Source organism: Mercenaria mercenaria, chromosome 16, assembly GCF_021730395.1.
Source record: "Mercenaria mercenaria strain notata chromosome 16, MADL_Memer_1, whole genome shotgun sequence".
Taxonomy (NCBI): Eukaryota; Metazoa; Mollusca; class Bivalvia; order Venerida; family Veneridae; genus Mercenaria; species Mercenaria mercenaria.
The window spans coordinates 56,038,789-56,110,877 of NC_069376.1; the positions used below are offsets into that span (position 1 = coordinate 56,038,789).

At 36.0% G+C, this 72,089-nt stretch overlaps 2 protein-coding genes across 2 annotated transcripts in view; one reads left to right on the forward strand and one right to left on the reverse strand.

Annotated features, from left to right (window-relative positions):
* The window catches only part of LOC123539681 (acireductone dioxygenase-like), a 14,288-nt gene extending 8,512 nt beyond the window's left edge, over positions 1-5,776 (forward strand). Inside the window, exons 2-4 of the mRNA XM_045324401.2 lie at positions 560-682; positions 2,673-2,852; positions 3,301-5,776. Of these exons, the coding sequence (XP_045180336.1) occupies positions 560-682; positions 2,673-2,852; positions 3,301-3,438 (441 nt within the window). The 3' untranslated portion in view covers positions 3,439-5,776. The remainder of the gene's footprint in view (positions 1-559; positions 683-2,672; positions 2,853-3,300) is intronic.
* Positions 5,777-16,059: 10,283 nt separating this feature from the next.
* Positions 16,060-47,273, reverse strand: LOC123540918 (uncharacterized). Its single transcript, XM_053527154.1, has 8 exons — positions 46,995-47,273; positions 36,499-36,591; positions 35,275-35,512; positions 27,078-27,344; positions 26,017-26,217; positions 25,350-25,490; positions 23,522-23,647; positions 16,060-22,480 (listed from the first exon to the last, which is right to left on the reverse strand). The coding sequence occupies exons 1-8, from the start codon at positions 47,058-47,060 to the stop codon at positions 22,317-22,319; spliced, it is 1,296 nt and encodes a 431-aa protein (XP_053383129.1). The 5' UTR covers positions 47,061-47,273; the 3' UTR covers positions 16,060-22,316.
* Between the last annotated feature and the right edge of the window lie 24,816 nt (positions 47,274-72,089).

Sequence of the window (72,089 nt, forward strand, 5' to 3'; positions counted from 1 at the left end):
AAGCCAAAGCAAGCCAAGGGAAAAAAGAAGCAAAAACTTAAATGCTGAATTGAAACTAAACTGTAAACAAATGCATGGGTGTTACAACCAATAAATATGTTATAAAACTGATTTCTGTTTTTTTTCACATTAATAAATTTTCAGGAGTAAAATTACTTCTAGTCAATTTCAGATTTTACCATTTTACTCATTCACACAAAATATGTTGAGTAAATACTCATTGGCCAAAAAAATTATCTGGAGCCCTGCATGCAGCTATTACTTAAAGGCATATAGATCTGAAACTTTTTTGTTCTTTTTCTAGATCAATTACCAACCTCACTGGGTCAAGTCCCATAACTGTGACATGTATTTTGGGCAAAATATGCCCCCTTTTGGACTTAGAAAATTCTGGTTAAAGTTTTGCGTGCAAGTTACTATCTCCAAAACTAATGCAGATACTGGATTGAAACTGTATAAATATTTTAACATTTAGGGTAATATTTTCCTGCTTCTGGGACAATAATTCAAATAGTCGAGCATTGACAGTCTTACAGACAGCTCTTGTTTTTGTTTTCAGATCAAAAACACAGATGATGTGGAAAAGGACGAGGTGTTACAGAAGGTGCGTAAGGAACGTGGCTACTCATATGAAGATCATATCACCTGCTCAAGGGAGAAACTTCCTAATTATGACGATAAGGTAAGGTTTGATAGGAACACTGCTGCACCAAACTGAGAAAATTTTCTCATAGAAATCTAGTATAATGTTTCAACCAGGGGTGTCACAACAGTTGCTTTTCATGAATATGATAGAGAAATTTAGATACTTAGGACGAGGCAGCACTGTACATGATGGCCTAGTGATGAACCCTTACCCTGCTAAATTTTTATAATGAACCTGTACATCTTTCATTTTGGACAGTACCATAAACTATTAAAAGGGGTGCCTACTAAAAAAAGATACTAACTGAATTGTGAATAGTGCAGCTCATGATCAGACTGCATGGATGTGCAAGTTGATCATGATCTGCACTGGTCGCAAAGGCAGTGCCAGTCATGTCCAGCATGGTAACGATTAAGGCATATGCATCTAAAATGGAAAGTCAAAGATTTCAATTGCTCTTGGGTCAATTCTGATATGGCTGGTTGGTGGGCTGCCATCTAGCAAGAGAATGGTTGCGACTTGCTTTCCTGCCTGGCATGTGGCATTGAAGGACATGATGCAGAAGGTACCGTAGATAACCGTGTATAAGGCAAAGGTGAAATGCCTCATATGCTTGACACTGTGATAAAGAAACGTTTCTTCTCTTTATATGCCTGCCGCTTGGAAAGATGGAATGTATTATATGATGGTGTATGTGTATGTCCATCAGTCTGTCCCAATTTGTGTCTGGAGCGCAACTTTTAAGATAAATCTTCAAGTAAATGACTTAAGTTTTTGGGTATAGATAGGTGACAATGTGGTGATGTGCAGAGTGCAAAAACTGGGTGCTGTCAAGTCTGCTCATCATAGTTTAGTGTTGTGAAATGAAATTTGACCTTGATTTTGACCTAGTGACCAGACCTACTTTCACATTTCTCAAGCTACAGCCTTCAAATTAGGACCACATGCATAGTTTTGTGTACTAAAATGAACTTTGACCTTGATCTTTACTTAGTGACCTACTTTCACATTTCTATAGCTACAGCCTTCAAATTTGGACCACATGCATAAGTTTTTGTACCAAAATAAACTTTGACCTTGACATTGACCTAGCGACCTACTTTCACATGTTTGAATATACAGGCTTCAAACTTGAACCACATGCATTTTCTTCTCTGAATCAATATAAGCTAGAGCCTTGATTTTTGGTGTGTGATGTCAGAGTTGTACTGTCCAACTATTGCCCTAGGCTAAGAAATGTGTGTGACAGCAAACATAGAAGAAACCTATTAATACTTGTACCATTACGTCATGCAAACACACTTAATTCCTTATACTTTAGGGTCAGTGACCCTCTTGTTTAATGAAACTTGTATCATAGCTCGGTGTTTTTTCTTAACAAATTTGGTGCAGGTAAATCGTATACACTGAGCGCAAGGTGTGGTAACTAAAAGTGTGCAGGTATTAAATACTCGCACGCTAGTTACCGCACTGTTGGATAGGAAAGTATGCCAGCGTGTATGGGCGTGTCTCTAACAGCAGACAGCGAAGTGCATTTTATTTATTTTCTGTGCTCGCATTGGTTTATTTTACCTGAGCTCACTGAACAGCTGTATATGGCAATGTGGAACGCCTACTGAACTACCATATATGAATGGCTAAGATACAAAACAGAAAGAACATTAAAACTCGAGGGTAAACGATTTATACTCGGGGGCTATGCCCCCTCGTACAATTCGTTTACCCTCGAGTTTCAGTGCTCTTTTTATTACTTGGAATATGACAACAAGAGCAGCTTAATAATGAACTGGAGAAAACCCCTCTGTTGTTTCCAATTAGACAGAAGCAGTGATATTTATGTTTTCTGTTCCTGTTAAAGATGTATATAACCAGCTACAGAGAAAGCCCCTTAGTTGTTTCCATTTAGACAGAAGCAGTGATATTTATGTTTTCACTTCCTGTTAAAGATGTATATAACCAGCTACAGAAAACCCCATAGTTGTTTCCATTTAGACAGAAGCAGTGATATTTATGTTTTCTGTTCCAGCTAAAGATGTTTTTCACAGAGCACCTTCATGCTGATGAAGAGATACGGTTGTGCACTGACGGCAGCGGTTATTTTGATGTACGTGACGGAAGTGATAAGTGGATTCGTATCCAACTAGTTAAAGGAGATATGATAATTCTGCCGGCTGGAATATATCACAGATTTACCCTTGATTCCAATGTAAGTAAAATTTCAATTGACCCATTATGGTATTACCAGTACCACTGTCCTCATAGGTTGATCAAAAGAGTTAGAGCCCTTGAATTAGTAAAAAATATGCATAAAAAGTGCCGAAAAAAATTTCTGTCGCATATGTCTCAAAAAGTATTTGACCTAGAGACATAAAATATAAGAGGATTGTTATATAGTGTGTTTTGCACTTTTTGTTCTGTTTTGGATTATACATAGCCAGACCAGTCATGGTTTTTGATTTAGTTAAAATTACACATGAAATGCTTTAAAGATTATGTTACAGTTATTTTAAAAAATATTTCACCTATAGTCACGAACTCATGAATAGTGAGAGGAAGTGGGGGCCACCGGTGCCCTTTGGACACACATCTAGTTTTGTTTTATTTTAAAATTTGAATTTTATTCATCTGGTGGCATTTTGACTCTTTACTTTCAGAACTACATTGAGGCGAAACGATATTTTGTTGGTGAACCGGTCTGGACACCACACAATAGACCAAATGATGATCATCCTGCCAGAAAACAATACTTACAGTCCCATGGTGGAGAAAACACCACACAGACAAGAGGCTAGGATACCAGCATGTACACCAGCATTTACAACATTGATATGATACCAGGCATTCATGTGCAAAAATAACTTGTATACACTTTATAATATGCTGTAATTTTAGAGGGAAAAAAAATCAAAATGTGGTAAATCCTCATATTTCTTCAAAGCATTAGATTATAAGCAGCCATTACTGTGTAGTGGAAAATGGCAGTTGATTTTCATTTGAACAACATTAATTTATGGTTGTTTAAGTATTTTAGATATTATTCTAGTATATTTTTACACAAATTGCAGTATGCTATTTAATGTAATAGTCGGGTAAAACACTGTAAATGTATAAATGTGCTAACTAATGTATCTAGGTGGAGGGATTCAACTGTACTTTATCAAAGTTATATTAAGAAATAGTATATCTCAAACAGTGATTTGTCAGTGAATGAAATCATTGTTTGTCATTAATGCATATTATAATTATGTCCCTTGGGCTGCTCCAGAGTGATATAATAGTGTGCATTTGAACGACGAACAGAATTAATCACTGTTTGAGATACGTTATTCCAATTCTAATATGTTATCAAGAATTATTATATACATCTTTGAAGATATTTACCAAATATTTGCCGGTTGTGTTTGGTTTTCTTTTTGATGTTTGATCTTACCACATTATAATTTTGACATACAAATAATTGCAATTTATGCCTACCGTACTCTCTTGATATGCACCTGTATTGACATTCTGTATCGTTAGACATGTTTGACTCAAAAGTAAGTTTACACAATCACAATTTAATTCCAGAAAATAAGAGACAAGCATTTTCAGAAAAATACAATTATTCGTTATTTCAATGAATTTAAAAAAAAAGAAAGTTGATATGCTGAATTTTAATCTTACACTAAATCTATTTGAGCCATGCCATGAGAAAACCAACATAGTGGGTTTGCGACCGGCATGGATCAAGACCAGCCTGCGCATCCGCAGGCTGGTCTGGATCCATGCTGGTCGCAAACCCACTATGTTGGTTTTCCCATAGCACGGCTCATTTATATGTTTCTGTCCTCTATGAAGTTCACTTACGTTTAATGTCAAATATAAAAATGAAACTGAAAGGATAGGCTACTTGTAATCTTTGAACTGGAAGAATTTTTCAGTAGCTTTTTGACATCTAATAAGCAGGTTTTCAATTTACTTGTGGATTTCACGTAACATGTTAGGTTTTATCATTAGAAATCTGAGTTGGTTATATTGATGTTTGAAAATTCAATTTTAGTGTTTATCAAATTATGTTTGAATACGCAATAGGGTTGTGTGCAAAGCGAAATGTTCTAAGATGAGTTACAAAATACAGTTGAACTTTGTATGCTCGAACTCAGATCATTCGACACCATCCTTCTCTCACAGTCATCCTCAATTCCAGGCAAAATTCCTCTAAAATTACCATGTATAATAGATAGCTTGAACTGCCGATAATTCCACCAAATTTAGACAATCCCGTTGAGTTCGAGTGAACAGAGTTAGACTTTAAATACAGTAGAAATTCCATTTTTATAAATATGAAGAATGGGTATCAATTTCTATTACAATTTATTATATTTATTGAGCAGCATAAGCCACTAAGTGTCGGAATGAACCAGGCAGATTTTTGGTCTGTCAGCACCTCACAACACCTTTGCAGTGTAAAGCTAAAATTTACTTTGTAAACTGATTTTTATTGGGAAAAAAGGGAGTCACAGTTATTTGACAAAAATTGAAAAATAAATGTTACACTTGTAAATGGCTGTTCAACTTGTACAAAATTTGGTAGGAATTGTAGGCCAAGGAAATGCATAAATAAAACATGTACTATATCAATATGATGCAGGCGTCTTTGATTGACTAAAATCAGCCAAAAAAGTGTTATTTTTTATACTTACAGCATTTTTGTTCTTTTTTTCTGCAAGAACAGTGATAACATTTGTTTGTTTATGTAACCTATGCAGACTCCCTTGGGCTATGTTGGTACACTCTCCTATGCACCAACCAGTTTGGTCCAGTTTTTCAGATGTTGTTACACAAAAACATGGAATAACCATACAGTATCAAGGAAATAGCAGATCCAGATAAGTTTCAGATTAGTGATTTCTGTTGGGTTATGAAATAATGTGAATGTAGGTGGATTTATATTTCCTACTGCTTTAATGTTTCTTTTGACTCCAGATCATGTGTAAAGTAGAACTTACATGGTAGTTGATAAATGTTTTTACATACATGTAGCTGTGTGCCATTTCTGTTAACAATATTATTTTGGAGGCATTATTTTAATGTAATTTTACATATAGATAAACATGTAATCAAAGAATTAAATATTTTGTTTAAAATGGTCTTGTTTTAGCTTACTTCTTTTTAGCTCCCCCAGATACATGTTAGACATGAAATTTTAACACAATGTTTAAACCCGAAATCTTCTTTCATCTGAAAATTTAAAATGCATCAGAATGTGTAAGAAATTAAAAACAGGAATGAGAGAATAGGGAATGAGCAGTGAAATCTGGTCCATTAAGCCTATGGATAGGACATGTGGTTGTTCTAGGTAAAATCTTTGATAACCTACGAATGATAAAAATCATTTGGTGGACTACAGAAGTGCTCAAATTGATAGCTTTTTTAGCTTGACTATTTGAAAAATAGGTATAGCTGTTGCAGTCACCGATGTGTTGGTGTCTGCTTCTTCGTATTCACAATCTGACTAAAGTACATCTCCTATTACGCTACGCATAGGATCTGACAACGACCTATTGATGGCCTCGTTCTGGCAACCCTTCCGCTAGCCAATCAAAAGTTAACTTAAAACATTCTGCAAGCTTTAAAATGCCTTGGTATTTGATATTAACAATTTTTATGTAGAAAAATGTCAGATAGCCGTTTAGCTCAGTCGGTAGCGCACTTGCTCTGTAAGCGAGAGGTCCCGGGTTCGAGCCCTGGATTAACTGCAAATTTTTCTTACTCTTTAACATTCGAACAAGTTGTCTGATTGGTTCAAACAAAAAAAGAATTGAGAAAATGAAAATAGCAATCTTGGAAATCCAAAATATACAGAAGACGAATGTGAATGGGTCGTTCTCAGATCTTCGTTTAGAAGATCAAGTACTTTAGTCAGATTGTCGTATGCAAGAACTATTGGAAATGTTTCAAACGCAAGAACTAATGGAAATGTTTTGAAACTTCACACCCTTGTTCATTGTGATGATCTCACTTGCAGTACATGTGTTCCAAACTTATATTTTGCTTTTTCACAAAGCTGTGCCAGCAGTGTTTGTGTTAAAAGTTTTGTATGTTGGTTGGTATTCTAGTAACCACATGTGGAAATGGATTAAAACTTCACACACTTGTTCACTATCATGATGTGATGTGCAAAACACAGGATCCATAACATTATTTTACTTTCTCACAAAGTTAGTCTGTTTTCAAATTTTGGTATTCATTCTTTGAACTTTTCTAGTGACAAGGCCATTGAGTACAGCTGTTTTATTTCTACAATCCCTTTACGTATGATAATTCTCTACGAAATTTGTAGAGAACAACTTCTCAGTTTTGCTCCAAGGTGTAAATTCATATTTATTTCATTCTGCTTGCTCAGTCCTGCTGACCTTTGTTTAATTACATGTAGTTGTGTTTCAAGTCACGTAGGCCTAGTTTTAGGACATACAGAAATTTTCAAGCTTTAATAGTGGAGAAAGACCTTGAAAATATCACCTTGATAGAAACTCAGATCTTCAGCAAACCAGCTGGATGGCACAGACACAGACCACCCAAGCAGGGCTTGAACTTAGAGATGAGGAAGTGATTCGAAGTCAACTGACATTGTCATGGAGGTTCATAAATGATTGTATAGACTGAAAGAAAACATCGGTATAAGACACTGGACAAGGAAACTACACTAAGGGACCACAAGATCAATGCATACTCCATCAACTACACAGGCTTTTGGTGGAAACTATCCGGACCTATATATAGGTGTTTACACCCAGCATATAAAAGAACCAGGCAAACATTCTGAAAATGAAATGTCTTCTATACCTTCAAAACTTTTACACATGTGTAACCTATAACAAATACTGGTACACTGCATGGCAGACATAAACTTGATGACAAAGGGTAGTCTCCCCCCAACCTAATGATTATATTGTGTACAGGTATTTTAAATAAAGATTTTTTTCTTGCATTATACAAAATTAAAAACAAAGGGGTAATGGTTGTGGGGCAGTGTTGTAAGACTTTATACTGTGAAATCATTTAAATTCGCTGGCATGAAATTTTTCGCAAACGTGAAAAAGGACTGTTTCGCGCGGGCTTTAATTCGCGCATTTTCAATTTATAAATGGAAAAATAAATTGAAAAATAATAATAGCGCGGTCTTAAATTCACGCATCGGTCCTAGCGCGAAATACGCGGAAATTAGTCCAACCCGAATAAAAATGATTTCACAGTATTAGCAATTAATTCTACTTCCTAAATGCACTGCCTTATATCAAGATTAAATGCATGTGTGACACATTTTTAGCTCACCTGTCACATAGTGACAAGGTGAGCTTTTGTGATCACCGTTCGTCTTCAGTCCGTCCGTTCGTGCGTCTGTCAACAATTTCTTGTCTGCACGATAGTGGTTTCATTTATGATTTATTTTAACCAAACTTGCACACAACTTGTATCACCATAAGATCTCGGTTCCTTTCTTGAACTGGCCAGATCCCATCATGGGTTCCAGAGTTAAGGCCCCTGAAAGGCCCAAAATTAGCTATTTTGATCTTGTCTGCACAATAGCAGCTTTATTATGATTTGATTTTTACCAAACTTGCACACAACTTGTATCACGATAAGATCTTGGTTCCTTTTTGGAACTGGCAAGATTCCATATGCGTTCCAGAGTTATGGCCCCTGATAGGGTCAAAATTAGCTATTTTGACCTTGTCTGCACAATAGCAGCTTCATTTATTATTTGATTTTAACCAAACTTGCACAAAACTTGTGTCACCATAAGATCTTGGTTCCTTTCTTGAACCGGCCAGATCCCATAATGGGTTCCAGAGTTATGGCCCCTGATAGGGCCAGAATTAGCTATTTTGACCTTGTCTGCACAATAGCAGCTTCATTTATTATTTGAATTTAATCAAACTTGCACAAAACTTGTGTCCCCGAAAGATCTTGGTTCCATTCTTGAGCCGGCCAGATCCCATAATGGGTTCCAGAGTTATGGCCCCTGAAAGGGCCAGAATTAGCTATTTTGACCTTGTCTGCACAATAGCAGCTTCATTTATGATTTCATTTTAACCAAACTTGCACACAACTTGTATCACCATAAGAACTCGATTCTTTTTCATACCCCTGCAGGGACGTATTATGTTATCGCCTCGGTGTCTGTCTGTCTGTCTGTCTGTCTGTGTGTTGGTTAGCAATTTCCCTTCCACTCTGTAACTTTTGAACCTCTTGATGGATTTCAGAGAAACCTGAAACAAATGTTCACTCATTGAAATGATGTGCAGAGCACATGTTTTGGATGGCTAAATTCAATGTCAGAGACACACTTAGGGGTCAAAGGTCATATGACATGTTTTATGTGAATATTGCTCTGCATTTGCGTTGCATTGCAGTGCTCTTGATTTTATTTGGCAGATCCTTCTTTTGTTCGCTTACAATATTTTATTTTATTACTTTCCTTTTATGTTACTATGAATAGCTTATTTAGTAACTTTTTTATTATTGGCCATAGGGAAAAACTGAGACCACTTTTCTGTGGTACAACATGGATGGTACCTCCAATTTTTAGGTGTATTTTGACATATCTGTACCTTGTAAGAATTTTTCTTTTTGTTTTTGGTTAAAGCAATGGTACTCAGGTGAGCGATATAGGGCCATCATGGCCCTCTTGTTTCAAATACCCTTCTACTGGGTTACTAAGCTTTTATTTAAGTATTATGAGTCTACAGTTTATCTATATCATTATTTTGACAACATTAAATCTTGAGTTATATAACTTGTTTTGTGAGGTCTTCTCATGATCCTACTGACATTTGTAAAGTTTGAAATCATTTGGCCCGGTAGTTTTGGGAGAACTTTGCGACAGATTCCAACACTAACAAAAGGCTGACAACAATTAAATGAGCTAAAAATTTAAGGGCCATAACTCGATGAACTAGAATGTTAATGCACACAGGGCAACAAGGTCAAGCTCAATATTTGACGACACAAAGCCTCAATAAATCTGGCATTTTAACAAGTTAAAAACAAGAGGGTTATTGACCCTATTCGCTCACCTGTATACAAGGCTTCAAGTGAGTTTGTATTAGTACAGAGTTAGGTTTCTTCTATGTTAGCTTATATATATTTTACACACATTTTTGAACTTAGGGCAATAATTTGAATAATTAAGGTAGAAATTACAAATCTGATATCACATGCTAAATATCAAGGCCCTAGTCATTATTGATTCAGAGAAGACAATTTACAAAGTTTCCTATAGTAAGTACATGTTAGACATAGGGGCCTGGCCATATTTTTTTTTAAATTAGGGTATTAATTTGGACAAGTATGGTAGAGTGTCAGACCCTTAAGCAATGGTCACATTTACGTTCACGCACGTAGTTGGTCGTAGTTCATTTTAAACGTAGTTTGTCGTAGTAATACTACGGTCAACTAGGTTGAAGTACGCTCGAACTAGGTTTAAAAGATGAAATATGGAAAGTCTAAGTACGTTGAAGTACGTGTAAGTACGAACAACTACGTTTAACTACGAGTAAATCGGGTAGGGTTAACTAGGGTATCACTACGTCTTACCACGAGTTACTACGTTACACTACGTATATACTACGATCGAAGTACGAACAACTACGACAAATTACGATCAACCACGTTGAGCTACGGAAAAGCGTTGTGGTTGTGCCTGCGCAGGACGGGAAAGCTACAGTCATTTTGCTCTACGAAGTTGACGAGACAACATCATTTAAGCTTCAGTATGCGCCTAGGAAAAAACGATGTTATAAAACAGAATGGCCGAAAAACTGAATTTAAAAGTAAAATGCATAAAAATGCGCAATTTATACCACAGATTTGCTAACTAATGCAAAGAAAATATGATTTAAATGCAATATATAAAATGGATTTTTTCCCGGTCTTCATGGTAAATGAACAGTTGATTGCTAGCGCGATTCATGCACATGTATTTGCCGATCCAAATCTGTTGTTCATTTCGCATGAATACCGAAAAAAAAGTCTATTTAATTTTTTTTAGTATTTATAATTAGCGATATTATCATACTAGAATTGAAATTAATTTATATAACAGTAAAGTTTTTGTGTAATCGGCTCTCGTTTCATATCATGTTTGTACTTGTACTACGCTCAAAAACGATGCACACTACTGTTAAGTACGATCAAGTACGTTTAACTAAGATCAACAACGTTCAAACTACGGTCACAGTAGGGTCAAAACACCGTAGTTAATCGTAGTCAAAATTTTGAACATGTCGAAAAATTATTTGCTTACTACGGACAAATCATAAGTTCGAACTACGATCATTACTACGTTTGACTACGATTATCTACGTGTAACTACGCTTAGTACGATCAACTACGATCAACTACGATCATTCCTTACTACGATTAACTACGTGTAGTGTGACCACGCCTTTATATCAAAGCTCTAGAGAAAAGGATTTTTAAAGTGTGATAGCTAAAAACCTACTTTTAACCAAAGAGACTTATATGTTCAATGAACCAGAACCATTTGAACAACGTTGAAAGAGGTCTGGGACCGCTGGCCCTGAGGGAGAGTTACGTTCGAACCCTTTCAGTCCGAGGTTACCAGGGAATTTGTCTCAGTATTTTCTGATATGGGGAATCAGCTCAGCAGGTTTTCCAAAACCAACGGTTCCAACAGTTATGTGTTACTCTGCTAAATGTATTAGCAGAGTGGGTTTGTGGCAGTGAGTTGACAAACACAATTTTTAGTTTCAATATTTCTATTTTGTTATAAATCCAATTTCTCAAAATGTAACAAAGTCCAAATTCAAGTTAAAGTTATAAGTAAAATCCAATGTTGACTGCCAAATTAAATATTTTTAGAACACATTGACAAAGATGTCCTTTCAGTCTCTTCTTTTTCTTAATACTCACTTAATTTCTTAAAACATGTTCATTTTACAGAAAAGAATCAACCAATGAAATTAATTTAGTAATTAATAGTTTTGACCAATAAAAATAATTGTAACAAATATGCAAATATTAAATTTCTAAGTATTTGCTCTAGTCATGACAGATTTTCGGCATCTCACTTAATCAGGAAATAATCACCTTTAATCAAATAAGAAACTGTTAAAACCCTTTTAGGAAATGGCTTTCTGTTCAGTCGTTTGTCTTAATACTTTAACAAAAGATATGTCAAAATGTGAGAATGCTCTCAGCAATTACTTACAGACTAAATTCTAAAAATGTAAATTAATAATTTGATTTCAAATTATAGAAATTCTACAATAACAATGATGAAGTTACATTTAACATATATATTTTTTTCATACATTTTACTATTTTTATTTATTTTATTATTAATAAAGTCTGGGGTTATATTTTAGCACGGTGGCAGGTCTACCAAGAGATCATTTGTGTAAAGTTCCAGAAAAATGTGAACAATATTTCGAGAGCTTAGAGCGAAACTGGTCTATCAGTATATAGAAATATAAGCAGATAGACCAGTTTCGCTCTAAGCCCTCGATTTGTAGAGGGTCACACAAGAACCATTTGTGTAAAATTATTTTATAATCCAGCCAGTAAGTCTACAATTATAAATCAGGTAAACTCCTAAGGCATCATACCTTGCTATGGTGCAATGTTTTAGAAGTGTTATTTTGCTTCTAATTTTGCAACCAGGGAAATTTGTTCCGTCAAGTATTTTGACAAACAATATAACACTGGCATTTGTTATTTTACTAAATGTCATGTTTAATATTACATTTGTTTACTAAATATCAAACTTGAATTGTGGAACTAACAACAAATAAAGAATAAGATTTATCATTGCTGTGAAATTATTTTGAAATCAAGCCAGTTGTTTCAGCGGAGAAAATTTTCTAAATTTTCAATAAAGCCATATAAAAAAAAACTTAACTTCATCCTCTGGAGGCCATGTTTTTTTTATCAAATAGAATTACTGGAAGGAATCTGGTAGAGGGTCACCAAAGGAACATTGCTGTAAAATTATTTTGAAATCGTGCCAGCAGTTTCAGAAAAAGAATTTCAAGGTTTTCCATGAAGCCAAATAGGGAGAGTAAGTCCTGCCCTCTGGCAGCCGTGTTTTTGTAACAAAACATCAATAGGCACTCCATTCAAAATATGATCAACCTTGAAGACATACTGCCCATATTGGACAAGTTACGAAATGGAGCAGCTTTTAGGTTAATCACGATCCATACGCTTTCAGACATACCTGTCGTATCTGGCCAGTGTCATATGGTAATACACATTCTTTCTATCATTGGCACTGGTGATGAAATGAAGTTGCTAAGACATTTTATTATGCCCCCACCATAAAATGGATGGGGGCATATAGTGTTACCCCTGTCCATGTGTGTGTCTGTTTGTTTGTGTGTTCAGGAAAAAGAGGTGTTCGTGTCAGGGGCATAACTTTGACATGCATAGTCTGATTTCAGAATAATTTGACACTGATGATAAGTATGGATAGATGATTTGTCATCCACAACAACCATTTCACTAGCTCAAAGGTCAAGGTCACAGTCTTTGGTTGAACTTAGCCAATTTTCACTACATAAGTGGTCTAACGATAAGCATGGATAGACGATGTGTCATGCGCAAAACCATTTCACTGGCTCAAAGGTCAAGGTCATAGTCCTTGATTGAACTTAGCCAATTTTCACTACATATACAGATTACTAAATTTTCTGGTTTTCCAACAATATTTTTTTTTTTTTGTAAATAAATAGTGGCAAGGGTCCTTCTTTTAGTTTGTGAGCAGTACCATGCCTGTGACCTATCTTATGTTGCAGGGGCATCCATGTCTGTGACACATTTCTAGTTAAACTAGAACTGTCACAGGAGTGACTCATACCCCCACCATACGGTCTTGTCACAGAAGAATGGCAACCATAAGGAATCTTAAAAATACTTTGGAGTACTTCATCCTTGGCTTCCACATATAAGTAATACTAGTATAATACTAGTATAGTAATACTAGTAAATATATTAAATCTCTAATATTAGAGATACACTAAAAGTGAATACAAAGAAGTGTCTTACCGACCCATGTTACCACGGAAAAATGTTTTTACTTTTTAAATAGGACTTATAATAAAAAAGATTGAAAATCTAAAAATAGGATTTCTAAAAATAGACTAATTCCTGGAATTTAAGGGGAAGAAACTCAGTACAAAGGTTAAAAAAGGTTACTTCCCTTTGGCTCTAAGCCAATCAGAATGAGATATAGTGAAAATACATCAAAATTAACATTAAATTCTAGGTAAAAGGGGACACAATTCAAGAAAAATAGTGTCAGAGTTATGCACCTTGTGTCACATGATGTGGGTGATGAGGTGGAACATCTATTTTAAGTCTGAATCAAATCCATTCAGTAGTAATTGAGATATAGTGAAAATACATCAAAATTAACCTTAAATTCTAAGTAAAAAGGGGCATAATTCATGAAAAATTGGTGTCAGAGTTATGCACCTTGTGTCACATGATGTGGGTGATGAGGTGGAACATCTATTTTAAGTTTGAATCAAATCCATTTTGTAATAATTGAGATATAGTGAAAATACATCAAAATCAACCTTAAATTTAAAGTAAAAGGGGACATAATTCATAAAAAAATTATTTCAGAGTTAAGCACCTTATGTCACATCATCTGGGTGATGAGGTGGAACAACTATTTTAAGTTTGAATCAAATCCATTTAGTAATAACTGAGATATAGTGAAAATACAACAAAATTAGCCTTAAATTCTAAGTAAAGGGGACATAATTCATGAAAGCTTGGTGTCAGAGTTATGCACCTTGTGTCACATGATGTGGGCACATGATGTGGGTGATGAGGTGGAACATCTATTTTAAGTTTGAATCAAATCCATTCAGTAGTAACTGAGATAAAGTGAAAATACATCAAAATCAACCTTAAATTCTAAGTAAAAAGGGGCATAATTCATAAAAAAAATTGTGTCAGAGTTATGCACCTTATGTCACATGATGTGGGTGATGAGGTGGAACATCTATTTTAAGTTTGAATCAAATCCATTTAGTAATAACTGAGATATAGTGAAAATACAACAAAATTAACCTTAAATTCTAAGTAAAAGGGGACATAATTCATGAAAACTTGGTGTCAAGAGTTATGCACCTTGTGTCACATGATGTGGGTGATAAGGTGGAACATGTATTTTAAGTTTGAATCAAATCCATTTGGTAATAACTGAGATAATAGATTTCGGGACGCGACGGGACGGGACGGGACGGGACGCGACAAAACTGACTCCTATATACCTCCCTCAAACATGTTTGGTGGGGGTATAATCATTCTTTCCACCATTGGCACTGGTGATGAAATGAAGTTGCATTAATGGTGAAATAAGACATTTAATTGGCACTGGTGATGAACTGAAGTTGCATTAATGGTGAAATAAGACATTTTGTTAAATCATTCTTTCTATTATTGGCACTGGTGATAAAATGAAGTTGCATTAATGGTGAAATAAGACATTTTGTTAAATCATTCTTTCTATCATTGGCACTGGTGACGAACTGAAGTTGCATTAATGGTGAAATAAGACATTTTGTTAAATCATTCTTTCTATCACTGGCACTGGTGATGAAACTGAAGTTGCATTAATGGTGAAATAAGACATTTTGTTAAATCATTCTTTCTATCACTGGCACTGGTGATGAAACGAAGTTGCATTAATGGTGAAATAAGACTTTTTTAAAATCAAGGACACTATATTCTGTAGCACCTGATCTAATTTTCAGTAGGGTTTTGAACCACACCGACACAATAACGAGTCAAATGGCTACTTTTCAAGCTTTGAATGGTGGATAAAGACCTCAGGTGTCCCTCTAGGCATTTTTTCAGGAAAGGACTCTCAAAGTTTCCACAGCAACTTATTTAAGACAAACAGCTTTTAAGCCATTTTCTTTTAACATAGTTAAATGATTTGAAGGAATTCGGCCGAGGGTCACCCAACAAATATTTCTATGAAACTGTTAAGAAAGCTAACTAGCAGTTCCTGAAAAAGAAATTTTAGTTTTTGTTTTTTTTCACTTTGATGCACACCAACAAGACATGCACAGCTGACCTAGATTTGACAGAATCTGAACAAGAGTTTCCCATGGAACATTCTAGTTTTGGTTAAAACTGACTTGGTGGTTTAGAAGGATAGATATATCTTTCATTCCACCATAAGACGAAAGATACTAAAAAGGACAGACCATTTAAACACTGTATGCCTCCAAGTTCTTCGACACTAGGGAGCATGCAAACATTTATTTCTTGTACTTGTCTGACAAGCAGGTGTTTATTAACATTATCGAGGATTTTCTACAAGTTAATGAAAGTTCAATCTTCAACTATCCCCAATCCCATAAAGAGACAAAAGTAACAACAAATACATGTTTATATGAAGAAATGTCTTTAATAATTCAACAGCCTTACAGAAAGAATATCAATGGCTATCCTACACAAAAAAAAACTCACTTATAATCAAAAATAAATTCATTTCATTTAGTAGATTTAACATTCATTGTTCAAAATAAGATCAACCCAAGACAGATTTCAAAGCTGAAGAAAAAAATATAAAATCAACAGAAAACAAAACATATTTGAGCCGCGCCATGAGAAAACCAACATAGTGGCTTTTCGACCAGCATGGATCCAGACCAGCCTGCACATTCGCGCAGTCTGGTCAGGATCCATGCTATTTGCTAACGGTTTCTCTAATTGCAATAGGCTTTGAAAGCGAACAGCATGGATCCTGACCAGACTGCGCGGATGTGCAGGCTGGTCTGGATCCATGCTTGTCGCAATCGCACTATGTTGGTTTTCTCATGGTGCAGCTCATTTTTCAAGATTAACATCTTTAGGTTTCAAGTAAACAGTTAATAAGAAAGAGAAAAAAATACATTGAAACATGCAGTGAATTGAAAAAAAAAAAATCTTCTGACATTTCTGTGTCCTGACTATTTCTACAAAAATTTTATATCATAAATATACATACACATAATGAAAGAAAAAATGGAGAATAATGTTTGTTCATGTTATGTTTAAATGACAACAGTAGGCCATTATATAGCCCAATGAGGCCTATATAGCCCATTGAGGCCAGTATAGAGCCCAATGAAAATATTTTTTTAGAAAAATCATTTAATAGCAGCAGCGCCCAGTGTCTTATAAAATGGCAACTCAATATTGATGGCATCTATTTTCTGAAGTTTAAAAGTGAAAAACAAAATATGTATAAAATTTTAGTTATGAAAAACTGTAGAAAAGTTGAGGATATAGGTGTCCCTCTATTTTGTGAAAGTAACAAACCCACAATTTACATGTAATAACATAATAAAATTTCAACACAACAACCTAACTGTGAATCAATTTAAACCTTAAATACAATCTTGACATATCTACAAAATTACAACAGATGCTAGTATTCCCATTCTATAGATCAACCTGGCATTTCACTGCCCCTTTGTATTTTGCAACCTTTTTATTATACATAACTCTACATAATTAATATACATTTTTCATAATTATTTCTGTAATATATAATTATGAACATAATTCTAGTTCCTGAACATGCAATATGACAAAGAAATTAGTAAAAAAAGAAAATAAATCATCTCAAAGTTAGGCAATTGCATTAAGTCCTATCAAGTTAGGTAACTTCATTAATTCCTAAAAAGTTAGGCAAAGGAATAAATTCATTCCAAGTTAGGCAGAAGTGTAGTCTAATGCACCAAATGAGAATAGCAAGTTTAATTTGGACTATGTAACATCATTTTCTTTACTTAATAAGGTATTCTGCATCTTAATATTACTTTCATATAGCAACTTTAGACAAAAAACAACTTTTCTTCATATGCATGTCACAATACAGAAAAGAAATTGAATATATGTAAATATTAAGAATAAATAATCTTTATTAAATATTGGTCTCTTATTTAGTACTTTTTTTTTATTCTACAACAAAGTAAATAATTTGATAAAACGAAAAAAATTTAACTGATACACAACCATTCTTCAAATGTGAGAGATTTTTTCAAAAGAAATCTGCTAACTTAAAGATTTCTGTTAAGTATTAAAGAAAAACATATCTACATTGAATAAGAACAAGAACATGAGAAAAAAAATATTCTGAGGGATTATTCGACAGTTATATATATATATTAAGTCCCTTTTCACGAGACTGGTTAACAACCTTCACTTTTTTGTAGCCTCTTCACAAATCACTGATGAAAAAAGTATGCAGTGATAGAAAATGTATAAACATCAAGCTTTGTTAAGCAAACATAGCTTCTCACAGAAATGCTTATATGAGCCGTGCCATGAGAAAACCAACATAGTGGGTTTTGCGACCAGCATGGATCTAGACCAGCCTGCGCATCCGCGCAGTCTGGTCAGGATCCATGCTGTTCGCTAATGGTTTCTCTAATTCTAGTAGGCTTTAAAAGCGAACAGCATGGATCCAGACCAGACTGCGCGGACCATGCTGGTCGCAAACCCACTATGTTGGTTTTCTGATGGCGCGGCTCATATATTCTTTTATACCTAAACCTTTCCCTCATCATCTGAAAGGTAGCTTAGGTCTACCACTGTCCACCATATGTGTATGTATGAACAAACTTCCTCAGAGACCCTCATGAAGAATGTTGTCAATGAAGTCAATATTTTGTACTTATATAAAACTTTTCAAAAAGACAGTCTATATACTGTGTGTATATATGTATTCAATAACTCATTTGTTTATAAGTGTAGAGAAAACCTTTTTACGCCGTGAGTCCAGAGCAAAAACTGTGATGAAAAATGACAGGATTTCATCTGTCCTTTGTTAAGTACAGCAAAGATACCAACTTTGATCATTTATACGTTTCCTAACAATCTACATAGTTTTTCATTTGTTTCCAATTTCAAGGTATTTTGACTTAAATCTGGGGACGATTCCCTTCAAAGCAACAACTTGTTTACAGTTTGATGCTGAATACAACTTAAAAAGTAAAACCTTCTAATTAAACTAGCATCTAATATTAGGACTGTATTTATACTGTTTTATTTTCACTGTAATAATAATAAAGCAAAGTATGATGATGTATGTAATGATATATGTAATAACAAACATTTAAACTATGTACATAACTATACATGTAAAACATATTAACATAACATTAAAGCTATATACAATGTTCCAAAAAAAAAAAAAATTAAACATTTTCATTCATAATCATACCATGATTTTATAGTTAAGACACATCTGTTCTTTTGGAAGAAAAATTGATGGAAAGTAAAAGTGATAAAAAGTGATAAAAAGAAAATAATCTAGAGTGATGCATTTCATCCTGGCCTTGGTTCTGTGAGACATTTGATCTTTTTACATCAACTTTCATGATTTGCACAATGTCTTAATTGCTTAATGTACATGATCAGTCTTAATTGTTAAATTTTCCAGTTAACTAATTAACTAATTAAAGAATGGATGATTGAATCCAGTAAAAACAGGATCCTCACACCACAATGAATCACAACATAAAAGTCCTATATATTCTTCCTGTTTCAGTAACCAAGTGCTATGTACCAAGTTACATATTCTAAACTACCTTCTTAAAGAAATTTTAAGTAGAATTCACTTCTAACATTTTTTGCTTTTTCCTCTCTTAAGATTTCATTTGGTTTGGAAAACACCATGGGTCTAAACACGGTTTTATTAGTATCCTTGCAGGAACAAATTTCAAGGGAATCTTTTTTTTTTCTTAACCCTAAACAGGAAAGTATATAACCAGCTAAGCTTGAATGTTTAAGTATTCACCATTATTGTGAAAAACCATTCTTCCAAGATCTTTCGTTACAACTTTCATTATCATTTGTAGAAGAAGAAGACTTGGACGACACAAGACACGATATATCCACATCGAGCAGAACTGCTGTATCACATTTTGTTTTATTTACACGTACAAATACACAACTGTAACGTAACTTCTCTTTGTGTCAACTGGCAAACAAGATATATTTACATCAAAAGTTGATTAAGCTCCTTTTAATTCATTTCAATTTTTTATTGATTTTTTTTTCATCCACACTTTGTTTCGATTTTACTGGTATCAACTACATTAATGGTCTTTTAGGGCAGTGAAAAATTTGTTAAAAATAAAACAAAAAACAACATGAAATTCACACTATTAAACTTGTGTTTTTAAAATCAGAAGTAAAAGAAAATAACACTCTAACTGTATCAGAGGTAGCACAAATTAAGTATCTGCTCCAGAGTGATGTAGAGACTGCACCGAACCAATAACATTGGTCTTGCTAGTAAGTACTATTCTGGGAAATTTTTTCCTCTCATGTTAGGTGGGGTACCACGAAATGTCGAAATTATTAATTTTTTGTTTTTCGATAAAGTTCTTTTTTGCACAGTCTTTGCAGTAAGTTTTATAATGCAGCGAGTCTCAAATTAAATCCTGTATTGTGTACAAAAAATCATTATATTGTTGGCACAGAAGAACAGGCATACCGCTGCAAAAATTTATAATCTACATAAGACATTGTACTCAAAATTCTATTTAAAATGTAAAATTTCAGTTACCTTTCTTATTGGTGAAACGCCACTCAATAAAAATCGCCAACTTTGATATACAAAAGTTTGAGGTGGGATAGACAGAGAACAATGTTCTCTCATTTCTAAGCATATATCATCATACATGATTTGTCTTACATAAACAATATAGCAGAATTACATTTCATGATTACTAACACTATCATTTAAACATACAACACAATTTCATACATAATTGATATCAAGGAAACATATTTCCTCTCCCTTCCTTTCTTAAGTTTTCTTTTTATACTATGATTTTATCCAAAAAAAAAAATAGAATCATGTGACGCATGTGTCAAGGTCAAAATGTTACCATGGAAACAACACATCATTCTAAAAATAGAAACATGTCATAACAGTACTGTATGTTAAGACACTATCTAACCACATAGGTTTTCGAAATAACTTTTGTTTCGAATGAGAGAAGTTAAAACTTCCATTAAGGCAATTATGAGTTATGCTGTTTCCATGGCAACACGGTATGACAATGATGATTGGAATGTGTGTCAAATCTGGGCTATACTGTTTCTATGAAGTCACATGGCTGATTCAATGACAGTTAAACATGTAAAACAAAATGCCTCCTGACCAGGTCAGATAAAATCATCCGGGGCTAAAACTTCTCTCACGAACATTTCTAAAACAAAATAAATAAAGTCAGATCTAACCTTAAGAATTTGCAAAATTTTCACATTACACAGGTACTCTTCAAAGTGCAATGTTACATCCCAGTATGATAAATTCTACTTGCAATAATGCGAAAAAGAAATGTTATAACACAACCTAGGCAAATGGTTTCCGTTCAACATTTGCAGTTATTACAGAGCTTTTTGAATTTACATATCACATGTTATTACAAAATTCATTCTATGCAAAATGAGCTGAAAAGATCTGATGTGCGTTTGAGATTTTCTTAAGATTTTTTCGAAACCAATATTTTTTTGTATATCGGCTGGACTTGCATGATGGCAGAGATAAATGCCGTCCTATGATACAGGATAGTCACAACATCAAGTGTTGAGGTAGCATTACCAGATACCGAGATGCTGCCACTGGGCTTTTCATAAATGCAACTCAGATCCTGTGTTCGAAACTGAAGTAGTACCTAAGACAACGAAAGTGTAATCTGCTCAAAGAAAAGTCGTAATAATTTTGTAACACTTATATGTTTTAAGATATAAATCTGGATAATCCTTCTATTTATCTTGTAGCTCTCTGTACAAAAACAAAACAATTCTGTACAAAAATGTTCAATTAAGGTCACAACCTTGACTCATCACAAATTAAAATAAATAAAGCACATTCCGTCTCAGGAGAAACCAAAATAACACGTTAGCCGCGCCCCTCCTGGTCATTCTGGCTAAACTGAGGTATCACATACATGTGGCATTACTGGTAATTTGTTCAATGATGTCACCTACACTGTACACATACTAAAACACACGAAAACTCTAAATCTTTACAACACTGTACCATACCTTAGATGTAAAGATGAGCAGTTGCTCCCCACCCCCACCCTAAAGTGGTTTCATGACAGTATTTTTTTTTTTAAGTCATACTACATAACAGTTATTCCAAACTGTTTGTCTTGAAGCATGTGTACAGAATAAGGAACTTACTGGCACCCAGATTTATCATTTGTGTTACAACAATGCGCAACATATTGTATTCTACATGTACTGTTTTACTATTTGTTCAAAATATTTTTCTGCTTTGAAAAACTTCCGATTAGCTCAAATGTAGCATATATACCCCTATAATCTTAAACATACAAGAATTTTTAACATCAGTCAAACAAAGACCTACCATATCAGCACAACCATCAAAGACCACGGTACTATTTTTCAAGTCTTACAATATCCCATACTGTCGCCTCTTTATCAAATTTGTTCCTCATTTTAAGAAAAGCAATGTTAAATTATCTACAATCAGCTTTTGCAATGTTTGCATTTAAAGCAAAAAATCTACAGATTCCTGCCACATATAAATATCACATTTGAGTTGACCCGAAGATTTTCTCAGAAGTACAATGATAACATATAGAACATGTAACTAAACAATCATCACTGCTCAGGCATAGAACTCCTTATCTGGAGCTTTTGCGTACGAGTAGTTCTGGTATTTCTGTTCATCTAGGGGATAACTGCCCTCGTCCTTCTTCCTCATGCGGTAAACAATAAACATCACAAGTAAGATCATGCATAGAAGACCAACAACAGCGCCCCCGATAATTGCTGCAAGAAAGAAAAATTGCTTTTGTTTTTCAGTGAATTAATGCAATATAACTGATAAATGGTGAAATACTGTAATATAAAGCTTCAACATCGAGCAGAACTGCTGTATCACATATCTACTATAAACACATACAGACAAATCCTTTCTAAAGACCTCCTGTAACCACGTTTCATTACTAGTTTAAACATCTGAAATGTATTTAATAAAATAATAAAGAAATACTGCAAATTAAGGCAACTTCTTACCTCTCTCAATCATCTCAAACCCATGGTGATTACTCCATGGACTTAAAGTCAGAACTTATACCAAATTAAGGGACTGTTGTGACTTACCTGGCACTGTTAGGAGTTAGATACCATACCTAAAATCACTTCAATTTCCAACATAGCATACGGCTCTAAAGGCATGCCAATTTCCAGCTTTAATGGTGGAGGAAGGGCCAGGTGCCCCTTTGGGTAGTATTTAAAGCAACAGTGCACTTGTAGAACTAGCCACATCATTTGAGCCGTGCCACGGGAAAACCAACATAGTGGGTATGCGACCAGCATGGATCCAGACCAGCCTGCGCATCCGCGCAGTCTGGTCAGGATCCATTCTGTTCGCTAATAGTTTCTCCAATTCCAATAGGCTTTAAAAGCGAACAGCATGGAGCCTGACCAGACTGCGCGGATGCGCAGGCTGGTCTGGATCCATGCTGGTCGCATACCCACTATGTTGGTTTTCTCATGGCACGGCTCATTTTAAGAACAAGCAGGCACCTTTGTAGAATTAAGACACAAGTAGGCACTTTCATAGAACCAGCCACATCATTTAAGGCACAAGTGGACTTCTATGTAGAAGCACACTTACCTACAGCAAGCCAGCTGGATAGCTTCGTTGCATAAACAAATTCTACATCCAATGTGGGGTTTAGAACCAATAGCAGTGAGGCAGCCAAGTGAAATCAAGTCAATAACCGTAACCTCCCTAAACAGCACACACCCCTTTGTGCAAGTGAACACCTAGACATGCTATACCAGCAAGTGTTTCAAATTTTATACCTGCAAGAAGGCCAGGCTGTCCTAAGATAGTCTGGTTATGTTTCATTGTAGCGTAAGGCTCTCCGATGGCATTTGTCTCCTCTTCAAACTCCTCACCATTGGTTTCCTCTGAATCTTGTGGAATTTCTATGAATAAAAAGATGATTGTTCATAGATCCAACGTGGTACACTGGTTAGTTACATAAAACTTTAAAACACATTCACCAAGTCACTTAACCTTTACCCTGCTAAATTTCTAAAATAGACTGTTCCATCAATCAATTTGGGCAGTACCACTTCTTATTCAGGGGTTTTCACTGAAAATATATACTGACTGAATAGCAAACAGTGCAGACCATGATCAGCCTGCTCTTGGTCTGCACTGGTCGCAAAGGCAAAACTACTTGCTGACAGCAGGCTAAAGGTTAAACAATTTCATCTGGGGCTTTTTCTGTTTGTCCCAGTTTTCCAAATGCCAATTTGGACCCATTTTTCTCAATAAAAAAAAAAAATCACAATCCAAAGAAGAAACTCTCAACTAAAATGAATTTTTGATTATCCAAAGAAAATTCTTGCATTTTAACATTTTAGGAAAAATTCATATTATTTTCTTTTTAGTAACATTTCTGTAGGTGTCTCAGCAGATATCTTTATGGGTATGCTGGTAAATTTCATGATTTACCTGCGGTATTCATTAACATTTATTAACTTAAGTACCAAAATACCATTACAAATATAATGTTACATAATATTTTTGAAACCAGATTTTTTCTACTTTAACGACAATTTAATGTATTATGGAGAAAACCATCCTGAAAAGAATTATTAAGTGTAAACAAAAGTTTAACCGTGACAAGTAATAGTTAGGTCTGTTAGGTCTTATCATGTAGCCTTTAAAGGTCTATGTCCCAGCAAAAAAATTTCAAAGAAGTAATTTCAACTTCTCTTTTTAAATAATTTTACTGGGGGTACTTTTTGTAGTTTATTTGAATGTCTTCCAGTAAACCTTGAAAACTTATACAAAAAAAAATAGTTTGAAATCATTATATTTAAATCTGAAAAATTCTTTTCTGAAAATTTAACGCAAACAAAATTCTCAATCTGATCAAGGGCCATCTGGTACACAGACAAGTACTTTTTTATAATTCTGCAGGGCACATACAGAAACTACAAACTTCCTTGTAAAGATCGTGCTGAAGAGGAAAATAAAAATAAGAACATTCTGAGATGGTCACCTCAACAACGAAAGGAGGTAACCCAATTGACATAAAGAAGCAGTTATCAACTTATTGCGTTGAGGAGATAAGAGACTGTTGCATCCCTTTATATAAGTCTGAGCAGGTGCTAAATCACAAAAGAAAAAAAAAAAAGAGAGAGAGAGAGAGAAAAAAAGAAATGACTAAAAAGCAACCTTTACCAGACGTATATACTATATTTCAATTTGTTTACTTGTTATGTTTGTTTTTCGATGGTATTTCCGCTTTGTACCAGTGATGACCCCCAACTCTATACCAGGATGATCATGTACCAACTGTTTCTGCATGTAACTAAAAACTTCCCTGCATGAATCAGATTTTGAAATTTTTGACTTGCAACCTAGAGATTCATAACCTTGTGTTCTACCTTCCCCAACCAAACAGGTCAGCTCCTAGAATTTCATACTGTTTCTTGCATGTTCATAACAATTTTTATGCTATTTTATTCAAGATTTAACTCACAAACAGAATTTCCGGGCTGAATGTGATCAGAAAAATGGTAACTTTGTCTAATATTAACAAACTTACCTCTGGTTCAATATCAGCTTTAACTTTTGTATACAAAACTAATATCAACAGTAAAACAAACTAACCTGGTCCGATATTAACAATAACATTTGGAATCTCTTCTTTACTATCATCATCGTGCACTGTGTATCCTGGTTCCTCTGATTCAGGTATAGGCTTAATGTGTACAGGCTTTTCAGTTTTTGCTACAGTCTTTGGTGTACTTGCTGAAATATAACATGCAGATTTTGCTATATATTAAGATTTCATTTCGTTCACTAAACAGTGTGGCAAGAATGTAGACATTTTCTTTCGTTTGGTTTTTAAGCACTACAAAAATACAGCATTTATACAACCTGGAGACCAATATTTAAGGCTAGGCATACGTTATGTTAATTAGATTTCAAGTCACAGTGACACCACATATTATTTTGGGCACTAGCTGGCACCTTGTTAGAACCAAAGACCTTCCGCAAGCCAGATAACTTCCTCAAATGACAACACAAGCATGGCTCAAACGAACAGAGGTGAGGGGCAAATAATCTGAGATAAATGACTCACCAACTGGCAGTTTGAGACCCGATTTATCACTTGTGACACAGATATGGGTAATACACCAATCTCCTTCAAGTCAGCTTGACAGTTTTTCATGTGAAATAACCAAATCCCAAGTACAGTTCAAATATAATCATGAGGCACATGATTCAGAGTCAAAACGAACCACTCTGCCAGTGAGGGCCACTGAATGCCTACCTGATGGACAAACTGGGATCGCAGGTTTATTTGTCATTGTTCCTGTGAGTTCGTTACCAACAGCATCAACACACCAACATTCTGATCCCTGACACTGTATTTGCTCATATTCACCATCCAGAGTACACTTAGGTTTGTAAGCCCCCAGCAATCCTTGACTGTGTTGTACCAGTTGGAATACACATGTAGTCAAGTTCTTACCTGTAAAACATGTATACATATGTTCAAAACAACAGATCAAGAAATAATAACAGATAAATTTACTATTTCATGACAGGCCTATATACAGTAGACTGCATTATATTCAAAATGGTTTTATTTTGACTAGAATTTGCAAAACAGTTTGACTGCGCACATAGCATCACTGGTTAAGCTCAATGTAGGCCATCTAGGCCTAGTCCTGCACATAAGATACAAGTAAAATTTATTGAAAGACATCACTGCATTTTACTATCTTGCATTTGTGAATATTTTTTTCATGTTCCCAGATACACCAAAAAATGCTTCTACGCACATTCTTGACCTAAAATTCAATGACAAGCATGCCACAAGACATGGTGGGCCTGCACATATACTTTGGTCTAGTTATACCCCCAGAACCCCCATCAGACTGGGCATGCATAAAGCTATGCCCCTGGACCCCCTAGCAGGCTGGTAGACTGGGCCTGCACTTAAGACTCTGGTCTAGCTATGCCCCTGGACCTCCAGGCAGACTGGGCCTGCACTTAGACTCTGGTCTAGCTATGCCCCTGGACCCCAGGCAGACTGGGCCTGCACTTAGACTCTGGTCTAGCTATGCCCCTGGAGCCCCAGGCATACTGGGCCTGCACTTAGACTCTGGTCTACCTATGCCCCTGGACCCCCAGGCCGACTGGGCCTGCACTTAGACTCTGGTCTAGCTATGCCCCTGGACCCCCAGGCAGACTGGGCCTTCACTTACTCTGGTCTAGCTATGCCTTGGGACACCCTAGTAGACTCGGCTTGCAAACATACTGGGCAAACAGACCTTAAAAGAATGTCAGACCTGTTCACAAACTGACACATTTAGTTCAGAATCTTACCGAAATCACAGACTTCTGAGTCAGGCTTAGATGTCTTCATACGTGTCCCTGTAATTTCAATGCCCTGTGGGTCGACACACCAACAATATTTCTCCTTTTTGCCTATATCATCCATACACTGTAGTTTCTTAAAGCCACCATCAGAATCACATTCAGGTTTAAACGCTGACATAGCCTGTACAGCAGTGTTTCGCAAGTTGTTACATGCTGTCATCTGTTTACGTGTTGACGGCTTGGTACCCAATAATGGTCTCTCAGTAGTTTTAACTGTAATGTAACAAAGTTGGACCATTATTAATATCAACAGCAAAAGTGATGAATATTTTAAGGAATCTGTTTTTAGCACACACAAAAAAAAACTATTTTCAGTACATGATACAGACCCCTTTGGATGATCCTTGGCTATATTCACTAAAACCTAATCATGTATTCAGTACTAGTATTAATTTGATTACAAATTTTCAAGTTTCTTTATCATATTATAAACAACACTTGTTGTAAATGTGATACAAATTATAAGGAGGGAGCTTTTACTAGGAAATACACAGCAATCAAATTATATAATACACCAGCACAGTGTGATACTGTAAATAACCAATCCCTATGAAGTCACTCCAGCAACCATTTCTCAACACATCTTTCAAATGTTTCCTAATATGTATGAACTAACTTGAGTGCAACCATAACTTAGAAATGTATGGCTGGGAAACAATCCAGCAGCCATATTGCCATTCTTGTAGATCAGAATCAACAGCATAAGCTTTAGGAACCTGTCTACAATTTATTTAAGAAATAATTTATAGCAAAAGAGTGCTTTAACACTGTTTATGCACGATGGGCGGTTATATGTTGGGCGTAATAACTGCACAAGGACGCAGCCCGAGTGTATAAATAGCGTTAAAACACTCTTTTGCTGTAAATTATTTCAATTCTAATATGCCCTTAATCTAAAACAGTAGATAAAATATAGAAGCGCTCTTTCTTGGTCGCAACAAAAACTTTTCCGTCACCGCACGTTAACGTGACGTCATTTTAGCATAAGAGTGTTTTAACAGAGACAAGCATAATTTTTATTAGAATACAATTTCAACCAAAAAAAAAAAAAAACAAATGAGAGGGCCCTGAATGGCCTATATTGCTCACCTAACCTAGTTCTTACTCGAGATAACCAAGTGTCTAATTAGGCCTAGACTTCATAGTCAAACATTTTGACTAAATCAGGTAGATCATTAACCAAGTTTTTCAATACTTCCACCTGGTTACATGGTTTCTATCATCAGGTATCCCACTTCTGAACTTGATCTAGGTGTCATACAGATTTATAAACTTTCTGACAAAAGATTTGTGAACCTCTAAAAGAGTTAAGTAAACACTTTTTCTTTGATTTGACCTAGTATTAGTTGAAGTGACCCACTTACAAATAATTTCTAGATTTTAGACAGACAAACATTCCTACCTACTCAAATGAAGATCAGGTGGAAAATGTGGGCTTTTGAGTGTTTTCATTTACCTTTCTATAATTTGACCCAGTGCCCCAGTTTTTGACTAGATAATCCAGTTTTGAAATTGACCCAAATTTCATAAGAAAAACTTTCTAAAAAGATTAGTGAAGATCAAGTAGAAAATGTGCCCTCTCAAGAGTTAACAAAGTTTTTCTATGATTCTACCAAGTGACCTAGTTAAAGAATCCAGGTAATCCCAGTTTTGGACTTTACTCAGATTTCAAAAAGATAACCATTCTAATAGAGTTTTATGAAGATCAAGAAGTAAATGTGGCCTCTAAAGTGTGAACAATATTTTTCTACAATTTGACCTAGTTTAAGACATTGGGTCACCAACTTTCAAAGTTGACCTAGGTTTTATAGAGACAAATAATTATAATGATCATGAAGAAAATGCGGCATCTACAGTGTTTACAAGATTCTTCAATGCTTTACTCTAGTGACTTAGTTTCTGACCTCATATGTAACCCAGTTCTGAACTAAATCTAGATTTCACTGAAACAAACATTCTGAAAAATTTTAAGCAGATCAAACAGAAAAATGGGCTTCTAGAGTGTTAACAAGGTTTTTCTATGATTTGACCTAGTGCCCTAGTGATTGACCTTATGTAACACTGTCCTTATGTAACACTTGACCTAAATTTCATAGAGACAAAGTTTTAAGCCTCTAGAGTGATGTGATAACAAGATTTTTCCAAAAATTTGACCTAGTAACCTAGTTTTTGACCTCAGGTAACCTAGAATTACACCTGTCTTAGATTTCACAGAGATACCCTTGCAAGTCACACCTACATTCCAAGTTTAAAGTCAGTACCTAAAATAGTTAATAAAACTCTGGACATGAAGTTTATGACCTTGACCTTTGACCTTCCTACCTATGCACCATAATCTGGGGTAAAGTCATCAATACAAAATCTTAAAGCAATGCACTAAAAATTAAGAATACCCAACCTTGTTTTTAACTAAATGAAACTTGCAACACAACAACAAGACAATAGAATAGGATTTTGAACTTTCATACAATTTTTGTAAGCTACCAGTACTATAAAGATTCATTGCTAACTCAAATATTTTGTTCTGAATTCAAATAATACTATCTAGGAAATAAAGGATACTGAAGGTATAAAAAAAACAACTCGACACAGCACATTTTTAAGATCACATACATATCCAGACTTAAGTAACAGTACACTTGACAGGTCAGATAGATATTCTGTTGTAACATAATAGAGTCTTCTGTAATTTCAGAAATATATGGATTGTATAAGTGTACCTTATTTCGAAGTAAAAATATTTGTTTATTATGCTTGTTTCAAATGGAAGAAATTTGAGCAAGAGCTCTGTGCACAACCCAAACCTCAAGAATTAATGAGCCAGTGTTCACGAAAGACCCTGAAAATTCACAGGACAGTCGGTCTGGTAAACATGATTTTTTTACAGGACCGGATAATATTTTACCAGACCGAATTCTTTTTAATAAATTTGATATCTGATCTTTAAAACTGGTATTTATACATAGTCTATATAGACAGCATTACACAAATTACATCCTTTAAGCTTATTTCCACTTATTAACTGAAACAGATTTCAGACATTAAGTTTTCCGGCTGTAAAAAGTCTCCCTGTACTTGGATTCAGTGTTGTTATATTTTCTGGTCCTATGGGACCATGGAGTCCATTCAACATATGTGTAATAGATCTAGAGTCCCGCTTAACCGTTGCTAGGGGGCGTGAGAGATGTTGCACATTTCATTACCTCTCGCGAACAGACTCAGTCAAAACGAGTCTGTTGTTATTCTTCTTGGTTGCATTCTTTGCTTCCAAAGGATCTTTTAGTAATTTTACAGATTTTATTCATATTCATTTGCTATATCATCGCTGTTTTTTACCCCACAAGTCTATTGTTTGCACCGAGGCACGTTGATGTTGACATATAAAGAGAAAGATGACCTCGGAATTTCTGGAAATTCCCGTCTGGTTCCCGCGTACATAAATAGAGTACCATCCACGATTAGTACGCATCCAATGATAACGCGCATTCTTAGAATTGTCGTGACGTGGTGAGGGGTTTCCACTGTTTCCAAGTACCAATGAAACAAGCGCTTACTAAAATATAGTTTGACATCAATTTCTCGGGATTCCATTTTACAATTTAATGATGAAAGTCGAACTTCCGCGAAATCGTGGAGGACTTTCTTATTTTATCATATTGACCTGCAATTTTTATCGGACACTCGGTCTTGTGAACTTGATATATCATGCCGGACCAGATCAAAATTTACCGGAAATGTCCAACGGTCCGACGGCTTTCGCGAACTCTGATAAGCATGTAATTACAATGCAGCAACTCAACCATTCTGCAACAGGGACCCAGTAATAAGTTTAGCAATCTAAATAACCAGTTTCTTGAGACTTGGGTCTAATTTTCAAATCTTCAAGTCCCAGAGAAAAACAACACGACCCATCACAATGAAAACTCGTCAAATGAAAACACTACAACAGTGAACAGTTCATAAATGCCTGTACACATTCGAGCAATATGGTAGATGCTTTTGTTAAAACACACATTTAATTTAATTCTATCTGAGATTTTTTTTAACTAACCATCAGTTTGTGTTGCTTTAAAACAGCTAGTTTTTTTTTGCACTGGAAAACTTCTATCACAACCAGCTGTATGAACAATTGGCATTTTGGTACAAGGAACCAAATTCACCTTTCAACTGTTTCTGACTGTCATATTTCTGTAACATTTCACATGGTACAGACAGTCAGCAAAATGAAATCACAGAACTCGCAATTAACAAGAACTACAACATTAATTTCTATTAGTTAAATTATCAGCTTTGACTAATCAGATTCCTTGTATGTTATTTCGACAACCAGTACCACTGTATATTGATCAGTTTGTAATGTTCACTTTAATGTATGGTGATGTGTCCTTGGAGATACTCGTCCTTTATCACTGCATCTACAGCAAATTGTATACATGATGGACAAAGGATGCAGACCAAAAATATAACTGGAGACTTCTACAACCTTCTACACAAAATCACATACCAAAAAGAGAGTAAATTAAATATTAAACACTGCCAAAAGAAATACACTTGTAACATAAAGTTAACAAAATTTGATCATAACACTATCTTATAGGACTGCAAAAACACTTAAAGGAGATTTTTGTGTCATCTGTCAGAGGAATTATTCTAATTACATCATAAAATAAGCATCAATGACTATATAAATGATTTATAATGCATCATTTGCCTGGGACATTCTCTGGAAATTCTACAGAACATCACTTTTTCTGTTTTTCTTTTCCTCTGGGGAGAGAAGTTGACTGACGTTTTGTCTGGTAACTGACATTAAATGAATTCTATGCCTCAGTTTATCAATGCTTCTTCACAGATCAGAAATATTATCAATGTAAGCACAGGAAACAATTTTCTACTGCAAGTGGAAAAAACCTGACAAATATTTACTTTACCAGAAAGAATGGACACGGACATTTGTGTTCATGCAACCAGAAAAACCAAGCTACAATACAAGTTTGGTTCAATTGTTGTTGACAGAGTTTAGAGTATACCCTGACAGAGAAAGAAGTGAATAATTTTCACTGAGCAATATCCAATAATCACGCAGAGGACTGACCATCCTATAGTTCATCTTAAAATGTGACAATACATTTCCCTTGCCAACCAGTACTTATCTATTCGAACTACTTAAACCAGCAGCATTAACTGCTATGTAACATGCTATTCCAAATCACCATGATTATTGTCTAGGGCAATATTGGAAGTATATTACCCTGTATCTATACAACCTGTCTTCTGACAAAATTCATAAAGTAGTTTGTCCCTTTTTAGTTTCAAAATCATAAAATTAAAAGTATTTAAGTATAAACTGGCAGAGCATTCACCAATGGAACAGTAAGTTAAATTATGAATATGCGGAAACTGTTTCTGAACTTTGGAGCAAAACCCAACATCTGCAAGAGTAGAGTACCGGATCTACATTTTTTTGTACTTTTAAGTAATGCAAAAAGTTATGACATCATGAATGGGTGGCAATATTTTGTATATTTGGCAACTGGATCATAAATCACAACCAATAAATAAAATTTCCATTCATCGTCTGGAAATTCAAATAAATCCCTACACAATAGCAAAAAAAAAAATTTAATGCCTTTTACAGTAAATAAGTTATAGTAAAAGCTAGGGCCTTATACATGCTAGTGAACCACAGTGTTATAAATAATGTCTTTCAACTACCACTTCTCATAAGGGCACAAACTATCACTTTTCATCAGTTATATTATTTACACAGTGGCAGGCCAGTTAGCCGTTTCATTAAAACACTTCAGACATCAAAAGAAGGATAACAACGGATTTAATTGAATAGAAACCTGTGCCCTGCAATCAAGTGCTCTGCAAACTATTGATCAAACTTGTAATAGCTGGGAATTACACAAGACGGAAATATTTTACTGAATAACTTCACTCCCTACCATAAGAAGTGCTATCAAAATATTCCAAGATACTGGCCAGACAAGGGGCTCCAGGATTCTGTGCAATTACCAAAAGCAGCAATTACATCTCCATCCTGTTATACACAATCACTCTAAATTATGGATAATTATACTATTAAACTTGTAACATAAATTACTTTCCTAAACCACTTTCTCTTCACAAGTAATTTTTTGTCTATCTACTGCCATACAACTGTTAATCTAAGAATAATGAATTCTAGACAGTAAGATGACAGAATGCTGGGACTCATCCTCACTGCAAGTTATGAAGACACTGGTTAAAATCAATGCATGCTTAAAATCCATGCATGTACTCTCCTGCAGGCACTGTGAACAACTTTCCAAGAAATTCCTTCTGGCACTGGAGTAAAGGAATAAAGGGACTTAAGGCACTGCAGCATATCCTGCAATGCAATGTTGCCTTTTGTGCGACTGTCTAGGAAAAGGTGGCATAAAAAATCATGACCAGGTACAGAATTGGAGGTTTGCTCATTTTTAAAAATGAAGCTGAATTTGCAAAACTGGGACTACCATCAACATTTCCTTGAAAAAGGAAAGACTCATAATATAATATGTATTCTTTTTGATCTAGAAGATGCAACGCACATGTATAAAATGTATGACAATCAGAAATGCTAGCTATGCATTTATCAATAAAGATTTGTAAGTAGTTCGGCTCCAGTGAAATTATCGATCACTAGGCTAGAATCATAGGGGATGAAAAATATTTTATTGAATAACTACACAGCCTGTTCAATGAGTTCCAACCATTATGGTAAATAAACAACTCAATACATCATAAAACAACATAGTCCCAATAGATTTGCCTTATGAAAGCTATAAAAAATTCTTTATTCCAGCGAAATGAGGAGTTGTAATAGATTAATGTTTCTATAAAGTGTTTTGTTTTATTTTGTTAATGTAAAAAATATTCATATCTAGCAATGATCTTTACAAAGATAACAATAAACACCAGAATCCTGCCTCATTTTTAAACAAATTAGGGGGGAAAAAAACAATTAAGTTATTCCTTTTAAAATGCATTACCACTATTTCGTTCTAAACAGATACTGTAGCTCATTAGTGAAACTGGGGTTTACCCATTGTTTACCTAAAGAATAAAAAATTAATAGGAACTAAATGGTCCAATTTAGAAAATTATACTATGCCAACAAACAATTTAATTGCATGGTATGCTGGCCATATTCATTACTTACAACATTTAACCATTTCAATAACATTTTGCATCAAGCTGGGTTTCAATTTGAAATGTAATGTAGATGAACTTAAACCTTACTTTAAAGTTCAAAAGAAAAAGTTCAAGGCTTTAAGATGTGGGATGTCGTGCCTTAGGTTATTGCTTGAAAAAATGTGTGCACTGTGCAAGGCAAATCAAAATAACTATTTGATTTACATTAACAGATATCTGTTTAGTAGGGAACCTTTCTCCAACTTTTAATCATTTTCATTTTGTTTGATTTAATGCTATCATCTAGGTACCAACTTAGTTCAATTAACATAACCAGTAGTGCTAGATTCGGTACCAAACCTAAGTGAGTGATTACTCCTTGTCATGAATCAGATTCAGAGATGAAGGACAGACTGTCTTCCGTCTAATCATTGCCTCAGGATCAAACATAACTCCTCTGTACTGAAAGTCCTATGGGAAGGCCATATTTCATATAAATACCTACTATTTCCCTTACTGAGAATTGTGAAAAATTAAGTTACCAGGAGAACACTGATAAATTACCTATTTCCAAAGGCTTATAATAAAGAATTTAGAAGAAAAAAAAACAGTGAGAAAAATGGCTGACAAACTAAGGTGCAGTTGATTTTAATTGATTACTTAATTAGATAAGCTTTATTACATATTACAGGATGTAAGCAAGATTAAAAAAAAAAACTACCCATCCATAAGAATATTATAACTGTAACAAAGGAACATTTGTAATCAGATGTATATATCAAATGTTAAAAGATTTGTCTATTTTTAGCTCTGGCTGTCTCTAACAGCAGCTGAGAAGAACTGGCAGATAAGCATCCAACCTCCATCCAGATTTCAAAAGAGATGTCATCTGAAGCAAATGTTTGATTAACACAAGATAACAACAGCGGACACCGAGCATGTTGCTTTTTGTTGCGATAAAAATAAAAGTGTGCACACTTACTTATTGGTTCTACAACGATACCATCTCCACTTCCGCTACCCTCCAAATCATCTTCATCATCTGACGTTCCTTTATTGTCATAGTAGTAGTCTTTTTCTGTTACTGGGGCCTCAGTTGATAGGTCAACAATTTTTTCATCATCATCTCCATCACCAGAAGCTTCTACGTCAAAGTCCTCATCGTCAGTGTGTGTATTGTCAACTTTTACATCTGTATCAAGTCCACTTCCTTCTGTATCCTAAAACACAAAATTTCATTAATCTTAAGCTTCGAAACACATACACACACTCAAACTAAAGACTTCATGCCTGAACCACAAATTCTGACCATTCTGCTGATAATGTTACAGAAATAAACTCTTAAACATATAAAAGTACATTTTCACTCACAAGGTATTTTGATAGGGAAAACTCTAGTATACTAGACAGTATCTGAAAGATCAGAAATATCAATTGAAGTAACAGTGGCTATTTTTAAAACTTGAAATAAATTTTTGCATTTAACTCTTAAATGATAGTTCTCTTGCATGACAAAATTTAGTGTTGCATAAGAATATTAAATATTCACAATTACAGCTGAAAAACTGATTTGAAAATATGGACAAGTTTGTGAGGAATCAATACTGGGACAGCCATTTTATGAAATTAATTTCAAATGTAATAAATTCATTGACTAAAGTGGAAAGCAGAAGCTAGTCTGCAAAAACATTTTTTCTTTTGTTCAATTTCAATTTTATGAGAAAAGCAATTCATATGCTAGAAGACATACATGCACATAAAGGTCTTCATTTTGAGGATAATGAAGAAACTTCTCCTGGCTGTAAATATGTTTTTTGTAAATATCCTTAGAAAATGCTCTATGTTTCTAACTAGTCTTTGCGCCTTAAAGAGAAATGATGACGACCACTGAGTCACATTTCGCATATGATATTTTATGTTCAGGGATGAAAGTACACAAACATATTCAAAATTGTTTTACTGCTAGCATTATTATTTCATATGCAAAATCATTCAATTTTCTTCGCAAAAAGTTATGGTCAAAATGCTTATTTCACAGTGTCATAAACCATTATTCATCGAATGCAAAAGCTAAATGGTAATCTGCTTTGATTTTCCTCCTGGCTTCAATTTTGTGGATCCTCACAAATACAAAATCCACCAAAAATTACTTCACCACAAATAAATTAAAATTAATATTGATTAACCAGTATCTGTTTATACTTACTAAAGTAAAATCGGCATTATTTCCTGTGACTGGCGCAGCATCATCTGATCCCCATATATTTCCAAAGTCTAGAAAACTTTTCTTGCTGTGCTTCTGAAAATACAGAAACAAAAATGGCATTAATTCAAGGTCGATATAATATAATGATGTAATGTACCACTTGAACATTTGGATTCAATGTTTTCAAACAGAACATTTAGTAATACAGATAGAGTGAAAGTGCATCAAAACTTTAACCTGAAATTCTAAGTAAAAGGGGGGGGAGGATAATTAATAAAATACTGGTGCTGGAGTTATGGCCTTTGTGTCAAATGATGTGGGTGATGATGAGGAATAACTATTCTAAGTTTGAAACAAATCCATTTAGTAATTACAGAGATAAAGAGAAAGTGCATCAAAACTTTAACCAAGGTGTGGACACGGAAGGATGCCGATGCCGGGTTGGATAGGACAGTTCTCCATACCTTGTATAGTCGAGCTAAAAAACTAACAATCAAAGGGTTATTGAGAAAAAGGTTGGGTTTTCTACTAAAAATACAAACAGGACGTATAGGGACTGAGGTCCAATGTCTGAATTTCTCATCAACTCTTACTGATTCATTCACATTATGAAACAACTTAACCCACACAAGTTAAACTAAAACAAGACAAGTGCACTTTCAAAGAAAATATCCTGTTTCTCATCTAAAAAAGTGCGAACCATAAATACCAATCATGCAATACAGGATATACGTCAATGTACTTAAAAAAATCAAGTAGCTGTTCACTAAGTGATAGTGGAGTGGTATTCAACTGGTCAATGACACCCCCACCCACCTGTACATGATTACAACATATGAGCCACACCATGAGAAACCAACATAGTGCGTCTGCGACCAGCATGGATCCAGACCAGCCTGCGCATTCGCCCAGTCTGGTCAGGATCCATGCTGTTCGCTTTCAAAGCCTACTGCAATTAGAGAAACTGTCAGTGAACAGCATTGATCCTGACCAGACTGTGCGGATGCGCAGGCTGGTCTGGATCCTTGCTGGTCGCAAATGCACTATGTTGGTTTTCTCATGGCAGGGCTCAAATATATTTATATATTCTATAAAGCACAGCATAATAACAAACACATTAATATTATATAATTATTTCTTCCGGAGACACAGTAAAAAAGCCTCCTGCATAATAACAAACACATCAATTAATATTAAATTATTTCTTCTGGAGACACAATAAAAAGCCTTAATACTAGAACACAGTCTTTATCTCAGGAGGAGACCACAAACAAATCTATCCAAATTGAACTGCAATCCTTAAATGTCAAATAAAATTACCTAATGACCTCTTAAAGCTTTTATTTTGGATTATAAAATAGATTTAAAAGAGGCACAATCAGGTCAAATTCTCGTTTCATATTTATCTGGTTCAACACCATTTTCCAAACAGTGTTTTAGTTATATAAGGTATCAGACTTCCTAGTTTCCTTACCAGCACTAGTTTGTTCCTAGCAAGTAATACTCACAACTTCCCCATGTCAATCGGGCTGAGAAAGAATGACCTTACTATAATTGGCCCTAGGTCGCTCAACTGAGAAACCCACCATAACAGTGTAAACCTGTTTGACCTATTGATTTCATGGAGACAAATATTCAGATTCAAACTTGGCCTGAAGATCATCAAGATTAACTTTCTGACAAAGTTTCATGAAGATACAGTCATAAATGTGGCCTCTAGAGTGTTAACAAGCTTTTCCTTTGATTTGACCCAGTAACCTAGTTTTTGACCCCAGAGGACCCAATAATGAACTCATTCAAGATTTTATTGAGGGTAACATTCTGACCAAGTTTCATTAAGATTGGGTCAAAATTGTGACCTCTAGAGTGTTAACAAGCTTTTCCTTTGATTTGACCCAGTAACCTAGTTTTTGACCCCAGAGGACCCAATAATGAACTCATTCAAGGTTTTATTGAGGGTAACATTCTGAGAAAGTTTCATTAAGATTAGGCCAAAATTGTGACCTCTAGAGTGTTAACAAATTGTTGACGACGGACGACGGACACAGGGCGATTACAAAAGCTCGCCTTGAGCACTTCGTGCTCCTGTGAGCTAAAAATTAAAATCTACACTGTAACTTGACCCACAAGGTTATCAAACAAGTGTGAAGTCTGAAAGCATTTGGCCAAGTAAGTTTAGAGAACTAACTAACATGCAAAACTTTAAGCTGAAATTTTAAGTTAAAAATTTGCATGATATTGACAAAATAAAAGCTAGATTATGTCACTTTTCCGATTATATTTATTTATTTTATTTTGTTGGGTTTATTGTCGCACCGACACAATTTTAGGTCATATGGCGACTTTCCAGCTTTAATGGTGGAGGAAGACCCCAGGTGCCCCTCCGTGCATATTTCATCACGAGCGGGCACCTGGGTAGAACCACCGACCTTCCGTAAGCCAGCTGGATGGCTTCCTCACGTGAAGAATTCTACGCCCCAAATGAGGTTTCGAACCCACATCGATGAGGGGCAAATGGTTTGAAGTCAACGACTCTAACCACTCGGCCACGGAGGCCCCTTTCCGATTATAGGTCATAACATGATGCCACAGGCAATATGAAGTCTAAAAGCATTATGGCATGCAAAACTTTAACCAAATACTCTTTTTAAGTTAAAAAGGTGTATAATTTTGACAAAATATAAGCCAGAGTTATATCACACTTGTCATGTCAGGTCATCTTATTATGCCAAATGAATGTGTGAAGTTCTAGTAGTTTTAGAGAAACCTGCATACACATCATGCAAAACTTCTGTGACGTGGGTTGTAACAATTACTCAACTACCAGCAGGCCTTTTTGCCATCATTTTTGGAATTGGGAAAATGCTCTCAGAAATTGTCATTTTTGGGAAAAATTGAAAATTACCATGGTCTATATAAAGGTGCATTTTGTGTGTAATATTTCTAATTGTGGGGCTGCATTTTAATGATTCTTCAACAGTATATTGTAAAAAAGTGTTGTTTACAGAACCAAAATAAACAGATAGAGTACCATAGGAAAACTATTGTAAAGCAGCAAGAACACCGAAAGTTAACAATCATTTGGGAATTTTAAGTTCAGAATAGGGGAAAAACCATACTTTTTTGCTTTGGGACTGCCTCCTTTTACTGGAGGTAAATTTATAGCAGAAAAAAAACCTGATAAGTATTCAGTCCAGCTAAAAATTGACATTGCAATTTACCCTAAATTTCATTTATTTTGATACACCAATAAATTTGCTTAACATTATCTTTTAATTAGATCTAGACAAAAGTACAATGACTCTTTCAACCTATCAAATCCTCTACAAATGAAGAAAGAAGACATTCTTTCAAGTGTTTTAAGTTACTCAGTGCACTGTCATTACACAGTAATAATTGTTCTATTGTATGTTGATATGTCATAACATCACATCCTTTCATTAAACTATAAGTACTTTATTCAAGTTACACTGTAAATTCCCACCAGTTATTACCCTACAATCATCATTCCCTCCCACGGTAACCAAGATATAACTTAAAGTAGATCTGAAGGGGTGTTGTTTTTCTAGTTTGGACAAAAATGAATTTGTTAGCCCATCACTATTGCAGGAGGTACATGTATATACTGAAAATAACAAATTTTTAGGGCCATAACTTTTTGAAAATGTATTGGCTACTTCAAAACTTAATTTTTATTAGTATGATTGTAATCATTGGCCGCAGATAAATCACCTATCAACTTCTCTTGCAAACAAATACCTCCAGTTGACATTGAAAAATCAAAATTTTAATGCAAGATTTCTAGGATGTCATCAATGTATAGACATGAAAAACAAGGGCAAATCTTTACGCTCTATATTCCTCTGTAGTCTGTACCCTACACCAATACTATCATGTTTTTCTTCTTTGCTATTAAAGCAATAACCATGTCAAATTTTCGAACAAATTAAAACAATACAGCAATTTATATTTTTTCTCCTTTTGAGGGATCAGGCTTCCAACTGGGCTAGCCAACAACTGCTAAAAATATATATAACAATTATACCCATATTGCAAAAGATCTGCCGGAGTGGGGATGAGTAAAGACCGGATGTGTGGGAGGGAGTAGTTTTCCTGCAGGGGTGAAAGATGGGATAAATTTTGAATAGTCCAAGTTGTACTACTATAACATTTTGTGTTAGATAAGATAACAGTTTCTGTCGATCTGAATACATGTATGTAACAAATACAGACAATATACAGATCCGCAATGCCTAAAAAATTCTTTGCAAAATGGTGACCAGTAAGAAAAGTAGCAAATAAATCTGTCGATTCTTTCTTAATAATATCATTGATTCGTTCCCTTCATACAGTACAAAGAGGACGAGAAAATCTATTTTTCTTATATGTACATATCAAAGCAATTTCTTATTTAAGGCAGTGAAGCGCAGTATGTCTCAAGGTATTCCTAAGTGCTTGTTTTAAATACGACCACACAGCCATGACTCCGAATGTGTGTAAAAAATGTATCATTGGCAAATGTAACGCATCAAAGACGTATCTCAGATAAATGGCAAATCATCAGTTACTGCGTTAATGCATTCAGTACAAATCTATTTGCAATCAGATACAGACAAAATGAAAAACCAGGATATTTGATACAAAGCATTTTAGCCAGATAATTTTTGAACCGATTTAAGACAGGGAATTAGATAAGTAAATCAAATTGGCACAGACTATGTTTTTGTTTACGTGAATATGCAAAATCCACCTGACCTTTAAAACATTTGGCAATGTGCAGAGAAGGCCCAGCCTGTCTTGGCAAACCTTTGAAATATGCACAATAGGTGACTGGTTTTCAAGTGCATTTTAATTGAATTTAGATATTTTATTGTCTAGAACAGCATATTATATATCAAGCTAGGACAGCCTGCCCCTTCTCCCTCTAGATCTAAAGGTACAAATTAGGTATCTATGTTTATTTTCAATAGAATATCATTTTTTGCTTTTGTTAAAAAAATTACACAGAAAAAAATCTCTCTCCCTTATACTGTAAATAATATCATCACTCTCCCTTTGAAAGAGATCTCAATGATGCTGAAAACCCTTTTAATAAATTCAGACATATTTTTATAAAAAGAAGTCTCTGGGAAAAAAATCTGTCATTACCTCCATGTAACTCTGCTGCCCATTACTTTGCAAAACCAGTATCAGATAGGATTTTAACTGGTACCTTCAGGTAGCTGGACCAACAGACAGCTTTTTGGGACTAGCACTATAGCTTTCACTTCTACATTAAAAGGTTTAGGAAAATAAAAATGGGAGGGAACCCATGCTAACTTTATATAAATTAAGGAAGGGAATGTGGCTACATTCTGATCCCCCAAAAAATTACAAATTGTGCAGCTGCTGAAATGTATAAGCAGGCACCTTAATTTACACTTAACCTAGGGTCATTTCTAGTAACAGAAATACATTGTATTGACTAGCTATATTTCTCTAAATTTAGTCTTGAGCCTGAACCACAATGCTGCAGTATACTAAGTAAGGGGAAACTATATCTCTCACAAAGTATGTTATTTTACACACCTAAAAAATTAGCTTTGCACCTCTTCATACTGCTTTGATCTGTATTTTCTGCAAAACTATTTCTACCCTTCTATTACAGAATGTAATTAACCCCACAGAGATTTCCAGGTTTCAATCTAAATTACCCAGGTAAACATTTTTTCTCTTGCTGGCATTCCAACCTCCTTGACCTTGGCTGCTTTTCACATTAAAAACTTGAAAAATATTACAGATTGAATTCATTCTATCTCAGATATAATACAATAGTATCATAGGAAATAGGAAATTTTTTATCAGCATCATGTTCTACTCCACAGCTTTGCAGAATTCTTGATAGGTTAACAGAATGTAACTTCCATTACATTTAAGAAGCCAGCAGAAAATTCAGTGTTGTGCAAAACCTTTTTGGAAATGTGTATGCATATTTGCAACAGATTCAAATTTCTCATTTAAAATCTGATAAAAACACAGGCATAAGTTATTAACCAAACAAGATTTTGCAATAGTCTAAATTCATTTATGTCATCCTCATCAGCCAGCTTTGATACAATTTCCTTCTATAGTAGCTGGGCGATTTAATGCCCCTTCCCCTAATAAAATTCTTTCAGACTTAAAAATAAGTTTAAAATAGGATGTCTTTTTCCCCTTTACTGTAATACCAAGCTATTTTCTCGCAAGTGTTCCATAATTATAGCACTGACCTGCCTCTCACTAAGGTCTGAAGTTTTTTATTTGAAAGAGGATGCCCTACAAATCTTTTCTTTTAAATTCTGACATACTGTAACTATTACTATAATTAGTATATTTATCATTTACAGAAAACCACGTTATTACCTTTTCTGACAGAATAAATAGGACTAACTGAATTTATTGTGGTTGATTCCTTTAATAAAGAAAGCTGCTTAAAATTAGTTATTAAAAGATACAGTTTACTTTTCCAACAGGAATTCTACTAGTGTGACACCCCCCCCCCCCCAACACCCTTTGCAAAAAAGTGCAATCGAAATTCCCTATTTAGTCTAATTTAGATAATGGTCACCCATTCATGGTAAAAGAGTTTCAACACTTGTCTGACATTCGGTAGGTGACCTGGTGTCCAAGGATACCCCATCTGACCCAATGGAAACTTGTCTGACCTAAAACATGTCGTAAAGAGTAAACAAAAACAATTAGATATTAGATAGATGAAAAATGAACAGGTGCGTAAGAAAACTGTGCTGTAAAAAAAACATTTTGGCATAATAAAAAAAAAACCCAATCCGTACCGCATTGGACATACGGTTCGATGCCCTGACCCTCCACATCTGACAGACCTAGTCATTTTTGTCGGACAGGCCCAAATGTCCCACAGGATTTGGCCATGCCTGATCACCTAGTGATCATTACTCTGACTAACTGATTGCCAAGGTAACAAGAATTCTGCAAGGTCATAACCAACTTCATTCTTCCTGATCTTACTATTTTGATAAGCAGCACATAAGAATAATTACTGTGGAATCAGAATTAAACTGACCGAGCAGCTTCAGTGATGTTATCTACAGCTATTGCTGACCAAACAATCTTGGTTAGACAAACAGGGATAGACATATGGACAAATCAGGAACAGACAGAGACAAAGCAGGGATGGACACACTGACCAACCAGGGATGGCCATACCAGAAATCGTAATGAGTTCATAGACTGTTTTTTATCTAAATTTATCCAAACACATGATAAATACAACTTTCTGAAATTTTTCATAAAGCTGATCATTGAATGTAGCTGTAATAAATGTTTACTGTGACTAAGTATTAAGTAAACAGTGAACTTCATACCAAGCCAAGGGCTATTTCTTACACCACTGTAAAATTCAATGTGCACATCTAAAGTAATTACCACTTGTTGACATGCACTTCAATGTATAACTTCTTCTTAAGTTTCATGATGCTGTTTAACCCTTACCCTGCTAAATTTCTATAATGAATTTGTCCATCTTTCATTTTGGACAGTACCAAATACTACCATTAACTGTTAAAAGGGGTGCTTACCAAAAAGATACTGACTGAACGGCGAAGAGTACAGACCATGATCTTGGTCTGCACTGGTTGCAAAGGCAGAATCACTTGCCGCCAGCAGACTAAGGGTTAAGTATCCCAGGGCTACCAAATACCAATTTTTCTACTTAAAGTTCTATGAATTAAGAATATCTTGAATATCGATATATCATTTGAAATATCTGAAACATTAATTTTTAAAAATGCTTAATATTCAAAAGCCCAGTGGAAAGATCCTGAAATGAATTACTGTATCAGTCTGGTCACATTTTGGCCCTATAGGCAGTATTACAAACAGGGAGGAGTTTTTAGCACATGTAAACAAGTCAGTGCAGAGACAAGTTATACACTACCAAAGGCCATAGACAGGATAATAATGGTTGTAGATTTGACAGCTTGAAACTAGTATTCACACATTAACTACTACTTACTTTACAAAATCAGGTAATTTGGAAAAACTTAAACAGGACGCTTCATAATCATACTCTTAGGAAAACCTTTCTTGTCCCAAGCAATACATAGTTAACAATTTAATAGAAACATATACAATTTTGAAAACAAAGAGAAAAATTAAAAAGGGGATATCCCTTTTTGAAATAATGCAAACTATATTACCGAGTGCTGACTTTGTTCATCATTACAGGAGTGATTCAGCAAGTTTAAAATCCTTTTGAAACATGGCTTTAGTACTTTGTATCAATATTCGGGTCGAAAGCACTTTAGCGGAGCCCAGAAGTTTACAATGCGCATACGCAGCAAGTTTGGGTGTGGGGCAAAGTGGGGATGTGCAGGGCCCACACTGGGCTGAAAAAAGTTGGAGCCACCTTTTTTCTCGGGAACGGTAGGGAGGGTGCTGGAGAGGTTTCCCTTCCCGCGGCGCGTTGAAAATTTTTGTTACTTCCCATAAGCAAATGGTGATATTCTAGCTATATAGGGGGACTTTTGAATGAAAGTGGGTATACCTCTAAAACAAGTTTTGTATTTTAAAATGTTGTTGGATGTTTGAAGCAACCTGTCTGAAATATTTTTCCATTACAGCTTCTTTTTGTTGTGGGCCTACTACATGTATGTAAATGCATGGCCCGGGGGCTGTGTTTTTGGTGCTCTCTGCTTCCCAGAAATCTACCCTGATACAGGATTACATTTCAAATCCATTCCTAACTTTTAAAGACATTCAAAAAAACTTGGCAAACACCTTTACTAATTACTTACTAAGATCACAGACACGGGTCCAATGTATTTTTTTTTTATTAATATAAAAAAACAACCTTTTTTTCACAGAAATATGCTTTCTATATGTTAGTTAAATGAAAAAAAAAAATGATGACAAAAATCCGGTTACAGTGTCATGTATGATATTGTGACCGGATTTTTTGTCATCATTTTTTTTTCATTTGACTAACATATAAAAAGTATATTTGTGTGAAAAAAAAAGGATTTTTATATTAAACAAAAAATACATTGGACCCGTGCCTGTGACTAACATACTGACGGTGGCGACAACGTTAAAAAATACATCAAACCATTCATTATTTTATCCATGGAAATTAAAGGCATCAATCATTTAATCTGCCGTAATGACAACAAAACAAAAAGATTATTTTAACCCGATAATCGGTTGCTAATTGATTGCAAATTGCATCTTCTCGCGTGTCAAGATGTTTATTACACATTGTTATATGTAAAGTAAACGCAGACTGGGTAGTACTATCCCGAAATAAGTTAATTTTATAAGGTAAAATTATCGGAACCAGTCAACTCTTTTTTAACATAATTTCTTGGAGGTTACGATTTAGAACGTCTGAAACAAAACGGCGGTCCAAATTACGAACATTTTTTCATTTTCGCCACTCGAGATTTTTCTTCGCCACTTTCATCGCAGATTCGCCAAATGGCTCGAGTGGCGAACGACAGCGTGGGCCCTGGATGTGGGGGCAGCAGCCCCAAACATATTCCTCTTAAATATTAATAAAGTTAACCCTTACAATTTTTATATATTAAGACATTAATTTTGAAACTACTATTGTTATACTATAGGGACTCCTAAAGTGCAAGTGCTCCCAATATTCAACAACAGCTACAACCTATGTCACTGTTTACTTCATTTTGACATGTTTGAGGGAGTTCCTTTCAACAAAAAAAATGTGAGAGTTGCTAAAATTAGTAAAAATAAGTTTGAATGGGGAAAAAATCAATTTATTCATGGATGCAAAATTATTTCTCTGAATGATTTAATCTGAATTTTTTTCTACAATTAGAACTTTTATAGTAAGAATTTCAAAAATATGTAAGTCAGCCCTGCTACGTGTATTCTGTTTGTTGATTATTCAGACTACCGAGTAAAACGCTCCTGAGTTCAATACACAAATTTATGAACTATAGTCTATATTTTCTCAAAATTCCTAACCAAAAATGCACCAGGTCCAGAGGCCTCCAATTTATACCTACATTTCAAAAAATTCCAGGGCAAAACCCCCTGACCCTCTTAACAAAAGCGGAGGCCTCACCACGTACCTACCCCTGCTCGGCGCTATGATAGTGCCTTGCCTGTAACACATTCGTTCTAAACTTGTGCACCCCCCAATCAAATATTTCTGGATTCGTGCCTGACATCCCTGCAACTAATCTATATAAAAGGAATACATGTCTTTTCCCATACATGTAAGCCTTTCACCTATCATTACCAAAATATTTATCAATTCAAGTTTGTAACTTCTGACTGAAGTCAGTGAAGAAGACCACAGGTAAAAGGTGTCAAAATGATTAAAATCCGATACAGGCGTCTTGCATAAATTTCTTTACATTTAAATTACTAATAATTTATTAAACAGTGAGTAATACTGAGAATACAAATATCATCTATATTCTGAAACCATGTTGTTTGTTTTGTTTTCGTGTCCGCGATCAGTAACTTACCGCTGCCCCTGTTTCCACGATGAAAAGGAGCACACAGACTCCTAAAATTGATAAAATTCGTCGCATCACAATTTTTTCTATAAGTCTATATAGATCCTTGACTGTTTATCTCACTGATTTAAGCACAAAACTGAATAAAACACTTCCTTAAATATCTTTTCTAGTTTTCCCAGCTATTTCACGAACTACTTCTATCAGCCATTAATAGAACAAATTCCTACAGCAATACACAAATATATTACTTCTTTGATTAAATGAGATCAAATGTTTAAAATTTCATTCGATAAATGATAAACAAATCCTTCTTTGCTCAGATTGAATGCATGTGTTAAGAACTCCAAGCAAATCAGAAAAAAAATAAGAAAGATTATTGAACTATTTTGTTTTCGTCATTTCCGGTTATTTCTACACTTTGTGAGAATCGCACTCGGAAAGCATGGGATTAACCCGTGAGTCACTCACAAGTAGGAACTCACAAGTAGGAGGAACAAAAAAAGTTGGAAATTTATTTTCATTTAAATCTAAAAATATCTTTGAATAGAAGTAACGGAACTGAAAACTTCTCCATGATAGGTCCAAATCAAAATTAGTAAGGTGGGCATACTACAGTGTTCTTAATACACAGATACAGCCTTAATTATTATTTATAATAAGTTAACATTAACCCATGAGCTATATTCCGAAATACAGAAATACAGTAATAAATTATTTCAAATAGCTTATCATTTTCAATACCTTATCACAGCAACACTTGCTAATTTGTGTGTATTGTTCTACATCCCAGACAGAGAAAACTGTGAGCGATACCTGTGTGCAACGGAATTTAGAGCACGGCTAACCGTGGCGATACCAGAATTTAGAAAACACAAAACTTCAAAGGAAAATACCGCAGTCATGCAATAAATTAAGTTAACATTAACCCATGAGCTATATTCCGACAAATAGTTATTTTTCATGTTTTCTTATCATTAATATTGTCATCAAGTGTAAGAGGTGATATCTAAAAACCAAAGAGCTATAAAAATAGATTTTATACTTCTTTGTTTAAGCTTGGTATTTCTATCATAGAAGAAAATCTATATACTCTTATCACTTAGTGAAAACCCGTTTTCCTGTTTGTTTGTTATTGTGTTGTTGTTTTTTTTTTTTTTTTTGTGAAACTAGGGCCTACACACTGAAAAAGATGTGTTTTGGATATATTACAGAATGAGTTCAATATGAATTAACTTAAGGCTAAACAAAACGCGTCTCGTGTACGTCAGATCATGGCACCTTAAGGTATTCCGTAGCTCTGGACCCCCTACCAAGCATGCAATCCGAAAGGAAATTAAAAAGGCCAGTCAATTTAAAATACCTCGGAGAATCAGCTCGATATCCCTCCCCTACATCAAAACTGTAAACCAAATAATTCTACTCTCTCCTCGAGCATTTCAATTCAACATCCCTGCCAGCATGAATATTTCCAGAAACAAACTCCACTCCCATGAAACTTCAAATGCAACATCTGTATCGGTGTTTAGCCCAAAAGCACCTTTAAATTTAGCATCCTTCTGCGAGATGAAACTCCAAGATATATATAACCAAAAAACGAAAGAAACCTGAAGACAAAACTACGTACGTACCCATGAATTCCAAGTATCAATGTAAATGCCAATGGCATAAATCAAGTCTATCATTCTCTAGATACTTTCAAAGGAACTGTCACCAATCCTTGAAATTTTCTGTCAGAAATTCATTGATGAGGAATCTAAGCATATATCTTCTCAGTGGAAACTACATACACGTGTACTTTCCAAAAAACTCTATCGCATACAATACCCCCATGAAATACAAAGCGCTGCACGAACCTTGGCATTCTGTACCATCTCCAACATTGATGGTTTCCGAGAAAAAAGTTCCTATGTAATCTAATTAATAATGCTTGTAAATGACATTGTCAAGTCAGTGTACAACAAATAAAAGGTTGACCTGATACTAAGACATTTAAGAAAGTCTTCTTTAAAATGCACAGCTACTGTACTTGTAAGTGGCAAAATCCTAAAATGGATTAAGAGCTTCCATAACAACCTGCTTCAATCCGTAGTGCTAAACAGTACAATCTCAACAATATACATGTTATTTATTATTATTATTATTATTATTATATACCACATTTATATAGCACTCTTTTCATATAAAAATACGTTCAAAAGTGCTTTACATAAAAACATTTATATAATGTTCAATAAAAAATGGGAATTGAACTATTATAGAAGAAATTAAAATTACATTACGGTAATAAGATACCAAGCATTTTAAATTGGAAGGTAGGCAGATCAAAACATGAAACAAAATACAATATCATAAAACATTAACTGACCTATCAAAGACACAGGTCAGAGCAGAATAGAACAGAAGATATCTTACATTTTGAACAGACAGAATTAAACGGTATGATGTCTGCGAAATGCATCACAGCATGCAAACCGTCCCGGATGATTGGGCCAATCCCTACCTAAACGGTCCGGAGAACATCCACGATACATCCCACAGAAAAAAACACCGCCAATATTATTCTGTCACACTGGAGTTCTTAATTAAAGTAATTAATTGGCCGGCAAAGTACCTACATTATAAATCAGGTAATCAGTGAGATGTTAGTTGCCAAAGAATTGTATGAAATAATGCGTCTTTAGCGCTTTTTTGAAACTTTGCACGGTCTTGCACTCTCTTATGCCAGATGGGAGGGCATTCCATAACCTCGCAGCAGCTGTCTGAAAGCTCCTGTCACCAAATCGTATTGTTCGACATTTGGGCACCACTAGTTTTAATGCATTATTCTGCGATCTCAGATTTCTGGATGGTGTATATATTTCTAGCATGTTCGCTACATAAGCTGGTGATTGATCTTTGAGTGCCTTATATGTATGTGTTATAATTTTGTATTCTACCCTACATTGCACAGGAAGCCAATGGAGTTCACGCAGAACAGGCGTTATATGGTCGTATCTGGATGTTCTGGTTACGATTCTAGCTGCCGTGTTTTGGACATATTGCAGTTTGTTCATTGACCGTTTTGGAATTCCATATAGAAGAGAGTTGCAATAATCCAAACGTGATGTAACAAGAGAGTTGATTAGAGATTTGGTTGCGTTTGCGGTTATATATTGTCTGATGTGACTAATTTGCCGCAACTGTGCATAGGAATTCCTACACACACTATTCACATGTTGCTCCATCCTCATGTTCGAATCCAGGAAAGCACCGAGGTTCCTGACACTGCCTGATTGTTTGATTTCAGAGCCGTCCACTTTCACAGATATGTTTGAAACAGATTGTGTCTTGTGTTCAGATGAAAATATGATTAATTCTGTTTTTTCAGCATTGAGTTTCAACATGTTAGTATTCATCCAACTTACTATATCCTTTAAACAACTTTCAACGCGATGAATGGTCTCTTCAATAGACATTTTATTTATTGGTTTGAAGGATTGATATAACTGCGAATCGTCCGCATAGAAATGATTGTTCAGTCCGTGCTTTCTGCAGATAGCTCCGACTGGTTTTGTGTACATTGTGTAGTTCTTTGGCCCCAGGACAGACCCTTGGGGTACACTGTACTTCATTAGCACTGGTTGTGATAGCTCGCCATCTATGCATACGGTCTGGTAGCGGTCACTAAGGTATGACATCATCCATGCGAGTGGCTTGCCTGTAACACCAAAGTGACGTTCAAGGCGATGAATCAACGTCCCGTGGTCAATAGTGTCAAATGCTGCAGAGAGATCAAGCATCACAAGAATAGTCACATTGTTCTTATCCAACGATTGAAGAATGTCATTTTGAACTTTTAATAGGGCGGTTTCGGTTCAGTGGAATTTTTTATAAGCAGATTGATTAACTTCATGAAGTTCGTTGTTCCTCAGATGATTTTCAATTCGAACATCTACCACTTTTTCTAAGATTTTAGACAGAAACGGCAAGTTTGACACAGGTCTATAGTTTTTTAGGACATTAGAATCTAGGCTTGGCTTTTTTAGAAGAGGTCTTATTCGTGAATGTTTGAACGCTTTGGGCACATACGCAGCATCTAGAGATGCATTCATAATTGTTGTTATCACTGGTGTTAGTTCGTCAAGACATTCTTTTAATAACCATGTTGGGATAGGATCTAGTTCGCATGATTTGTTCGCTGACTTTTTGATAATTGATTTCACTTCGTCTTCTGAGGCTTGAGTAAACTCTACATAATTGACACCTGTGTATTCAGTTTCTATGTCATCTAAATCAGATACAGATTGTGTTTGCGATGCTATATCGTTTCTGATTGTTTCGATCTTTCCAATAAAGAAGTCACTGAAATCTTGTGCGAGATGCTGTGGAGATGATTGTGATGGTAAAATCACCTGATTTGTATCGCCAAGAAGATTTTTGGTAATCATTGATAAACTCTTATGATCACTGCCACATGAGTCAATTTTGCCTGTATAGTATTCAACACGAGCTTGTTTTAGCATCTTATTCACTTCAGCACACTGTGTTCGGTAAATTTGGTGATCGATTGTGAGCTTACTTTCACGCCATTTCCGTTCTAATTTTCGTTTCTGATGTTTTGCTTTGTGGAGTTGCTCGGTATACCAAGGACATGAAGGTCTTAACACAATAGTCTTGGTAGTCAAAGGGGCGTGTTTGTCTACTATAGAAATTAACTGATTTGAATATTCCTCCACAAATTCATCGATATCAGTATCAGATGGAGTGCATTGTGTGTTAAAGAAATCTATTCTTCGTATGTCTTCTCGAAATGAGTCAATGTCGATCGAACGTAATTTCCTGTACGACACAGTTTTTCGTACTGGGGGTGGTTTGGAAGCTTTAGCGTCAAATATCACAGCAAAATGATCACGTGACATCTTTCCATTTGAATCAGAGAGTCCAGGATCTATGACCTCGATATTTGAAACCGTGACATCATTATCTCTGGTTATCACTACATCCAACGTATGCCCAGCTACATGTGTTGGTTCTTGTACATGTTGATGCATGCCACATGCATCTAGACTGCTTGTAAACTTTTTTGTGTCACTATTTTCCGGTAAATCAAGATGGAAGTTAAGGTCCCCTACAATGATGGTGGTCTTGTCAATTGTAACATATTTAGTTAAGAAATTGGGCCATTCTTGCTCCAGGAAAATATTTGTGTTTAAACCGTTTTCTTTGGAAGGGGGTGGCCGGTATATAATGGCCCTGTCAGACCATCAAATACCCTCCAAAATGACATTAAAACATTTGAAAAGTTGGAGTTGGACTGGGATATCCCTCCAAGTGTCAAATTATCTACGTTACGAGAAGGAAACATCATATTTCCTCACGATACTACCTTGGCGTGAATATTTCAAATGATCTCTCTTAGGAAGCCCACATAAAAGGTCAACTAAAAAGACAAATCAAACCTTAGTTTTCATTTGCAGGAATATAACAGTTCACACAAAACCCCTTTCAAGTCCATGGCATACCAGACCCTCGTCAGGCCACTGCTGGAATATATATAGCTCCGAAGTCTTGTCTCCATATACTTAAAATACCAAATAGGAGCGGTTCAACTTTGAGCCGTCCGACTTTAGCCGCACTTACGGTGACACTGAAGTGCTATGCAGTCTAAAATGGCACAGGTTAGATCTCTGGCGCATTGACTACCGATTCTCTCTTATGTATCAATTACAAATCACATGGTTACGATACCCATTCAAAATGACCTCATTACACTAACAAGGATCTATCTTACAGGTTAATCTCTGCATCCACTGATTGTTATAGATACGTACTTCCCTCTAGGACTATAATCCCACCTGACGTTCACTGAGCAGTTCAATTTTGCTGTTAGCTGAACATATTTCACCATAACCAACACATTTTCTTTTCTCTGTTTTCTGGCGCGAGTTCCTTTTATTTCTTCTAAGAATCTTTGTAGCTTGACGTTGCACGGAAACACCTACTAACATCGAGTGGTTGTCTTCACACTGCGTATCACATTCCCTTCTTGTACACCAAGAACAGTATAATTTCTGCTGTTTTTTTTTCTAAACAATATCAACGGTTTACTCATACCAAATAAAAAAAAAAACTTTCAGTTTGGGTTAATTACAAGATGTTAGTTAGTTTTAAGCTTCCCAAATGGCTTGCAAAGCTAGGTAAAACTAGAATGTGTCTGTAGGACCCCCCCCCCCCCCTCTCCCCCCATTGGTACATTTGTCACAAATAAGGGGAAATAATTCAAATATTTGCAGTGTTAATGGGGTTTAGCCTAAACAAACATTTTATGAAAATGATTCATTATTCTAGGCTATATATTTTTGAGCAATGAGCATCACAAACAAAAAATCCATTATTTTGGCTATTTCAAGGGCCATATCTCTGTAATAAGTGCAAAGATTCTCAAGAAGAATGCCAAGTGTGAAAGGTCACATCATGATAAAGACTCAAACAAGGTTTCATGAATTTACATTAAATACTTTTTGAGCTAGGCACATAATTAGGTGAAAATGTGCATTTCTTTTACTATTTCAGGGGCCATAACTTTAAAAATAGGTGGTGGAGCCAGCCAAAAAATAAGAGGTGTGCAAGTTTATATCATGATAAAGGCTTATGCAAGTTTTCAACCATTTATATTAAATACTTTTTGAGCTAGGTGCGTCAAAAGGTGAAAATGTGCATTTTTGACTATTTTAGGGGCCATAACTCTGAAATTAGGGGGCGGAGCCAGACAAAAATAGGAGGTGCGCAGGTTCATATCATGACAAAGACTCCTACAAGGTTTAATCAATTTATATGAAATACGTTTTGCGCTAGGCGCGTCACAAGGTGAAAATGTGCATTTTTGACTATTTCAGGGGCCAAAACTCTGAAAATAGGCGGCGGAGCCAGTCCAAAAATAGGAGGTGCACAAGTTCATATCATGATAAAGACTTATACAAGGTTTAATCATTTTATATGAAATACTTTTTGAGCTAGGCGCATCACAAGGTGAAAATGGGCATTTTTGCCTATTTCAGGGGCCATAACTCTAAAAATTGGGGATAGTGTCAAACGAAAAATAGGAGGTGCGCAAGATCATATCATGATTAAGACTCATGCAAGGTTTCATGAATCTATATCAAATACTTTTTGAGCTAGGTGTGTCACAAGGTGAAAATGTGCATTTTTGACTATTTCAGGGGCCATAACTCTAAAAATAGGGGGTAGAGCCAGACGAAAAATAGGAGGTACGCAAGTTCATATCATGATAAAGACTCATGCAAGGTTTCATCAATTTATATCAAATACTTTTTGTGCCAGGCGCGTCACGAACTTCGGACGGACGGACGCACGGACAAGACAAAATCTTTATGCCCCCACCACTCATGGGGGGGGGGGGGGGGGCACAAAAACTCAGCTGTACTTGAAAACTTCACTGCATTCATCAGGATATATGTTAAAAAGAAAAACCGCTGAGGTGTACCGAAGTAAGTCCAACGAAATAGGCCATCCGTATGCACTCAAAAAATGCAACTCACTGATGAGATTCAGTTGTAAGAACTCGAAATATCTCATGTATATACAGCAGTAAAAATATCCGGTCCTATAGAAAATCATCTTATCTTATACAATGCCATGAACTGCTGACATGTGTCGACTGCATGCTGACAGGTCTTGTAGAAACATGGCCGTCTGCTGTATTGACATGTCTTGTTAAACAGTGTCGACTATTGAATGTCTTGTCAAACATGGCCGTCTGCTGTATTGACATGTCTTGTTAAACAGTGTCGACTGTTGAATGTCTTGTCAAACATGGTCGACTGTTCCCATTTCTTGTTAAAACATAGAAGACTGTTAGTATATATTGTCAAAAAAACAAAGAAAAATATCAAACAGGGAGTGCCACGCACCAAAAGCGCAGCCTCCTCAAAACGAACCCCCCAGCACGCAAACGCGTGCACCACACTCACACTCAAAGCTTACACATCAGGACAAAACGAACAACACACACACACACACACTCAAAGCCAACACATAAGGACAAGACGAACAATAAGCATACACACATGCGTGCACACAAAGTAAACACACAAGGACAAAACGAACAAACAAAGGAACACAGTGGGGCACCGCCTTGGAACGGTCAGTGGCAAAAACACCACTGGGGAGCTTAAACCGGTTTAAGAAGCCTGGTCAACTGCTGGCATGTCTTGTCAAAACATGACTGACTGCTGGCATGTCTTGCCAAAACACGACCAACTGCCGGCATGTTTTGCCAAAACACGACCAACTGCTGGCATGTCTTGCTAAAACACGACCAACTGCTGGCATGTTTTGCCAAAACACGACCAACTGCTGGCATGTTTTGCCAAAACACGACCAACTGCTGGCATGTCTTGCTAAAACACGACCAACTGCTGGCATGTCTTGCCAAAAACAGTGTTAACTGATGAACTGTCTTGTCAAAACAGTATCAACAGCTGACCTGTCTTGAAACATGCCGGACGTGGTTGATTGTCTGCATGGTTAATTTTGCAAAAGACGTGTTTGGCCAATGCCATGTCTTGTCAGAAATATATTCATTGTTTTAATGTCTTGCAAGGGAGTGGTGGCTGCCTGTCTTGTCAAGTTGGCTGAGTGTAATGGAACGTTGTCAATTGATTTCATGTTTTATGTTGAATTTGGCTAATAGCTGGCACATGGTTATAACTGATCACACCTTGTGTGGAAAAGGGTCCGATGGCTGAATTTTTTGTCTGGGCAAAAGGCAGAATACTGATAATACTGATCGACGAAATGAGTTGATTGTTTGCGTATCTAGTTCGGAAAAGAAGGGATAAAGGCCAAGTATTGTAAGTTTCAAAGAAAAGTAAACAATGGATTGCATGTCTTGAAATGAGATGCTCCTTTTATTCATATGTCAGGTAAAGAAAGGGGTGGATTGCTGGGCAATTGGACAGTTGTTGGCATGTTTGTACGGAAAGTGATTACTAATAATTGCTGGTATAACCTGCAAGTAAATGGCGTTTTTATTGTCACGTATTGTAACTTGTAAGGAAAGGAGTGGGTTGTTAGCATGTGTTGTGTGGAAAGGGTTTGATTGCTGACATGTCTTGTAAGGCAAGTGGTTGATAGCCGACATGTTTAATGAGGAAAGGTCTTTATTGTTGCAATGTTTGTTGCTGGAGTGTCTTGTAAAGAAATGTTTTCCAAAAACATGTCTGTTAAAGAAATAAAGTAAGTTCCTATTTGCTGGTTTAGCTCGTGAAGGACAACAGGAATATTGCTGATTGCTAACACGTCTTATGAGGGGCGAGAGCTGGTATGTCCTATATCGACTTGACATGTCTTGTAAGAGGGTGATTCTTGTAGGAAACGTGCTTGAATGCTAGCATATTTTGTCAGGAATATTGCTGATTGTTTGTATGTCTGTGTAGACATTGTTAATTGCTGACATGTACTGTTATGTAAGATACTAATGTAAGACAGTGAATGTTGTTAATTTACTTGTATGAGACGAGACTGGCGACCGCGATTGAAAGGGAGTGTGATGTCTTGCAAGAACGATACATCTTGCAAGAAATATGGTTGATTGCTAACATGGCTTTGAGGGACGGGGCTGGTACAAGTATGTCTTTTATCGACAACAATTGTTAGTTAGCATGTCTTATAAGAGATTGATGTCTTGTAAAAAAAAAGAAATTGTTCAAATACTGGCATATCTTTTCACATTGTGACTGCTGGCATGTCTTGTGACGACACGATTGATTGCTAACAATTTTTAAAAGGAACAAGGAATGGCATGTCGTTTAAGACAGTGGTATCTTGAAGAAAGTGCACTTGGATGCTGGCATATCTTATCAGGAATTTGGTCGACAGCTGAAATGTCATGCGAGATACAAAAGCTGTTTTGTCTTGTGAATGGCATGGTTAATCTTTTGAATGGCATGGTTAATAGCTGAGATGTGTTTTGAGGGACATGGCTGGATGCTAACACATTTTATAAGAAAGTGATGTCTTGTCAGAAATGTGCTTGAATGCTGGTATGCATTGTCAGGAATGTGGTCTAATGGTGTCAAGTCTTGCGATTTAAACGAAGACTTAACGATTGCGGTTGATTGCCTGTCATGTTAGTAATGTGATCGATTACTGACATGTCTTGTAAGGGAAGTGGGCTTGTTATTGTTGATTCTAAGATATATGGTATGAGTTTCATGTTTGATAGGTGGCAAGTCTTGGCAAAGGCTCATTTAATTGTTGCCATGTACTAGTATATTTGGTGAAAGTGTTGTGTTCGACTGGCTGCATGACTTGCAGGCCATAACTGATCGCTGAAATTTCTTGCAAGTGCCAATTACTGGTATGTCTTGTGAGTGGCATGATAATTTACTGAGATATACATTGTTAAACTGTTATATTTGATTGCTATTTTGAAGGACAAAGTTGACTGCTAGCTTGCATTGTAAGGATGTGAAGTTTTGGAAGAAATGTGCATGAATGCCTGCATTTCTCGTCAGAAATCTAGTTGATTGCTTGCATGTCTTTTAAGGGGCGAGGGCTGGTACATCTTTTAACGACCTTTTATGACTGCTGGTATGTATTGAAAGAGAATATTGTAAAACAGTGAATGTTGTTGATTACTTGTATGTCTTGTAAGAGCTTGAATGACCTACCATGCCCGTGTTTGATTTCTAGTAAGCATTGTAAGGGACTTTGGATGGCATGCCTTGTAAGATTGCGTGATATTTTGTAAGAAACGTGCTTTAATACTGGCATATCTTGTCAGACACTAGTATGTGATTGCGGGAAATTTGTGATGCCGAAATGTCTTTTAAGGGCAGACTAAAGGCAGGTATGTCTTGTGAATGGCATGAATAATTGCTGAGATGCCTGGTGTAAGTGTCCTGTTTGCATGTTTTGAGGGGTATGGTTTAATGCTAACACGCATTGTAAGAAAGTGATGTCTTGTCAGAAATGGGCTTTAAGGTTGGCATGCCTTGTCAGAAATGTGGTTTGTTGGTGTCAAGTGGGAGCTGATATCTCTTAAAACGACTGCTGATGATTGCATGTCATCGTCGTATGACTGCGGTTGATGGCTTGCATGTCTTATATGAAAGTGATGCCTTGTAGTAAGAAACCTACTGGACATGCGCGGATCCAGAGGGGGGTGGGGGACCGGGGGTCCGGACCCCCTCTTGAAAATCCTTATAAAAGGAAAGAAGAGAAGAAGGAAAAAAATGTTTTTTTCGAAAAAGACAATATTAGGACCGCAGGACCGCATTTGAAGTATATGCGGTTGCTGCTTCATACGACCCCGACATAATTCATATTTATATTAATTATCTAAAAGAAACTAAGAATTCTACCTTGAAGAAAACTTGATTTTATCATTTAACAGGTTAGCACATAAAACTGTGAAAATAAGGGGTACATTGTATATAAAATTGCAACGGAAAGGTGTTCTTAAATGCTCCTTAAATGCCCCAGAATGCAGAATATGAAGCGCTAAATTTCAAAATTTTCCGGTGGGGAGGGGGGGGGGGGGGGGGGGGGGGGGGGGGGGGGGGGGGGGGGGGGGGGGTCGGACCCACTCTAAGAAAATAAGCTGGATCTGCGCATGCTGGAATCCAGGCATGTCTAGCCAGAAATGTGGTTGACTGCAGGGGCAAGGGCTAGTATTTCTTACAACCACTGCGGTACAGCCACTGCGGTTGTATGTTGGCATGCCTTGTAAGAAATTTGCTTGAATGCTAGCATATCTTGTCAGGAATGAATGTGGTTTAGCGATGACATGTCTTGCAAGGAACGAGGATTAGTATGTTTAACAACGACTGCAGTTCATTGATGGGATACAATGTGAGAACGTTTTGTCTTGTTAAAAACGCGCTCTACTGTACAGATAATAGTAATGTGGTCGATTGCTGACATGTCTTATAATGGACATGGGCTGGTTTGTCTTAAAATGGCGCGATTAGGAGTTGACGTATATTAGAATTCTTAGAATTCACGGTTGAATACTAAGATGTATTCTACGTGCCACACGTTTAACACCTAATATACCATCATTTTGTAAGAAACAAAAAAAAGAAAATAATAATAAAAATAAAGAAAGGCGGTAAAGTTACGAAAAATTCGCTTAGCTGTATGACGATGCAGTTTATTGTCAGGGCATACTTGACTGCTGCTTTATTTTTAAAGTTTCTCGTCAGAATCTCAGGCACTTGGAGGTCAAGGCACCACCCCTCTCTGCCCTTGCCAAATATCAGCCAATATTTTTAGTCTTTTAAAACACACTGAGCACGTATCTCAAACATTGAAAATGTTTTGTTACAAATTCAGCATGTTTTAAAAATGACCATTTACTATCAATGCAATACTTTTTACAAGAAACAAGACGCAGATGCCAGATGTCAGTTTGGGCATAAATACATACTAGTATACGTCCCTGGCAAAGCATTTAAAAAATAAAAATCACGTATTAACAGCACGTGAATCGCCTTGTTTGCACGTTAATACATGTGCGAATCGAGTGAAAAAAGTAGTTTTTATGCAAGAATTGCTGTTGCCTTGACTTTTCTTGTTTGGTCGTTTATTTCTGACTTTTCTTGCCAGGATTTGGTAAATTACTTGCTGTTTTGTCTGATGTTCTTGTTTGGATGTAGATGCTTGCTTTTTTTTGTCTGAGATTGGTTCACTGCTGTTTTTGTCTGAGGTGTATTGTAAGACTGGTTGTATTTTCTTCTGAAGAATCTTGTCAAGGCATGGTTGGTCAATGTCAGGGCATGGCTGACTGCCGGCTCTTCAGACATTTCTTGTCAGGACGTTGTTAATTGCTTCTTTTTTTTTGTCTCAAGTTTCTTGTCGGGGCGCGGTTGATTGCTTGTACGTCTTGTATTGGGTGATACTGATTTCTTACATTCCTTGTAAGTGTATGGTTGACTACTGGTAAGAAACGCGATTCATTGCTGATACATGTATGTATTGTGGATGGGCGAGGTTGTCTTGTCAGGGAAGTTTGACTGTCTATATGACTTATAACAGTTATAGTTGATTATTTTTTTAATGAATATCTTCTAAGGGTGACGGTTGATTGTTGATTTGTCTTGTAAGGATCATGGTCGGTTCCTGACAAGTTTTATACAGAATTTGGTTAATTATATGCTGACATGTATGTAAAGGGTTGATTGCTGAAATGTCTCATAAGATAAGTAGTTGTTTATTTATATGTCATGAAACGGACGTGGCTGATTGTTGTTATGTCTCGCAAGGGACATAGTAGATTTTTGATATGTCCTGTAAGGGACGTGGCTGATGTTATTGCTGACATGTCTTGTAGGGTTCGTGACTGACTGATTGCTGACGTATATATTAAAAGTAGAGGATTGCGGACATGTCACAGGTAGGTTACTGGCATATAGTTTATGTCTCTTAAGGGTCGGGGTAGATTGCTTGTACGTTAGGGATGTGTTTTATTGCTGGCATGTCTATTACGGAACATGGCCTATATGTTGATACTAGCTTAATTGTTGTACGTTTTGTACAGGACTAGGCAGGTATGCTGGTATTTTTTGAAACGAGGCAGTTGCTTAGTCATTTAATTTCTTGTTTAAGTCTTCGTTGGTTGCTGACAAAAAACAAGGATAAATATTCATCAGCATGATCAGGGAAAGTCACGTTCCAAAAATGCAGCCTCCCCAAACGTTAACCCCATACGCGGCGTACGCGCACGCGCACACGACCAACACCCACACTCTCACTCTCACACGCAAACGCACTAGGACAAAGCGAACAAATAAAGGACCACGTACAGTGGGGCACCACCTTGGGACATGCCATGAACGTAGTTGATCGCTGGCATGTAAATCCATGTAAGTGGTTGATTGCTGACATGTTTGCCAGCAACACGGCTGACTACAGGTCAGGAACGTGGTTAATTGTTGACATATGTTGTCATGAACGGGTCTGATTGCTGACACTTGTTGTCATCAACGTGTCTGATTGCTGCCATGAACGTGGTTAATTGCTGACATATGCTGTCATGAACGGGTCTGATTGCCGACACTTGCTGTCATGAACGTGTCTGATCGCTGTCACTTGCTGTCATGAACGAGTCTGATCGATGACACTTGCTGTCATGAATGGGTCTGATCGTTGACATTTGCTGTCACGAACGTGTCTGATTGCGGATATTTGCTGTCATGAACGTGTCTGAATGCTGACATTTGCTGTCATGAATGTGTCTGATTGCTGATACTTGCTGTCATGAACGTGTCTGATTGCTGACATTTGCTGTCATGAACGTGTCTGATTGCTGATACTTGCTGCCATGAACGTGTCTGATTGCTGACATTTGCTGTCATGAACGAGTTTGATTGTTGCCATTTGCTGTCATGAACGTGTCTGATTGCTGCCATGAACGAGTTTGATTGCTGACATTTGCTGCGATGAACGAGTTTGATTGCTGACATTTGACATATCTTGCCATGAACGTGGATGATTGCTGATAATGTAAAACCATGAGCATGTCTGATTACTTATATATGTATATTGCCAGCAATGCAACATTGTTAACTACTGATGTCTTGTGAGCAAACAACTGATGTCTTGTGAGCAACATGGCTACCTACTGCCCGCCGTTACATGACTGAAATACCGTTGAAAAACGGCGTTAAACCCAAAACAAACAAACAAATACTGACATGCATTGCATTGAAAGTGGTTGATTGCTGGCATGTATATCAAAGAAAGAGTTTTATTGCTAACATGTATAGCCATGAACATGGTTGATTGCTGATACGATTGTAAAAAAAGCCATGAAAATGATCGCCAGTGTTTCAACGGGCGAAAACTTCTTCTAAATTTTCAGTCTACTTTGTTATGTATTACTTCCCTTGGGTCACAGGCCAAGGTATCGGCCGGTTGACAGAATATTTTAAGTAGACAGGAACTTACGTAATAAAAAGTCAAAAGACAAAACGAATCATGCGATGAGCAAGATCAGTTTTTCTTTAGGTTGTCTAATGACTACGAGACTTGGTATCAACATTATCTAATGATATGTTATTCGTCGTTGTCTTGCCCATGATGATGATGATTTATATTTAGTTTTATTTAAATTGAATGAAAACTGTAAAATGAGCTAAAAACCAAAATTAATGTGAAGGACGGATGGAAGACGGATATCGTACGCCTCATAGGTCTTTGACAAAATTGGCAAAATGCCTTATGATGCTTTAGAAAACATTTCATGAAATATATTTTCTTTATAACGGAGACAAGACTACTTTAATTGTTGAAACCGGAATACATAAGTATATATTTACTTTTCTGACAGCTTCGCCCCTGATTTTCTAATAGATTTCACACTAGGCGACAAAATTAGAGCATGTCTATTAATCATTGTGGATGTTTTATATTTTTATCTAATCTTTCAATATGGCGACATTAGGGTGGCCAAGCTCAACTGTGCCATGACTGTAAGACTTGGTTTTAACAGTAATGATATAACGGTTGTCTTGACAGAAAAACTCAATTTTGACCGAAGTACATAATACATGCATGTACATTTACGCCGAAAAGTAAACTTGTCACGAAAGAGGCAGTTGATTGCTTTAAATAGTTTGTAATGTATTAACCTTGATATTATTTACGTACTAGTTGCATTTTTGTGTGATTCTTTCCTGATGTAAAAACATTTGTTTGACTATAACAAATTCTTGTAAGTTATAGACTCTTGGCAAATGTTTAGCGTTTCAATTAGCTTACTTTCTCATAATCCTCTGTCAATTCTTTCTGCAAAACCATCAGACTTTATAACTGAAATGTGTGCTGAATGAATCCAGACAAATAATATATTATTAGAGGGTGGTAACTTCTTTTAGATTAAAGACTACTTTGTTCTGTATTACTTCCCTTGGATCGCAGAGTAAAAAATATCTTTAGCAGACGTTTGGCCATAAGGCAGTATTCCAGGCATGGTGGGCACTTGAGTAGAACCACTGGCCTTCAGGTGAGGACTTGAGTAATTTGAAGTCAGCTACCTTAACCACTCGGCCATGATAGGCACTTGGATACTTTTTGCACCCATCTTCATTATTATAACAGAATGGTTCCATACTATCGCGTTTAAAGCTGGGATCTTTCTTGTAGTTTTAGTTAGACTTTGATCCATGACATCTAGAATTGTTTTCAAGTGATGTCCAGTTATTTTTCACTAACACGGAACAATCTATATTTGACTGTTGATTCCACTGTAAGACCTAAACCTTGAACAGACAACACCAAAATTGAGTTCTGCTTTAATATCGTCTGATGATTAAAAATGTAGTAAGTTGTTTTAAAATCCTTACGTAGCTGAACAGATATGGAGGAACAAGAAATATTCCCTATTTGACCTTCGACTTGATCAAACGACCTTGACCCTACAAGACTGAAGTTGGATTCTGCACATTGTCACAGTACTGTTAACATTTGAGACGTTAGTTGAAAATTCTTCGAGGGATAGAATAACTACAAAGCAAACTTGAAAAGTATCCCCATTTGACCTTTAATCTGACTGTGGAACCTTGACAGTCACTCAACAGGACAGAAAGTAACATTCTACACACTGTCTCATTACGGCTATCATTTCTGGCAGGTTATTTAGAAATCCTTCCCGTGTTTCGTGATAGAAAGACAGAATAATTACTGTCATCTCAGCGCCATTAAGAAACAGTGAATCACGTTTTGCTCTGAGGTAACAAATTATATCTCCCTATGAAATTCTGGGGAAACATAATGATTCTATAAAAAGTTACAGATCGTCAGATGTATCTAACACGTCCTGACTTATGATTCATTCACAGTAACTATTATCTGGTGTATGGATTGGAGACCGAAATAATTTTTATCACACGTTTGACGTCTTGAGAGTGAAATAATAAATGTCACTACTGGGAACTACCAGTGACACATATCAGTCACACTGTGCATGATATAGCTTTGCAAATGGACCTGATCATTGTGTATTCATTTCTATTTTTTTTTTGTGAAAAAATGTAGTTATGCAAAATGTTTTTATAGTATAGTTCTCTTTCCAATTTAATATTTAACTTTTCAAATAAGAATGACAAAATGCTCATTAAAAATATCGGTATGAAAAGACACTGAAATATTCCCCCTTAAAAGAATTACTATTTCTAAAACAAAAACACAGAGGGAGCTTACCTTGTTAACCCTTCAGCTAGCTCAGCATTCAGTTGCTTTTGAAGTCGGGAGTAATTTCTGTACCATTATAACATTATGTTATAATCATGAAAGTAAAGTATTGTTTCTGCAGCTGCTAAGAAATGCTTTTCTTACTATAGACAACCTTTGTTTCAAATAATCTATTTTAATTTGAATTCTATAACTTCAGAAAGAAACATCTTATAGAACGATTTTTTCTTTGATGAATTCATTTAACTAATCAATGAAATTTTATGTATGAATCCTTTTTAACAACAAACTGCCTCAGAATATGCCAGATAAGCACGTTTTTTCTTCAATACAGTATGCTCTCGCTCACAGTTGGGGTGAAATTTTTCAACATGCTCATTTCCACAAAGTTTGCAAAGTGTATATATGACGATGAAAAATGATATAAGATATATCTGACAAAGATCCTCACAAGGATACCACGGACCTAAAGTTTGATGAAGATCTGCCAGTGGAAGTCATTCAAAGGTCCTTTTTCAGTTTTGTTCAGATGGGGATACCTTGGCACCAGTTTACTGGGCTGCTAGAGATGAAATAAGAAATACCATTCAATGTGTTCTTTTCGTGAAGCACTTGATGGATCTTCATCAAACTTGGCCAGTAGTATCATAGTAGAGTCCTCTCCCAATTTTGTTCAAATTTGGACACAGCCCATTCTGGGGGCTGCCAGAGCTAAAGATAATAATACCTTTGATCGTCTTATATTCATGAATTGCTTGATGGATCATCACCAGACCTGGTCTGTAGCATCACGGAAGTGTCTTCTCACAAATCAAATAGCAGCACTTGGCCATTTTATTGGCTTCTAGAGCTAAATATATGGGACAAAAATCTTAAAACAATTTACAAAATGTACCGTGAAAGAAAACAAAAGGGCCCTGAAGGCCCTGTATCGCTCACATGAAGAAAGTAGGTCAGTAGGTCACATTCATGATCACTGAAGTCAGTTTTAAGATCGGTGTGCAAAACTGTACATGTCATCAAAATTTCAAGGCTGTATCTTAAAAAACAAAAACATAGGTCAGTAGGTCGCATTCCACACGACCCAGATTCAAACTTGACCTAAAGATCATCAAGGTTAACATTCTGACCTGGTGACCTAGTTTTTGACCCCACCTGACCAAGATTCAAACTTGACCTAAAATATCATCAAGGTTAACATTCTGACCCCACTATAGTTTCTGACTCCACTTGACCTAGATTTAAATTTGACCTGAAGATCATCAAGATTAACATTGTGATCAAATTTCATGAAGATACAGTCATAAATGTGGCCTCTAGAGTGTTAACAAGCTTTTCCATTGATTTGGCCTGGTGACCTAGTTTCTGACCCCACCTGATTCAGATTCAAACTTGACCTAAAGATCATCAAGATTAACATTCTGACAAAGTTTCATGAAGATACAGTCATAAATGTGGCCTCTAGAGTGTTAACAAGCTTTTCCTTTGATTTGACCTAGTGACCTAGTTTGACCCCACCTGACCCAGATTTTAACTTGACCTAAAAATCATCAATATTAACACTATGACCAAGTTTCATTATGGTATGGTCATAAATGTGGCCTCTAGTGTTATCTAGCTTTTCCTTTGATTTAACCTGGTGACCTAGTTTTTGACCCCACCTTACCCAGATTTAAACTTGACCTAAAGATCATCAAGATTAAAATTCTGACCAAGTTTCATGAAGATAAAGTCATAAATGTGGCCTCTAGAGTGTAAACTAGCTTTTCCTTTGGTTTGACCTGGTGACCTGATTTTGACCCCACCTGACCCAGATTTGAATTTGATCTAAAGATCATCAAGAATAACATTCTGACCAAGTTTCATTGTGGTTTAATAAAAGATGTGACCTTGTGACCTAGTTTTTGACCCCACCTGACCCAGATTTAACCTTCTCCTAAATATCATCAAGGTTAACATTCTGACCAAGTTTCATTAAGATATAGTCATAAATGTGGCCTCTAGAGTGTTAACAAGCCTTACTTTTGATTTGACCTGGTGACCTAGTTTCTGACTCCACTTGACCTAGACCTGAAGATCATCAAGATTAACATTCTGATTAAGTTTCATGAAGATACAGTCATAAATGTGGCCTCTAGAGTGTTAACAAGCTTTTCCATTGATTTGACCTGGTGACCTAGTTTCTGACCCTACCTGACCCAGATTCAAACTTGACCTAAAGATCATCAAGATTAACATTCTGAGAAAGTTTCATGAAGATACAGTCATAAATTTGGCGTCTAGAATGTTAACAAGCTTTTCCTTTGATTTGACCTGGTGACCTAGTTTTTGACCACAGGTGACCCACTATCAAACTTTTCCAAGATTTTATTCAGAGTAACATTCTGACAAAGTTTCATTAAGATTTGACCAAAATTGTGACCTCTAGAGTGTGAACAGTCAAATTGTTGACGACGACCAACAGACGATGGACGACAGACACATGAATACGTTTGATTTCTGTTATGTCTCTTAATATACAACGTTAAGTGTTCACATGTCTTGCTAGAAAGGTGCTTGATTGCTGACGTGTCTTGCTATGAAGGTGCTTGATTGCTAACATGTCTTGCTAGAAGGTGCTTGATTGCTAACATGAACGTGGTTGATTGCTGGCATGTCTTGCTATGAAGGTGCTTGACTGCTAACATGTCTTGCTAGAAGGTGCTTGATTGCTGACATGACCGTGGTTGATTGCTGGCGTCTCTTGCTATGAATGTGCTTGATTGCTTATATGAACGCGGTTGATTTCGGACGTGTCTTGCTACAGAGGTGATTCATTGCTGACATGTCTTGCTAGGAAGGTAGTTGATTGCTGCGTGTCTTGCTAGGAAAGTAGTTGACACGAACGTGGTTGATTGGTGACATGTCTTGCTAGACGGTGCTTGATTACTAACATGAACGTGGTTGATTGCTGGCGTGTCTGGCTAGAAGGTGCTTGATTTCTGACATGAACGTGGTTGATTGCTGGCGTGTCTTGCTGGAAGGTGCTTGATTACTAACATGAACGTGGTTGATTGCTGGCGTGTCTTGCTAGAAGGTGCTTGATTACTTACATGAACGTGACTGATTGCTGGCGTGTCTTGCTAGAAGGTGCTTGATTACTAACATGAACGTAGTTGATTGCTGGCGTGTCTTGCTAGAAGGTGCTTGATTACTAACATGAACGTGGTTGATTGCTGGCGTGTCATGCTAGAAGGTGCTTGATTACTAACATGAACGTGGTTGATTGCTGCGAGTCTTGCTAGAAGGTTGTCGATTGCTGACATGAACGTGGTTGATTGCTGGCGTGTCTGGCTAGAAGGTGGTCGATTGCTGACATGAACGTAGTTGATTGCTGACATGTCTTGCTAGAAGATGCTTGATTACTAACAAGAACGTGGTTGATTACTGGCGTGTCTTGCTTGAAGATGCTTGATTACTAACATGAACGTGGTTGATTGCTGGCATGTCTTGCTAGAAGGTGCTTGATTGCTGACATGAATGTACTTGATTGCTGACAGGTCTTGTCAGGAACGTGGTTGATTGCTATAATGTCTTGCTACGGGCATGGTCGATCGTTGACATGGTTCGTCAGAAACTTGGTTTATCACAAACACGTCTGATTTAGGGCATGTCTTGCTTTGTAGGAATGTTTTTGAATGGTGATTGACATGTCTTGTTAGGAAGCTGATAGATTTCTCACATGCTTTGCAGGGGACGAGGTTGATTGCTGATATGCCTGGTCAGAAATGTGATTCATTACTGACATGCGTTGCCAGGGACGAGGTTGATTGCTGACATTTATTTCCAGGAAATGGCTAGCTACTGATATATATGACTTATTAAGAACTTAGCTGATTTCTTATATGTATTACATAACTGGTTGATCGCTGAAATGTCTTGCCATGAACTTGGTTGATAGCTGACTTGTATTGTTAGGAATTTATTGCAACAGTGTTGCCATGAACACGGTTGATTGCTAACATGTGTTATCAGTAACGTGGTTGATTGCAGACATTTCTTGCCATGAACGTAGTTGATCACTGGCATGTAAACCCTTGAAAGTCGTTGATTGCTGACATGTTTGCCAGCAACATGGCTGACTACAGATGGTCAAGAACGTGGTTAACTGCTGAGATATGTTGTCATGAACGTGTCTGATTGCTGACAATTGCTGTCATCGTGTCTGATTGCTGCTATGAACGTGGTTAATTGCTGACATATGCTGTCATGAACGTGTCTGATCGCTGATATTTGCTGTCATGAACGTGTCTGATCGCTGACACTTGCTGTCATGAACGTGCCTGATCGCTGACACTTGCTGTCATGAATGTGTCTGATTGCTGACATTTGCTGCCATTAACGAGTTTGATTGCTGACATTAGCTGCCATGAACGTGTCTGATTGTTGACATTTGCTACCATGAAGGAGTTTGATTGCTGACATTTGCTGTCATGAACATGTCTGATTGCTGATACTTGCTGTCATGCACGTGTCTGATTGCTGACATTTGCTGCCTTGAACGAGTTCGATTGCTGACATTTGCTGCCATGAACGTGGATGAATGATGACATATCTTGCCATGAACGTTGATGATTGCTGATAATGTAAAACTATTAGCATGTCTGATTACTCAAATATTTTGCCAGCAATGCAACATTGTTAACTACTGGTGTCTTGTGAGCAACCAAATGATGTCTTGTGCGCAACATGGCTACCTACTGCCCGCCGTTACATGACTGAAATACTGTTGAAAAACGGCGTTTAACCCAAAACAAACAAATACTAACATCCGTTGCATTGAAAGTGGTTGATTGCTTGCATGTATATCAAAGAAAGAGTTTTATTGCTGACATGTATAGCCGTGAACATGGTTGATTGCTGAAAGCCATGAATGTGATCGCTAGTGTTTCAACGGGCGAGAACTTCTACTAAACTTTCAGTCTACTATGTTATGTATTACTTCCCTTGGGTCAAGCTGGTTGACAGAATATTTTAAACGTAATAAAAAGTCAAAAAACATAAAAACGAACCATGCTATAAGGAAAATCTGAGTTCTTTGGGTTGTCTAATGACTACGAGACTTGGTATCAATATTATCTAATGATATGTTATTCGTCGTTGTCTAGCCCATGATGGTGATGATATTTAGTTTGATTTAAACTGAACGAGAACTGTAAAATGAGCTGAAAACCAAAGTTATTGTGAAGGACGGACGGACGTACGGACGGACGGACGACGGATATCGTACGCCTCATGGGTCTTTGACAAAATTGGCAAAATGTCTTATGGTACTTTAGAATACTTTTCATGAAATATATTTTCTTAAAGTGTAAAAATGTTTGAATTGTTTGAATAACGGTTTTATTATTGATATCTGAAGTTAATAAGACCTCATAAATATTGAATAAAACAGATACGTTACAATGTCTATTTTTTATGTTAGATGTTCAAATTAAAGTTTTTCTATACAAAACAAGCATTTTGTGTTATATTTCTTTATTTTTAAATAGAATCATATCAAAATGAATGTATGAAATATAAAGCAAATGTAACGCCAATTAATCAATTTAAAAATGCGACAGATACGTTTATACGCAATATGTAGACAATTTTCACCAAAAAGACTGTATTTTCGGATATATCTAAGAACCAAGTTATATTGTTCATATAGTATGTTTCCCTCATCAATTCAAGTGCGTTAATCTACATAACGATATAGATCTTATTTCATAATCCAATATGAAGTGTGTTTTATGACAACTGACATTTGTGTAAATTACGTTATTTTCTCCATACAATTTGATTTATTCTATCAATCATAATATATACTAGTAAATAACTTCATTTCTTATTAAATTATAGAGTATTTAGTCGGAACAGGTAAATAACGGACACAAATTTTGTTATGTGTTATATTGAAATATTTTTTGAATGAAAATTCGCACTGTAAATATGATTATATTTGGGAACATCAGATGTGGGCACATTTTTACTGTCCAAGTTGCTCCTCTATCTGTAGAATGGACGCACTGTCAATTCTTTCTGCAAAACCATCGGACTTTATAACTGATATGTGCGCTGAATGAATCTAGACAAAACACACGGTATTAGTAATATATATTAGAGGGTGATAACTTCTTTTAGATTAAAGACTACTTTGTTCTGTATTACTTCCCTTGGATCGCACTTTAGACCAAACACAGGCACACGTTTGGTCATAATGCAGTATTTCAGGCATGGAAGGGCACCTGAGTAGAACCACTGGCCTTCAGGTGAGTACTTGAGTAATTTGAAGTCAGCTACCTTAACCACTGGCCATGGTAGACAATTCGATACTTTTTTCACCCTTCATTCATTATTATAACAGAATGGTTCAATACGATGACGTTTAATGTAGTCTTAGAGGTTAACATCCTCAAGTGATGACCAGTTACTTTTCACTAACACGGAACAATCTATATTTGACTGTTGATTCCACTGTAAGACTTAAACCTTGAACAGACAACACCAAAATTGAGTTCTACTTTAATATCGTCTGATGATTAAAAATGTAGTAAGTTGTTTTAAAACCCTTACATAGCTGAACAGATATGGAGGAACAAGAAATATTCACTATTTGACCTTTGACTTGATCAAACGACTTTGACCCTACAACAATGAAGTTGAATTCTGCACATTGTCACAGTATTGTTACGAGGGATAGAATTATTAAAAAGCAAACTTGAAAAGTACAAAATGTATCCTCTTTTGACCTTTATTCTGACTGTGGAACCTTGACATTCACTCAACATGACAGAAAGTTACATTCTACACACTGTCTCATTATGGCTATCATTTCTGGCAGGTTATTTAGAAATCCTTTCCAGTGTTTCGTGATAGAAAGACATAATAATTATTGTCATCTCAGCGCCATTAAGAAACAAGGAATCACGTTTTGCTCTGAGGTAACAAATTATATCTCCCTATAAAGATTCTATAAAAAGTTACAGATCGTCAGATGTATCTAACACGTCCTGACTTATGTTATATCATTCACAGTTACTATTATCTGGTGTATGGATTGGAGACGAAATAATTTTTATCACACGTTTGACGTCTTGGGAGTGAAATAATGAATGTCATTTATTTTATGACTTTTGGTGGACTACTGGGAACTACCGGTGACACATATCAGTCACACTGTGCATGATATAGCTTTGCAAATGTACGTGATCATTGTGTATTCATTTCTAATTTTTTTTTGTGAAAAATGTAGTTATGCAAAATGTTTTTATAGTATAGTTCTCTTTCCAAAGAACGGGCCTTTCCACACAGAATATATTTAACTTTTCCAGTAACAATGACAAAATGCTCATTAAAAAAATCGGTATGAAAAGACACTCCTGAAATAGTTCCCCTTAAAAGAATTACTATTTCTAAAACAAAAACACAGAGGGAGCTTACCCTGTTAACCCTTCAGCTAGCTCAGCATTCAGTTGCTTTTGAAGTTGGGAGTAATTTCTGTACCATTATATAACTTTATGTTATAATCATGAAAGTAAAGTATTGTTTCTACAGCTGCTAAGAAATGCTTTTCTTACTATAGATAACCTTTGTTTCAAATAATCTATTTGAATTTGAATTTTATAACTTCAGAAAGAAACATCTTATAGAACGATTTTTTCTTTGATGAATTGATTTAACTAATCAATGAAATTTTATGTATGAATCCTTTTTAACAACAAACTGCCTCACAATATGCCAGATAAGCACTTTTTCTTCAATACAGTATGCACCCGCTCACAGTTGGGGCGACATTTTTCAACATGCTCATTTCCATAAAGTTTGCAGAGTGTGTATATGACCATGAAAAATGATAAAGACATCAAAAATACATCTGAAACA

What these genes read in the sequence shown, in the direction of transcription:
- LOC123540918 (XM_053527154.1), bottom strand. Translation starts at nt 47,060, where the DNA reads ATGCGACGAATTTTATCAATTTTAGGAGTCTGTGTGCTCCTTTTCATC. An exon ending in TCGTGGAAACAGGGGCAGCG is followed by an intron (nt 36,592 to 46,994) that starts GTAAGTTACTGA and finishes CTGTATTTTCAG; the next exon opens with AAGCACAGCAAGAAAAGTTT. An exon ending in GATCCCAGTTTGTCCATCAG is followed by an intron (nt 25,491 to 26,016) that starts GTAGGCATTCAG and finishes GTTATATTTCAG; the next exon opens with CAAGTACACCAAAGACTGTA.